The sequence below is a fragment of the Benincasa hispida genome, chromosome 11, assembly GCF_027475165.1.
Source record: "Benincasa hispida cultivar pf3 chromosome 11, pf3_genome.v1.1, whole genome shotgun sequence".
NCBI classification, from domain to species: Eukaryota; Viridiplantae; Streptophyta; class Magnoliopsida; order Cucurbitales; family Cucurbitaceae; genus Benincasa; species Benincasa hispida.
The window spans coordinates 8,343,648-8,415,736 of record NC_143488.1 but is presented as its reverse complement, the minus strand read 5'-3'; the positions used below and the strand labels follow the sequence as shown (position 1 = coordinate 8,415,736).

The following is a 72,089-nucleotide window of genomic DNA, read 5'->3' as shown; positions in this document are numbered from 1 at the left end:
GACTGAGACGGTTGAGGGTTCAACAAAAGTTGTTGAACAAACCGACTGTTGAGGTCGGGACGTCTAGAACCAGCTCAAGAGTTGAGACTGCCTCGATGTAGTGGAAGGGTTATGAACCCACCGGATCACTACATGGGTTTGACTGAAGCCCAAAACATCCTTACGAATGATGGGGTCGAGGATCTGTTGTCTTTTAAGAAAGCAATGGAGGATGTTGACAAAGACGAATGGGTTAAGGCCATGAACTAGGAAATGGAGTCTATATACTTCAATATCGTCTGGAGCTTATTAATCCACCCGATGGGGTAAGACCTATTGGGTGTAAGTGGATCTATAAGCGAAAGAGAGGTGTAGATGAAAAGGTGCAAACCTTTAAGGCTAGACTCGTGGCAAAGGGTTATACCGAGGTTGAGGGAGTTGACTATGAGGAAACTTTCTCACCTGTTTCCATGCTTAAGTCTATCAGGATTCTTCTGTCAATAGCCACATTTATGATTATGAAATATGACAAATGGACGTCAAGACTGCCTTTCTTAATGGTAATCTTGAGGAGACCATCTATATGACTCAACCAAAGGGGTTTATAGTTCGAGATCAAGAGCAAAGAGTTTGCAAGCTTAATAGGTCCATTTATGGGCTAAAACAAGCATCTAGATCTTGGAACATCAAATTTGACACTACTGTCAAGTCGTTTGGCTTTGACCAGAACGTTGATGACCCTTGTGTTTACAAGAAGATCATCAACAGCTTAATAGCTTTCCTGGTACTGTATGTGGATGATATCCTACTCGTTGGGTATGATGTAGGGTATCTGACTGACATTAAGAGTTAGCTAGCTGCCCAGTTCCAAATGAAAGATTTGGGTGAGGCATAATATGTTCTCGGGATCCAGATTATTCGAGATCGAAAGAACAAATGGTTAGCCATGTCTCAGGCATCGTACATTGATCAAATGTTGATCAGGTACAAGATGCAGGATTCCAAGAAGGGTTTATTACCCTTTAGGCATGGAATCATTCTGTCTAAGGATCAATGTACTAAAACACCTCAAAAAGTTGAGGAGATGAGACGGATTCCCTATGCTTCTGCTGTAGGAAGATTAATGTATGCAATTTTGTGTACTAGGCTCGACATTTGCTATGCAGTAAGGATTGTCAGTCGGTATCAGTCCAATCTAGGATTTGATCACTAGAAGGCGATCCAGACGATCCTCAAGAATCTTCGGAGAACGAGGGACTACATGCTTATGTATGGAGATAAGAATCTGATCCTTACAGGATACACGGACTTTGACTTTCAGACTGATCGAGATTCTCGCAAATCGACATCAGGGTCAGTGTTTACTCTGAATGGAAGGGCTGTAGTTTGGCTAAACATCAAGCAAGGATGCATCGCGGATTCCACTATGGAAGCCGAATACGTAGTGGCTTGTGAAGCAACTAAAAAGGCTGCTTGGCTGAGGAAGTTCCTTACAGATTTGGAAGTTATTCCAAATATGGATTTGCCGATCATACTGTATTGTGATAACAGCGGGGCTGTGGCAAATTCGAAGGAGCCTCGGAGTCATCGTCGGGGTAAGCACATAGAACGAAAATATCACCTAATCAGGGAGATTGTGCATCACGGTGATGTGATAGTCAAGCAGATCGTATCGGAGCACAACGTTGCTGATCCCTTTATAAAGGCCCTCACGACTAAAATGTTTGAGGGTCATCTAAAGAGTCTGGGTCTGCGGGACATGCGGCATCTTGTCTAGGGCAAGTGGAAGATGATACTGGGGTATGCCATAGTTTATTGTATATTGTACATTTTTTTATTGTATTGTAAATTTGTCTCCCGAGTCATTAGGACAAGTGGGAAATGGTTGGGATTGGTGTTCCTAATTCTCTCAGAGTTTTGTTGTTTTGTAAAAATACACATTGTTCGATGAATAAAATAAATGTTATTTAATTATGGCATTTACTCATATCCAATAAACAAAGCTCCTTGGTTATCTTATGTGAACTTAAGCATGTATATGTGATGTACAAGTGGATCATGCCTTAAGTGATAACCTAAATCGGTCTGTAGTATAAGGATTAAGGTGGGATACCTTATCCTGGTGACACTACGGATACGACTCGCTTTGTTGAGGTTTGTAAACTACTACAGATGGTAAATCCTGACTATTTATGTGGATACGTGGAGCAGGGTTGTCCTATACAAAGAGTTTGTATAAGACCTGGACCATGAGATGACTAGACTCTGTATATAATGCCGTTAATACTAAAGACTTACATCTCACCTAAACGACCATAGGGGACACGACCTCAATCTTGAGTGTTTTGGGAACTCTTGCCTTTGAGGGCGGTCCTTTGATTAGTATGGTTGAGAGTGGCCAGATTACCAACTAAACATGCCTACCCTTTTGAAGACTTGTATAATCTAGGAGCTGGGAACTCAATCCACAAGATGGAATTCACTTCTTTCCTGAAGCAGGGATAAGTAGAGAGATTTCTTCCTTAAGGGCTGATTCTGGGGCTTGAACATAGTGGCCACAGCTTCTCTTTAGAAAAGAAGACTCAGTCATAGTAGGACTATGACTTATGTTCATTAGAGGGATCAGTGGTACTTAAGGAGATAGATGTAACTACAGGGAATAACCGTTATTGGCCCAGCTATACTTACGAGCGATCTGTGAAGGGTTATCGCACTACTGATTGGTTAAGATGGACACATAATATATTTGTAGTAAGGAGAGTTCAGCTATTGGTCTTTAGTGGAGTGCCTGGCAGTTAACGGATGGTGGATCCCGTGACTAAAGAGTTTAGTTAGTTATTCACGTACCGTTGGAGCTTCCAGCTACAGGTCCATGAGGTCCCTTCGGTAGCTTGGATTCAGTTGAGGATCAGTTCTTGGTGTTGATTTGAAATGTTCAAATTGACAATAGGTATTTTGATTATATATGATATAATCGGTATGATGTATGAGATACATCTAGTGGAGGATTGATGTAAATGAGATTTACATTAAGTACAATGGAATAGAAAAAGAACTATCGTTTATATGTTTCATGAGATGAAATATTAAAACTATAGGTTATAAATATAGTATGATAAGTTGGTTATTATTTATATTTATAATAACAATAATTATTGGATAATTAATTCTTTTTCTTTTAAATAACCAAAGTAGTGGGTGGTGATTGGATCATGGTAACCGTGAATTTAAAAGAAAAGTGGTTTTCTATTTTGAAAAGAAGTTTTTACAAACAATAGAAAAAAATTTGAGTTTTCTCTCCACAAAAAAGAAACTCATGAAGCCGTCAAGTAAATTTGGATTTACTAAACGACGGTTGGGCGAGCTAAACGATCGTGCAATATTTACTAAACGATCGCATAGTTTTGCTAGACGATCGCTGGCCCAAGGTAAACGATTGTGTAGATTCTGTACGCGACAGACCGAGCTAAACGATGATCTAAACAATTACATAGCTTTTGCTAGACGATCGCATAACTTTATCTAAACGTTGGGCGTCGACTTATACGATAGGTCTTCGCCATCTCTCACTTGCCCAGTCGTGTACATGATCGTTGTTTTCTCCTTCGTCTGCCTCAATCCAAGTCCGAACAGAGCACACCCTCTGGATTCTCACACCGAGAATACTAAGGTCGCCTTGTTGGTGGTGTCAGACTCAACTTAACACCAACGAGGTTTTCTAGAGGCCGTTCGTGTTGCAGAGGAGTTCGTGATCAAAGAAATCATTAAGAAAGAGCGCGAAGTGTTCGTGCAATGTTTGGTACTGTGTTGCGGTCGTGTAGATCGAGCGTTCGAGGTTGCTGATTGTTCAAGCGGTTGCGCAATGAAGTGTGGAGACACATTCTCATTTGTTCGTACAGTTTTTCCCTCTGTACATTTGTTATTCATGTTGTAATTTCTGGAATTATTTGTATAACCGCTTGTTTAGAAATCGACTGTAAATATATGTTCAATCATGATTGTAATTTGGAATAGTCTTGTTCCACTGCTCATGGAAATCTCATATCCGATTTCCTTCACCTTCTCATGGCCCGAGAGATGTTCACACATAGTAGAACTATGTTGTATTGTTCATTAGAGGGATTAGTGGTACTTAAGGAGGAAGATATGATTACAGGGGTAAAACGATAATTGGCCTGCTTAATTACGAACATCTGTGAAGGGTCATCATATTGATGATTGGTTATATCCAATGGACATAGAAATATATCTATGGCAAGAAGAGTTCAACTATCGGTCTTTAGTGGAATGCCTGGCAGTTAACGGATGGTGGATATTGTGACTAAAGAGTTTAGTCAGCTTGTTATGTTCATAATGTAATGTGTAATGCGATGATATGCGATACTACTTCTAGATGTATGCGTTATTAATGAAATGCTTGTAGTATGCTATGCGTTGTCACAAGTTTCCTTGCGTTGAAACCAAGTATAATTCCACCGCAAGTTTCTCGGAGTGAATCGAGGTCGAACACAGGAATTGCGTCGTTAATGCATTACGTTCGTGATATATGCGACCAGAGGTTTTTCAATTAATAAAAAGATGTGTTTATACAGGTATTTAAATTGCGATAAAGTAAAATTATGCGGTAAAGTAAAGTTGCGATAATAAAATAAAATGCGATAAAAGTAAACCTAAGCTATTATGATACAAGATACAAGATACTGATACATGATACTGAGATTGGGACTGGTTGTGAAGATTATACAAAGATCGTGTTATGCGGTGGCAAGTCTTTATGTATGAAATAGAAATAGAAAGGATAATTAATATAAACATCGCAAGTTCATTAATTGCGTTAAAAATTTAACTACGGTTCCGCTTTCCCTTGGCATACACCTCTCGGTGATCGGCCGCGATCCCACATCTCTGTGGTGAAACAGGGATGGACGTAACGAACGCAAGGTTGCTTCCATCTCTAGAAGTACTTCTCGCTTTAGTTAATGCATTCTTCTAACCTTCTCTCGGCAGGCAGAATGACATATTCACTTCTGCTCTCATAGGTAAAAATGTCGTCTAGCATGCTTTAGCTAAACATCTTTATTTCTTTAGCACAGATTAATTTACTTATTAGATTCATACTAATTACCAAGGGATTAAGAAAACATCATGGAGAAACTGGTTAATGGAGGAACGAAAATAGACAGAAAGATGGAGATGAAAATGATCATGACATTCAATACTAATATTTAGCGTCTGATACATGGTGTGAATGATAGGGATTAAGAAGATGAATGCAATTGATGATAAGAGATAGAAACAAATACAGAAGAGTGCCAACGTCTTGACACAAATCTGGACGGTAGATTTGCTTGTCGGCGAATGAAGTGAATGGAAGGAAGAGCTTCTCTCTTAGGCTTGCTCGTCCGGTAGGAGTGACCTTGGTACAGAGCTTCACGGCGGGGATTGAAAGGATTTTCCCTGAGACTCACCTCTCGGCCTTGTCTCTTAAATCTTCCCGGATCTTCTCCGATCAACACTCAAACCAGTCTCTCTCTCAGTATACAAATATCAAAATATGCTCGTATCCAGTATATTTTCCAATGGAATTTTCGAGGCTATTTATAAGCTCAGCTTTGACTCTCTACGGTGTGGACCCCACTTTATTGTTATGGCAGCTCCGGAAATGGTGGAACGAATATTCCTTCTGTTACGCAATCAATCCCGTCAGAAATGCACAATGGTCAGCAATACACGTGTTTGAATCCTCCGCAATTGTGTTGCTCTTTTGCATCTTCGATCGTTTGCCCGCATGCGGTGTTGTTTTTTATTATCGCATGCGGTTGAAGTTGCGTTGATCGCAAAGCTCTTGATCGATTGTCACATGCACCATCATTGCATTGATCTTCTATTCATTCCTGAATGATGGGCCAATGTGACGTAGATGCGTTGTTCTTTTTCTCTTGAGCCATAAACGAATACGGTGACTTGATTTCCTGCAAAACAGACTTGAAATATTCTTTTCTATCATCGCAATGGTGTCAGTGGGTGTATTGACGACAATTTATAATTCTTGCATTTCTTAGCCAATTTCCATACAATTGACATAACTTTCCTCTCTTTTAACCGTATTATCTAAATAAATCAGTATAAATAACTTGTATTTCTATAAGTTATCACAGCTATTCACGTACCGTTAGTGCTTCAAGCCTTAGGTTCATAAGGTCCCCGGTAGCTTAGATACAAGTTGAGAGTCAAGTTTTGGGTCACTTTGAAATGTTCAAATTGACAAGAGGGAGTTCGATTATATATGATATAATTAATTTTGTGTATGGGATACATTAATTTGGAGGAAATTGGATATCAATATAATTTATATCTAGTGGAGGAAAAATACTATAATTAATATATGATATTAATTTATGTGTTATGAATATGATGATATCACATTCACTGGACGATTAAAAGGGAAATGAGACGGCGTCTCTTCTATTTTAATAACAGATGAGTGTGTTGAAAGATCACTTTGATATGCATAAATAGCTCACGATGTGTTAAGTATCAGATGCGCGAACATTTTGTTTAAGAGTGTGTCATCACTTAGATAATCAGTGCCTATACGATAATGTCTGCTGTTGAAAGGTACCAATGTGCACCGGAAGAAACCAGGATCCATAAGCACTCTAATTCATTAATTTCGGTAGAAAAGAAAACATGCTTCAACAGAAATAAATGAGTTTCATAACATACCTTTGAAGAACTTCCTCTAAGCTTTGATTCAGCTGCAAATCTCCACGGAATACTGTTGTAGACCACCCCAAGATCTTTCTTACTATCCTCTTGGAGCTCAAGATTGAGTAGTGGGACTCAAAATAACTGGAATTAAGAGAATTTAGAGAAGCTCGCAACAGCAACCAAGTAGAAGAACACCTTTCTTCTCTCAAATTTTTCTCAAAATTTTGTTCAGTTGCAATCACTTCAAAACACTCCAAATTCTTCAATATATATTGCAGATATTCATGCAAAGAAGTTTGCTGCATGAGATGCAGCTCATGCTTGGAGTTAATGAAGAATTAATGTGGGTTGTTAGTGAGTTAGTAGAAGAAGACAAAGGAAAAAACTATTTTCCAATTTTTGTGTTTTTATTTTCTTTTTCAATTTTATCTAAATTGATTTCATAAATCAATTTTAATTAATAAAACTGAAAATATTATTAATTTTACAAAATTAATTTCATAAATTAATTTTCTTAATAAAATTAATAAATAATTATTTAAACAATTTAAATAATTCTAATTAATTTAAGATCAGATATTAAATTAATTTTAACACAATTCCATCTTTATATATTTAAATCATATTTAAATCATATTTCTCCAAATTCATTTAATTCTAATTTGAATACTTCAAATTAACTTATCACGCTATTCTAGAGCTTATCCATTTACGAGTTAGTAGGAGGACCTCGCATACCTACAGATCATGGGCTCCAACGATCTGAGATTAATCGGCTAAACTCATTAGACCGATCTAATCCTCATTCGTTAACTAATGGGTGATTTCACTAAAGCCCATAGTTGAACTCCCCTCACTGTAGATATATTATGTCCACTTGATATAACCATAATTAGTAAGCTAAACCTTCACAGGTTGCTCGTAATAACGGCTGGGTCAAATCTCTGTTTTACTCCCGAAATTACCTCTTGTTCCTTAAGTTCCACTGATCCCCTAATAAACAATTGATTTGTGATCCAATCAACAAACCAAATCCCTTCCAAGCCAATGAGAGGGTGGGGCCTCTTGTTCAAGACCTAGAATTAGCACTTAAAGGGAACAACCTCTCTATTAACCCTAATCGGGTAGGAGTGAATTCCCTCTTACACCCTATGTTCCCAGCTAATCATCCGGTCTTATCCCCAAAATAGTAAGCTTATTGAGTAGAGGCAATTGGTATACTCTCACCGTTTGCAGATCAAAGGATAATCCCGAACAATTAGGAGTTCATAGTTAGCTCAGGATTAAGGTTAAGTTACCTAGGTCATCGATTTGGAATAGTTAGTCTTAAACAGTAAACAACGTTATAAAGTAAGAGTGACTGGTTTCGTGGTTCGATCTTGCACAAAACTCATTTGCACAGGACACCCCTACTCATCATGTCTCAACATGCACGAATTAGGATCACTTCGTTTGTAGCACTTTACAACTCTTTATAACAACTACAGAGTAGGCCGCATCCAATAGTGTTATCAGAATAAGGTACCCAACCTTATTCATATACTATAGATCATTTTGACTATTTACTCGAACATGGTCCACTTGTATGTCTCCACGTAAAGTTTAAGTACTCGTATAATAGTCAAAAGACTCAGGTTTATTGGATTTCTAAAGAAAAACAATATATTCAACAACAACTTTATTCAATTCTCAGAATAAGTTCTAATGTTTACAAATCACGAGTTTTAGGACATAAAACCCAACACCTACATGATCGCTTACCTATACGATATTGCTAAGTGATCGCTTACTGATTATACCTTCATGCGCTATTTACTAAACAATCGTTTAACTTTTCCTAAGCGATCGTTTAGCTATCGATATTTACTAAACGATCGTATAGACGATCGCTTAGTTTTTCCTACATGATCGTTTAGACGATCGCTTAATTTTTTCTACACGATCATATACTTCACCTAAGCGATCAAGCATTTTGTCTATGCGATAGACGAGCTCATCTCCCACTTGCTTGATCATTGTGTACGGTCTCTCTTCCTCCTCCTCTCTACCAAATCCGAACAAAGACCACACTTTGGATTCTCACTCCAAGAATACTGAGGGCTCTGAGTGGTGGTGTCATCTCCATTTCCTTCTGTTCGAGGTAGACAGTTGGATTTTAGACTCGCTGTGAAGAAGTCTTCAACTGGTATGATCTCTTGGTCTCTTTAGCATTATGAATGCATATTAGTATGTTTGAATGTATATTTGATAATTCTGTCATGATGAATTGGAAAGATCCACTTCCGCTCGTAGGTACTCTTGAATAAGAGTTCCTTCAATTGGTATCAGAGCACTCAGTTTCTGATATTCCAATTCATTGCTGCAAAAGAATTGCATTTACATTCACGGTGGGTGCAACATGTCTGCTCTCTTTTTTAATTGTTAATTCGTTTGTGGATGTGTGGATTAATGGAAATTTCTGGGATGTAACCTCGGTTTGTTGAATTCTTTAGTTAATTATAAAGGCCCCTGCATTTTTTGGGCACAATTAATTGCTTTCGAGTCTGTAAATTCAAAGTTAGTTTAAGTCTTGAGCCGTTTGTGATGAAGTTCAGAGCAAGGGTTGCTGTTCTTCGTGGAAAGAGACGATCAAGTGTTGGTCGTGTCGTGTAGATGATGAGGTAGAGGATCGCTGTGTATCGGATGCTCGACTGTCATTTAACACGCGCACGCACTAGACGATCGTATAGCTCACCAAGCCTCATCGCTTAGTTACTGACTATACGATCGCGGAGTAATTGTATGGTAAATCGTTTACCTTCCGCGTGCTAAGCGATCATCTAGACGATCAGGCTTCACAGCCTCATTGTTGTCTATGCGATCATGTAGCTTTTACGCTATCATCTAGTGTGCGCTACACAAACGTTTATCTGGAGGCGTTTACTAAATGATGGGAGCTTCGCCCGATGGTTCAAGACTCGGTTCGCTTGTGAACCGGTTTTCTCAACTAAATTGTGTAAATAGATTGTTTTCTCATTCCGGTTTTGTTTTGATTCATCCCGGTCCATTAATCCATGATTTTATACATGTGATGTATATTTTTTTTGTCATATGGTATGCAAACATATATAAATCCCACCTTAGGTCATGCATATTCTCTTTATTATAAGTGTTATGATTTAGTGAAGCATGATTTAATTTACATAAGTGCATGCTCATGCATCATATAATATAAGAGTTATATTTATGTATGCTTTATTTATTTAACGTAATATTTATAAGCGTTATAAAAACTTCGCTATGTGGCATGTATGTTTTAGTTGTTTATTTTATAGATGGTTATGAAATGAAATTAGAACTAAAATAATTAGTAAAAGATTAATATGTAGCAAACCTATATATAATAGACCTTTTGTCCAAGGTGGGTTCTGTCTAGGCTGGGCATTTAGGTGATGGCAATGGAACACCCCTACCTAGGAACTTACCTGGAAAGGTGATTTAGATAGATTTGATGCATGCATGCAAGTTAAGGCCAGTCCATTAAAGAGTTTAATGTGACTATTTGGATTTTTTTTTTTTATATATATATTTCAAAGATAAAAGTTGTTTTTAAGCAAACTTAATAAATGACTTAGATCATTATCAGTAGATGGATAGTCTTGGTTAATAAACCCCCAGGTAGAATATTAAATGGGAGGTACTTGGGGCATTTGATGCTTCATTTTCACCTCTCACGTTTCTCCCTCATAGTCCACACCGTGAGATCTATCTTTGTTCTCATAACACCCTGGGAGTGTCCCCCTAAAGGATGGTGTTTGGGTAGATCAATATCAAGGTGGATAGAGAGAATGTTCATAGTAAGTGGGAGCAGGAAGTGCGACAACATATCCCACAGTCTCTCTTGTTAGATTGAATAAAGTTTCTGCGCATCGCCTTGTGGCACCCGGTGTGTCCCCCTATAGGATGGTTGTTTTGTACGTTTCTTTATTTGATCTCCTGTAAAAGGATAAGGTTATTTAGCCTCTTGTCCTAATCTACTTTTTCCCTATGGTGGGCGCATTAGAGCGGACTCTGGGGTCGAAAACAAGGGGTTACACTTACGCGGGATTGTTAAAGTTTAACTGTACTAGACCGAACAAATGGTGGCTATTAGGTTTAGTTCCAAGAGTTTGTTCTGCCTAATGGTTGAGAATGTCTCATCCAAGTGAAGGGACATCTGATCACCCCACCAGTGACGTTTGTCCTGCCTCGCTGGGGCATCATTGCACAATAGAAGTCATTTCACTTAAGGTACTTGGAAACTGTTTTACTAAAACTAATTGGTTAAAAAATGTGGATTTTGCAAAGTCTATAAAATTTTGTTCATTTTTTAAGCAACGGTTTTTAATGGCTACAGCCACTGTCAGTTTACTTAGCGCCAAAAAACTGAATGGCCAAAACTATTCAAGTTAGAAACATATGCTCATGACGATATTCATCATTGAGGACTTGAAGTTTGTCCTTACGGAGGAATTTCCTCTTATTCCACCTCAGGGCGCTACTCGAAATGTTCGAGTGATGTAGATCATTGAACACGGACAAACGAGAAGGCCCGAGCCTATATCCTGGCCAGTCTTAGTGAAGTGTTGGCCAAGAAACACGAGTCCATGGTCTGAGCACGTGAGATCATGGAGTCCCTGCGGGGAATGTTTGGACAGCCGTCTGGACAACTCAAGCATGAGGCTCTAAAACACATCTTCAGCTCCAAAATGGAGGAAGGCACCTCTGTTCGTGAACACGTGCTGAATATAATGGTCCACTTTAACGTGGTAGAGATGAATGGGTCTAGAATCGATGAGAGCAGTCAGGTTAGCATTATCCTGCATTCATTGCCGGAGAGCTTCCTCCACTTTGTTAGCAATACGATTCTTTACAAAGTGGACTACTCCCTTACCACTCTCCTCAAGGAGTTGCAGACTTACCAATCCTTGCTGAAAAGTAAGGAGGAAAATGGAGGTGAGGCAAATGTTGTCTCGTCCCCTAAAAGGTTTTATCGAGGTTCGACCTCCGGAACAAAGTCTGCACCTTCAACTTCTAACTCTGGAAAGGGGAAGAAAAAGAAAGAGGGGGGGGGGGTAAAGGGAAAAGGAATGCGCCTACTAACCGCCATCTGTCGCCTAGAAGAAGCGTCCACCGTCGGTTGAAAAAGGAAAATGTTTCCATTGTAACCAGGATGGACACTGGAAGAGGAATTGTCCTCGTTATCTGAAGGAAAATAAGGCAACCAAGGTAGACAAAGGTAAATATGATTTAATTGTATTAGAAACTTGTTTAATGGAGAATGACGATTCTGCTTGGATAGTAGATTCGGGCGCCACTAATCATGTATATTCTTCTTTTTAGGGGATTAGATCCTGGCGATGGCTGGAGGCTGGTAAGATGACGTTACGAGTAGGCACTGGACAGTTGTCTCAGCTGTGATAGTGGGAGGCATCCAGTTAACTTTACATAATAGGTTTCTTGTATTAAAAGATGTTTTTATAGTTCCTGAACTAAAAAGAAACCTTATTTCTATAAAGTGTCTGTTACAATGCAATTACACTCTTTCTTTTAAATTGAATAAAGTGTTTATTCATAAGGATGGTGTTGAAATTTGTACAACTAAACTGGAAAATAACTTGTATGTACTAAGACCGTTAGCCTTAAGTTCCCTCCATAACATAGAGATGTTTAAATATGTCGTAACTCAATTTAAACGTCAACGAGTTTCTCCAAAAGAAAATGCCCAACTTTGGAACCTTCGATTAGGGCACATCAATCTCAATAGAATTGAGAGATTAGTGAAGAATGACCTTCTAAGCGAATTAGAGGAAAATTCTTTACCAGTGTGTGAATCTTGCCTTAAAGGTAAGATGACTAAAAGACCTTTTACTAGAAAAGGTTATTGAGCCAAAGAGCCTCTTGAATTAGTACATTCTGACCTTTGTGGTCCTATGAATGTGCGGGTTCGAGGAGACTATGAGTACTTTATCAGTTTTATTGATGATTACTCAAGATACGGATATGTCTATCTGATGCAATGAAAGTCAAAATCTTTTGTTCAAATTAATTAAGGTCGAAGTTGAGAATGCTTTGGATAGACGAATGAAAACACTTCGATTAGATCGAGGTGGAGTGTTTTTGGACTATGAGTTCCAGGACTATTTATTAGAATATGGAATCATTTTCCAACACTCAGCACCGAGTACACCTCAGCAAAATGATGTAGTACAGAGGAGAAACAGAACCTTGTTAGACATGGTTTGTTCGATGATGAATTACGCTTCCTTACCGGACTCATTTTGGGGTTTCGCAGTGGAGACTGTGGTATACATTCTCAACTATGTTCCTTCTAAGAGTGTTGCAAGGACACCTTTGGAGTTGTGGAACGGGCGTTAAGCTAGTTTACGTCACTTCCGCATATGGGTTGCCCATCACATGTGTTTGAGGCAAATCCCAAGAAGTTGGAATCATGATCAAGGTTGTGCCTTTTTGTAGGCTCAAAGGTGCACGAGGAGGTTATTTTTATGATCTGTCCGTAAACAAGGTGTTTGTTTCCACGAACGCTACTTTCCTAGAAGAGGATCATATCAGGGAGCACAATCCACGTAGTAAAGTCGTGTTAAGTGAGCTTTCCAAAGAAACTACTGAAACTTCAACAAGAGTTGCTGAAGAACATGTTTCATCAACCAGAGTTATTGATGATAGTTCATCTGGTAGGTCGGTTCCACCTCAAGAGTTGAGGAAACCTCGACGCAGTGGGAGGGTTACGAATCGCCTGATCGCTATCTGGGTTTCACGAAAATCCTAGCTATGGTGACTGATAGCTGATAAAAATGCAAGCTATTATAGCCTTTTATTTAGAGTTATGAGGGCTACATGCAGAATATGTGGTGATAATACTTAGAATTTATGTGAAAAATGAGCTTGTGTCGACCAGCACTAAAAATCCTTGCTAACCCTATATCATGTGTTATACAGTGTCAAAATATCTATTTTTGTAGCTATCGCAGGAATCAATCGCATGCGATAAAGCCAGACCATCGCAAGGTTGATCGCATACGTTCATCACATGGATGTTGCGGATACAGAGTAATAACCATGATTGAAGGTTGATCGCAAGATGGGTGGAATGCGTTGGTATTTTGGGAAAAACAAGCATGAACGCATACCTTGGGAATATAAAAAAAAATGATGTTGACATTTCACCTACTGCGCCAAAAGTGGCAGTGATTCAGAGCGGGACCATCAATGCTGTCGGCGATTGAGCTCTATAAATAGAGCTTTAGAGCCCAAATTCAAGGCATCAGAACTTTTGCCTTAAGGCAGATCCTTGTGATCACATATGAGAGCATGAGCAAGACATTCTTTGAGAGTTCTTCATTCCTTCAACCCATTCCAAGTGACGACCGGAGATAGAGCTCGAGAGAGACTACTCCACCGCCCATCCATGGCACCACCGGCAGCCTTGACATACATTTGATGGAAGCAAGAGATTACCTACATCTAGCCCTCCACCTCTCTCCTTATCTCTATATTGTATTACATTTTGGCTTAAGACATTAATACATTTTGTAATCAATGCATCTCTTTATTTCCTTCGACACCATCTTCATTATCTTCTTCTTTATCATTCTTTACTTTCATTGCAACGAACTAAGTAAAGATTACAAGCGTTATCGCATACTCAATCATGCAACATAGAGATAAGAATCATGTAGCAAACCACCGAGAGGTGTGCGTTGCGCAAGTATAGTGAGTTAATCCTCTTTATTTAGTGTGAGGTTGTAGCAACGCTTGTCTATGAGCTGTCGCAATGCTTGTCTATGAGCTGATTAGCCGCGACTAACTACCCAAGAGGGTAAGTAGAGGAACTCACTAAGCAAAGTAAGCAGTGTTCCTAGAGATAGGAATATTCTTATGCTCAACGCAACCATGCATTATAGAGATATAAGCATGTGGCTGACCACCAGAGGTGTGTGACGCATTAGTGTGGTGAGTTGGGATTACCCTTGCGACCAAGCTTAATGATGTGGTGAATTTATCCCTTAGATTCTATTTATTTTTCCATGCATCTTATTACGCGTTAACAGTTGCCGCATCTCTACCAATTCTCATAGTCATACTTCCATTGCTCAATTTGTTTAGTTAGGAGTAGGAGTAGCGCATAGTCTTTTAACTTTCTTTTTCTTTTATTCATCGCCTCAAACGCATTGCTTCACAAAATTTAGTTACAAGTCTCTGAGTTTGACCTCGGATCATCCCGAGAAACTTGCATTCTTGTTATACTTGGCGAGAAAGCAAGAAAACTTGTGGTAGGAACGCATGGTCATCGCATACATTCTTAAATGCATATTGCATATTTTTTAGTCCAACACATGACCATCGACACATGGAGATCAACGCATATCATAAGATGCACGCATATTTATCTTTCCTCTCCCCATTTTCCACGCATCAATGATAGATGGCGACGTTGAGGATCGTTGTCCTATAAAAAGGTAATGGAGGATGTTGACCGGGATGAATGGGTCAAAGTCATGAATCTCGAGATGGAGTCTATGTACTTCAACTCGGCATGGGATCTTGTAGATCAACCTAATGAAGTAAGACCTATAGGTTGTAAATGGATCTATAAACGCAAATGGGGTGCTATTGGGAAGGTGCAAACCTTCAAGGCTCGACTCGTGGCAAAGGGTTATACCCAGGTGGAGGGAGTCGACTATGAGGAAACTTTCTCACCTGTTGCCATGTTAAAGTCGATCTGCATCCTCCTGTCCATTGCAGCTTATTATAATTATGAAACATGGCAAATGGACGTCAAGAGCTTTTATGAATGACAATCTTGAGAAGACCATTTACATGGTGCAACCCGAAGGATTCATTGCCCAAAGTCAAGAGCAAAAAGTTTGCAAACTGAATCGGTCCATTTATGGGCTAAAGCAGGCGTCTCGATCTTCGAATATTCGGTTTGATGTTGCGATCAAATCATATAGCTTTGACCAAAACGTTGATGAACCTTGTGTTTACAAGAAAATAATCAACGGTTCAGTAGCTTTTTTAGTATTGTATGTAGATGATATACTACTCATTGGGAATGATGTAGGTCTACTAACTACAGTTAAGAACTGGCTAGCGACCCAATTTCAAATGAAAGATTTGGGAGAGACTCAGTTTGTTCTAGGTATACGATATTTCGGGATCGTAAGAACAAAGTGCTAGCGCTGCCTCAGGCATCGTATATTGACAAAATCTTGCTCAAGTACTCGATGCAGAACTCCAAAAGGGGACTACTACCATTCAGGCATGGAGTCATTTTGTCTAAGGACATGTGTCCTAAGACACCTCAAGAGGCTGAGGACATGAGACAAGTCCCATATGCATCTGCCATTGGCAGTTTAATGTATGTGATGCTCTACACTAGGCTAGACATCTACTATATTGTGAGAATAGTCAGTAGGTATCAGTCTAACCCAGGCCAGGGTCACTGGACCGCAATTAAGAACATCCTCGAGTATCTTCGGAGAACAAGGGATTACATGCTTGTGTATGGGTCTAAGGATTTGATCCTTACTGGATACACAAATTCTGACTTTCAGACTGATAAGGACTCTTAAAAGTCCACTTCAGGGTCAGTATTTACTCTTAGCGGAGGAGTTGTAGTGTGGTAGAGCATTAAACAGGGATGCATTGCCGACTCCACGATGGAGGCCAAGTACGTAACGGCTTATAAAGTTGCTAAAGAGGTCGTTTGGCTCATAAAGTTCTTGAAAGAGCTGGAAGTTGTTCCAGATATGTCTAGGCCCATCACCCTCTATTGTGACAATAATGGTGCTGTGGCGAACTCCAAGGAGCCCATGAGTCATAGGCGCGATAAATACATAGAGCAAAAGTATCATCTGATCCGCAAGATAGTGCATTGAGGAAACGTGATCGTCACGAAGATCACCTCAGAGCAAAATGTTGCTGACCCATTTATGAAGGCTCTCATGGCTACAGTATTTGAGGGTTACCTTTTGAGCATGGGTCTGTGGGACTACTCACGGCTGGACTAGGGCAAGTGTGAGATTTTGTTGCACTGGGTTTTTATGCCTTAGTTTATTATTTTGTACTTGTTTGTTTGTACTCCTCACTTCGCTTTAGGACAAGTGGGAGATTGTTAGGCTTTTTACCCTAAAATCTCGTGTCCTATAGTTTGTAAACAACTTTATAAGAACACTTGTGATGTATAATATATATGATATTTACTTCATTTCTTGATTTTGCACATCTAGATGTTATTTATTTTACCACAAACCAATAAACTTAATATCCCTGGTTGTCTTTATGTAACTTAAGCATGTATGTAGTGACATACAAGTGGATCATATCTTAAGTGACAACCAAAATAGTCTGTAGTATATGAATATAGAAGGGAAACCTTATCCTGTTAACACTACGGACGCGGCCTACTTTGTGGAATTGTTACAAATGTTGTGACTTGTCACAGATGGTCTGATCTTGATCATTTGTGTAGTGGACATGCGAGCGGGGGCATCATATACAAAGAGTTTGTATAAGACCTGACCTCGAAGTGTTAATGTCTTGTCATATAACTCCGTTCATGACTGAGACTTCACTTCACTAGGATGACCATACGTAACATGACCTCAATTCTAAGTGAGTTGGGAACTCCTGCCATTGAGGGCGGTCCTTTGATTTGCATGGGTGCGAGTGGCCAGAGCGCCGACTCAAACCTACCATTTTGGGGATTCGTCTAATTTGGGAGCTAGGAACTCAGCTTCACAAGATGAAGTTTACACTTTCCCCAAAGTAGGAGTAAATAGATAGATTGCTCTCTTAAGGGCTGATTCTGGAGCTTGAACGATGTGGCGCCACACACCTTCTCATGGCCCGAGAGGTATTCACACATAGTAGGACTATGTTGTATTGTTCAATAGAGAGATCAGTGGTACTTAAGAAGGAAGATGTAATTACAGGGGCAAAACGGTAAATTGGCTTGCTGGAATTACGAACATCTGTGAAGGGTCATCATACTGATGATTGGTTATATCCAATGGACATAGAAATATATCTATGGCAAGAAGAGTTCAACTATCAGTCTTTAGTGGAATGTCTGGCAGTTAACGGATGGTGGATATCATGACTAAATAGTTTAGTCAGCTATTCAAGTACCGTTGGAGCTTCGAGCCTTAGGTCCATAAGGTCCTCTTGGTAGCTTGGATACAAGTTGAAAGTCAAGTTTTGGGTCAGTTTGAAATGTTCAAATTGACAAGAGAGAGTTCGATTATATATGATATAATTGAACTAGTTAATTATATATGATATAATTAATTTTGTGTATAAGATACATTAATTTGGAGGAAATTGGATATAAATATGATTTATATCTAGTGGAGGAAAAATACTATAATTAATATATGATATTAATTTATATGTTATGAATATGATGAGATCACATTCATTGGACGATTAAAAGGGAAATAGGACGGTGTCTCTTCTGTTTTAATAACGGATGAGTATGTTGAAAGATCATTTTGAGATGCATAAATAACTCATGGTGTGTTAAGCATGAGATGCACAGACATTGTGTTAAAGAGTATGTCATCGCTTAAAAAATCAGTGCCTATATGATAGTGTCTGCACGATTGCTTACCTATACGATATTGCTAAGCGATTGCTTACCGATTACACCTTCACGCGCTATTTACTAAACGGTCATTTAACTTTTCCTAAGTGATCATTTAGCTCCCGATATTTACTAAATGATCGATAGACGATCGTTTAGTTTTTTCTACACGATCGTTTAGACGATCGCTTACTTTTTTCTACACGATCGTATACTTCACCTAAACGATCAAGAATCTTATCTATGCGATAAATGAGCTCATCTCCTACTTTCTTGATCGTTGTGTACAATCTCTCTTCCTCCTCCCTTCTACCAAATCTGAACAAAGCCCACACTTTGGATTCTCACTCCAAGAATACTGAGGGCTCTGATTGTGGTGACATCTTCGTTTCCTTCTGTTCGAGTGGTGAATGTTCACGGTAGACGATTGGGTTTTAGACTCACTGTGAAGAAGAAGTCTTCAACTGGTATGATCTATTGATCTCTTTAGCATTATGAACGCATATTAGTTTGTTTGAATGTATATGTGGTAATTTTGTCAATTGGAAAGATCCGCTTCCACTTAGGGGGACACTCCTAGGTGCCACGAAGCCAAGGGTAGATCTCATGGTGTGGACTATATAGGAGAAACGTGAAAGGTTTAAATGAAGCACCATATGCCTCAAGTACCTCCCACTAAAAATTCTACCTAGGGGTTCATTAACCTAGACAATCCGACTACTGATTTTAGTCTAAGTCATCTTTTTAAGTCCGCTCATAAATAACTTTTGTCTATGAAATAAACAAGTTCAAGTAGTCACATTTAAACACTTTAATGAACTGTCCTTAACTTGCATACATGCATAAAATCTATCTAATTCACCTTTCCAGGTAGGTTCTCAGGTAGGGGTGTTACATTTTCGTCAACTTAAATACCCTAGACTAGACAGAACCCGCCTTAGACAAAAGGTCCCTTATAGATAGATTTGCTACACTTTAACTTTTTATTAGTCAATTTAATCCTATTAAACTAATTAAAAGATTAAAGCCTAAAGGTTGCTAATCATATTAGAACCATGATCTTAGGTCCATGTCATCCAAGTTTTAAACATTCTAAAACCATGAATTAAACCTAAGTGAGCATGCATGTCTTTCTTATTGCTTTTAGTTCTAATTTCTCTTTAACCTTTAAAAAGAAACAACAAAAACATATTGCACATAACAAGGTATTTATAACACTTGTAACCTATATGTCATGCTTCATGCAATGTCCGGTCATTATCATACATAAATTTTATATACATGTAAAAACCAAACAAACATGTTTTCCATACACCCTTATACTATACAATTATAATATAAAAATGATACATGTCAATGTTTTTATGCATGCCTAAATATAACTCTTATATTATATGATACATGAGCATGCTCTTACGTAATTTAAATCATGCTTATCTAAATTATAACATTTATAATAAAGAGATGATGCATGACCAATGCATAACCTAAGATGGGATTTACTATATGTGCATACCATATGACATATAAAAAACATACATCTCATGTATTAAACCAAAGATTAATGGACCTGGATGAACCTTTACAAATCCAGAATGAAAAATTCTATCTATTACATTTTTCCATTGAGCAAACCGGTTCACAAGCGAACCGAATCTTGAACCTCCAAGCAAAGATCCATCGTTTAGTAAACGCCTCCAGGTAAACGATCGCTTCGTGCACACTAGACGATAGTGCGAAAAGCTAAACGATTGCTTATACAACAACAAGGCTGAAAACGCATGATCGTCTAGATGATTGCTTAACACACGAAGAGGTAAACACTTTACCATGCGATTACTCCATGATCGTATAGTCAGTAACTAAACGATGAGGCTTGCTGAGCTATACGATCGTCTAGTGCATGCGCGCGTTAAATGACACCCAAGCATCCGATACTCAGCAATCGCCTACCTCATCGTCTACACGACCCGACCAACGCTTAATTGTCTTCTTCCTCAAAGAATAACAACCCTTGCTCCGAACTTCTTCACGAACAACTCAAACTCAAACTAACTTTGAATTACAGACTCTATAGCAATTAATCATGCCCAAAAACGCAGGGGCCTTTACAGATAATTGGAAATGTAAAAGAATTAATCAAACCGAGGTTTCATTTCAGAAAACTACATTAATCCACACATCCATAAATGATTTAACAGCTAAAACAAAGATAGACATGCTGCACCCACCGAGAATGTATATGCAATTTTTTGCATCAATGAAATTGGAATATCAGAAATCTGGCTCTGATACCAATTGAAGGAACTCTTATACAAGAGTACCTATGAACGGAAGCAGATCTTTCCGATTTCATTGTGACAAAATTTCCACACATACATTCTAACAAACAGATATTCATTTAAACACTAATTACTGGCATGCTTTAAAAAAAAAAGACCGAGCGAATGTACTGAAGACTTTCTTCAATAGAACTCGGTCCAATGTGAACGAAATCCTCCCGTTTCTACTCGTCTAGCAAACAGTCGCCTAACAGCACCACGGTCGTCTACACGATCAGCAGCGCACGAACAACAAGCAACCGGAGACGACATCACCACTTGAAGCCTCAGTATTCTCGAAGTGAGAATCCAAAGGGTGGACTTTGATGGAATTGGTAGAGGGGAGGAGAAAAGGCAATCGTGTACTACGAACAAGTAAGTGGGGGAAAAAAAGGAAAAACTATCACATAGTCAGGCACTTGGTCATTTAGGCCGGGGTACACAACCATGTAGTAAATACTAAGCGATCGTCTATCAAAAGGTAAGCGATCGTTTAGTTACGCGTTCATACGAACTGTTTACAAACTACAGGACACGAGACTTTAGGGCATCAACCCCAACAGAAAACTTGTTAGGTAAGCAGATAAAAACACTATGATTTGATCGTGGTGGAGAGTATATGGACCTCCAATTTCATAACTATATGATAGAACATGAAATTACATCCCAACTCTCGGCCCTAGGTACACCTCAGCAGAATGGTGTATCAGAAAGGAGAAATAAAACCTTGTTGGACATGGTTAGGTCTATGATGAGTTACGCTTATCTTCCAGACTCATTTTGAGGTTTTGCAGTGGAAATTGCATGCTACATTCTGAACAACATTCCTTCAAAAAGTGTTTCTGAAACACCTTTTGAGTTGTGGAGAGGCCGTAAAGGTAGTTTACACCACTTCAGGATTTGGAAGTGTTCGGCATATGTGCTTGTGACTAACCCGGAAGTTGGAATCGTGTTCGAATGTTTGCCTCTTTGTAGGCTACCCCAGGGAAACGAGGGGTGGATACTTCTATGATCTGAGTGAGAACAAAGTGTTTGTTTCTACAAATGCTATCTTCTTGGAAAAATGACCACATCAGGGATCATAAACCACAAAGTAAGCATATTTTACGTAAGATTTCTAGTGAGACTAAGACTACTGAGGGTTCAACAAGAGTTGTTGAACAGACTGACAGATCAACAAAAGTTGTTGAGGTCGGTACATCTAGTCAACCAGCTCAATGGTTGAGACTGCCTCGACGTAGTGGGAGGGTTATAAACCCACCGGATTGATACATGGGTTTGACTAGAACGTCATTTCTAATAATGGAGTTGAGGATCTATTGTCTTTTAAGCAAGCAATGGAGGATATTGACGATGATGAATGGATTACGACCATGAAACAGGAAATGGAGTCTATGTACTTCAATAACATCTGGGAGCTTGTGGATCAGCCTGATGGGGTAAGACCTATAGGGTGTAAGTGGATCTACAAGCGAAAGTGAGGTGTAGATGGAAAGGTGCAAACCTTTGAGGCTCGACTTGTGGCAAAGGGTTATACCTAAGTTGAGAGAGTCGACTATGAGGAAATTTTCTCACCTGTTGTCATGCTCACGTCTATCAGGATACTCCTGTCTATAGCCATATTTTATGATTATGAGATAGGGAAAATGGACGTCAAGACTACCTTTCTTAATGGTAATCTTGAGGAGACCATCTACATGGTTCAACTAGAGGGGTTCATAGTTCCAGATCAAGAGCAAAGGGTTTGCAAGCTTAATAGGTCCATTTATGGGCTGAAACAAGCGTCTAGATCATGGAACATTAGATTTGACAGTGTGGTCAAGTCATTTGGCTTTCAACAGAACATTGATGAGCCTTGTGTTTACAAGAAGATCATCAATCACTCAGTAGCTTTCCTGGTACTGTACTTATTGGGAATGATATAGGTTTTCTGACTGATATTTGAAATGGCTAGCTACCCAGTTCCAAATGTAAGATTTGGATAAGGCACAAAGATCATTTGGGATTGTAAGAACAAGAGGTTAGCCTTGTCTCAAGCATCGTACATCGATCAAATGTTGATCGGATATAGAATGCAGGATTCCAATAGGGGTTTGTTACCCTTCAGACATGGAATTGTATTGCCTAAGGATCAATTTCCTAAGACACCTCAAGAGGTTGAGGAGATTAGATGAATTCCCTATACTTCAGTTGTTGGAAGCTTAATGTATGCAATGTTGTGTACCAGACCCAACATTTGCAATGCAGTAGGGATTGTCAGTCGGTATCAGTCTAATCCAGGATTTGATCATTAGATGGCAGTCAAGACGATCCTCAAGTATCTTCAGAGAACGAGAGACTACATGCTCGTGTATGGAGATAAGGCTTTGATCCTTACAGGATACATAGACTCTGACTTTCAGATCGATAGAGATTCTCGTAAATCGACATTGGGGTCAATGTTCACTCTGAATGAAGGGGCTGTAATATGGCGAAGCATCAAGCAAGGATGCATCGTAGACTCCATTATGGAAGCTGAATATGTAGCCACTTGTGAAGCAACTATGGAGTCTATTTGGCTAGGAAATTCCTTACAGATTTGGAAGTTGTTCCAAATATAGATTTATCGATCACTCTTTATTGTGATAACAGCGGGGCTGTGGCAAATTCGAAGGAACCTTGGAGTCATCGTCGAGGCAAGCATATTGAACGAAAAAACCACTTGATTAGGGAGATTATGCATCACAATGATGTAATAGTCACGAAGATCGCATCGGAGCACAACGTTGCTGATCCATTTACAAAGGCTCTCACGGCTAACGTGTTTGAGGGTCACCTGGATCGTCTCGGCATCTTGTCTAGGGCAAGTGGGAGATGATACTAGGGTATAGTGTATGTCCTAGTTTATTGTATATTGTACTTGTAATTATTTATGTATTGTATATTAGTCTCCCGAGGTATTAGGACAAGTGGGAGATTGTTGGGATTAGTATCCTAATTCTCCCGGAGTCTCGTAGTTTCTAATCTATACACATTGTTATGAATAAAATAAGAGTTATTTTATTTAGAATTTACTCATATCCAATAAACAAAGCTCCATGGTTATTGTATGTAAACTTAAGCATGCATATGAGATATACAAGTGGATCATGCCTTAAGTGATAACCTAAAAAGGTTTGTAGTATAAGAATTAAGAAGGGATACCTGATCCTAGTGACACTACGGATACGGCCTGCTTTGTAGAGGTTTTCAAGTGTTATGAACTACTCCATATAGTAGATCCTGACCATTCATGTGGAGACATGCGAGCAAAGGTGTCCTATACAAAGAGTTTGTATAAAGACCGGATCACGGGATGACTAGTCTCTGTATATAACGTCGTTGATACTTGAGACTTACATCTCACCTAAACGACCATAGGTGACATGACCTCAATCCAGAGTGTTTTGGGAAATCCTACCTTTGAGGGCGGTCCTTTGATTAGTATGGGTGAGAGTGGCTAGATTGCCAACTCAACATGTCTACTTTTTTGGGGATTTATCTGATTTGGGAGTGGAAACCCAATTACACAAGATGGAATTCACTCATTCCTAGAAGCAAGAGTAAGTAGATAGATTGCTCCCTTAAGGGCTGATTTCGGGTCTTGAACATGGTGGCCACAACTTTTCTTTGGAAGAGATGACTCAGTTATAGTAGAACTATGACTTATATTAATTAGAGGGATCAGTGGTACTTAAGAAGTTAGATGTAACTACAGGGACATAACGGTTATTGGCTCAACTATACTTACGAGCGATCTGTGAAGGGTTAGTGCACTATTGATTGGTTGATATGGACACATAATATATCTGTGGTAAGGAGAGTTCAAATGTCGGTCTTTAGTAGAGTGTCTGGCAGTTAATGGATGATGGATCCCGTGACTAAATAGTTTAATCAGTTATTCATGTACCGTTAGAGCTTCAAACTACAGGTCCATAAGGTCCCACTGGTAGCTCAATGGATTCAAGTTGAGAATCAGTTCTTGGTGTTGATTTGAAATGTTCAAATTGACAAGAGGAAATTCGATTATATATAATATGATCGGTGTGATGTATGAGATAGATCAAGTAGAGGATTAATGTAAATGAAATTTACATTAAGTACCATGAAATAGAAAAAGAACTATGGTTTATATGTTCCATGAGATGAAATATTAAACTATAGATTATAAATATAATATGGTAAGTTGGTTATCACATATATTTATAATAATATTAATTATTGGATAATTATATCTTTTTCTCTAATAACCAATTGAGTAGGAGGTTATTAGTAGTTTCATGGTAACCATGAGATAAAAGGAAAAATGTTTTCCTAAATTTAGTGGTTGTTGAATTGAGATTTTCTATTCTCGGAATTACTCACGGAAAGGATGTCAAGTGGATTAGATTCACTAAACGATAGCCAAAGAGAAGCTAAACGATCGTGGAGTGACACTACACGATAATTCACTCAGTTGGCCATTAGCTAAATGATCGCGGAGCTTTTGCTATACGATCATAGAGCATTTGTTAAACAATTAAGCATCGTCTATACGATAGACTTCTGTCATCTCCCACTTGCTCAATCGGTTACACGATTGTTCTTCCTTCGGTCTCTTTCTCTAACCAAGTCTATACAGAGCCCACACTTCTGGATTCTCACACCAAGAATACCAGCCATTATGGTGGTGTTGTACTCAACTCGACTGACGTCGAGGTTTTTTTGGAGGTCGTCGCCGTATTCATGGTGTTCGTGTGGTGGTTGCTAATTGATCGTGTTGTGTTGTGGTCGTTGAGTTTGAGAGTCGTGAGTTGCAGTCTTGGAGATTGAACGAGCATTCGAGATTAAAGGAGTTTAAAGATGAGTCTTTAAAGTTATGTTGAATCTTTCCCTTGAGTATCTTGAATAACATGTTGTAATTTCGTATGTTGCATGACCAGTTAGTTTCCTTTTCTTGATTGTAATCGTGTATGTTCAAATATGAATGAAATTTGGAATGATCATTCCGCTGCTTATGAAAATCCTCACATCCGATTTCCTTTATTTCCAACTTTAGTCTTGAATTCTTTGAACTTTTCAAAAGATTCTGACTTATGTTGCATTAAATAAATGTACCCATATCTTGAATAATCATCAGTAGAAATGATGAAATATTCGTAACCTCCCCTAGCTTTTACATTCATCGAACCATAAAGGTCTGAATGTACTAGCTCTAAAGGTTCTTTAGCCCTATGACCCTTTCTAGTAAAATGTCTCTAAGTCATCTTGCCTTCAAGGCACGACTCACATACAGGTAAAGAATTTTCTTATAACTCACTTAGAAGTTCATTCTTCACCAACCTCTCAATCCTATTGAGATTGATATATCCTAGTCTTAGGTGCCAAAGTTGGGCATTTTCTTTAGGAGAAATTTTAAGACCTTTACGTTAAGTTACTGCAATCTTAAACATTTATGTGTTATGGAGGGCGTTAGTTGCTAACGGTACACATAAAGATTATTTTCCAGTTTTGTAGAACAAATATCAACACCATTTCTTAGAAATATACACTTGATTAAAAAGAAAGTTGATATTATATGAACGTTCAAGCAAACACTTTACAGATACAAGGTTCCTTTTTAAATCAAGAACTACATAAACATTTTCTAAAATAAGTAATTTGTTCTGTTAAGTCAAACAGAGACCTTTCACTCCCACAGTCAAGACGACGTGCTCAGTTCCAACCCGTATCGTCATCTCACCAGTATCTAGTTGCCATCGGGAACTAGTTCCCTGAAAAGAAGAACAAACATGGTTAGTGGCCCCAAAGTCTATAATCCAGGCAGAATCATCATTCTCCACTAAGCAGGTTTCTAATACAAGTAAATCATATTTACCTTATTTGACCTTCTTATTTTTTGCCAAGTATTTGAGGCAGTTTCTCTTCCAATGACCATCTTGGTTGCAATGGAAACAGATTCCCTTTGCAACCTTGATGGGTTTTCTACCCCTTTAAGCAGCAACTATAAGGTTAGCTTTCCCCTTTCCTCCCTTCTTCTTCTTCCATTTTTTGGTGCCGGAGGAAGAAGGTATATACTTAGTTCCAGAGGTCGAACCTTTATGGAACTTTTTAGAATATGAAGCAACATTTGCTTCACCCTTCTGCTCCTTGCTTTTCATCAAGGATTGGAATGTTTGTAGCTTATTGAGCAGAGTGGTCAAGTTGTAGTCAATCCTGTTCAAAACAACATTGTTACGAAAATGTAGGAAACTTTCAGGTAAAGATTCCAAAATGAAGCTAACCTGACTGGCCTCATCGATGCTCGATCCATTCATCTTCGCAATGTTGAAGTGGACCATCATGTTGAGAACATGTTCTCGATGCCTCTTCTTACATACGAGCATTGAAGATGGTTTTAGAATGTTATGTCTGAGTTGTGCAGACGGTTGTCCGAACATTCCTCTCAGGGACTCCATGATCTCACGAGCTGTTAGCATGGGCTCATGTTCTTGGCTAAGACTTCATTAAAACTAGCTAAGATATATGCTCGGGCCTTTTCGTTTGCCCGTGTTCAGTGCTCGTATGCTTTCTGAACGTTTCGAAGAGAATTGGAAGCTGGAATAAGAGGACAATCCTCCATCAGGACAAAACGAAGATCATCGATGATCAGTATTGTGTTGATTGTCCCTTCACTGAAATGAGACATTCTCAACCATTAGACAAAAACAACACCTTGTCACTGTAACCAACAGTCACCATTGTTTGGGGCATAATTTGTTAACATCCTTAACAATTCTTGTAAGTGTAACCCCTCATTTTAGGTTCTAGAGTTCCGCCCCAACGAGCCAACCATAGGGAAACAACCAATTGGGACATGAAACTAAAGCAACCCTATCCATTTTTTGAGATTGAATAAAGCGTCATGCAATACTGTCATCCTTTAGGAGGACACCCACGATGCCACAAGGTGATGCATGAAACTTTATTTAGCCTAATGAGAGAGACCGAGGGATATGTTGTCACACGTCCCACTCCCACTTACTATAAATACCCTCTCCATTCACCTTGATATTGACCTACCCAAATGCCACCCGTAGGGGTATACCCATGGTGCCTCGAGGTCGAGTGTAGATCTCACGGTATGAATTTATAGAGAGAAATGTGTAGAGGATAAAATAAAGTATTATATACCCCATTTTCCTCCCACTGTGTGTTTTATTTAGGGTTAATTAACTTATAAAAAATTTGGCTACTGATTTTATCTAAGTGTTTGTTTAATTTGCTAAAAAACAACGCTTGTTTTTTATGATTAAATAATTTTAATTGAAGTCTCATTAAAATTTTTAATAGATTTTGATTAAACTTGCATGCATGTAACAAATCTATCTAATTCACCTTTCCAGGTAGGTTCCCAGGTAGAGGTGCGTCGTTTCCTTCAACTTAAGTACCCCAGCCTAGGCAGAACCCGCCTTACACAAAAGGTCCCTTATAGATACATTTATTACATATTTAATCTTTTATTAAGAATCAATTTAATCCTATTAAACCGATTAAAAGATTAAACTAATATTTATAATCTCACTAGAAATGTGATCTTAGATCTATTTCAATCATATTTTTAAATAATTTTAAAGAAATGATTATAACCTAAGGTTTGCATGCAACTCTTAATTATTGATTTTAATTCTAATTTCATTTAGTTATAATGATTCTAAGTAAATAAAACAATTAAAACATCCATTGCATGCTTGACATACTTCATTTAATCATAACATTTATAAATTAACCTAAGGTAATGTCATGCTTCATGCAATCTTCATTCATTACTAATATATATAACAATTATATAACTAGGTAATGAATCATACTATAGCATACTTTCCATACATTAATTCAACCATATATTATAACCATTAAAATAGGAATGATGCATGGATATGCTATAACACATGCATACATATACTGTAATATTTATACTATATGATGCATGAGCATGCTATATAATTTAAATCATGCATATTCATATATATTATAACACTTATAATATAAAATGATGCATGAATATAAATGCATAACCTATGGTGGGTTTTAAAACTATATGACATACAATACGACATATGAGATAAAACATACATCATATGTATATTTAATACAAGCAGTTAATGGACCGGAATAGGACACCTAAAAGGAAACTTAAAAGGCTAACTATTACATGAGTAAGAGTCATCTGGTTCTAAATAGGTGAACTAGGACTTGAACCGCTCGAACCGAACTGCCATAAAGAAAATCTCTACTATAATTGTGTAGCAAACAAGTTGTGAGTGCTGCAAAAACTTACTACGCGATCTTGTAGCATTAGCTACATGATCGTTTAGCAAATGCTACACGATCATGTAGCAAAAACTACACGATCGTGTGGCACAAGACTATACGGTCCTGTAGATCTACTTTCTTCTTCATCGAAGCAGTGCTCTGAATTTCTTATTTGAAGCTCCTTGGGAACAACATGAACGACTCAAAACAATGAATACAGACTTTATAGCAAAATTATGCCCAAAACATGGGCTTTTACAAACCAACTTTGTAAACTAAATTAAAGCCTTAAAGCTAAGTATCCTATCCTGAAACATCCATCAACAAAACCACATTCAAACCATTCATTGCATGAACTTTAAACAGAATGCAGAAAGTGTAAAACCCACCATCACTGTAAAATCGATTCAACAAAAAAAATGGAATTTGGGATCAGTAAACCAACAACCTGGCTCTGATACCAATTGAAGAATCCTTTAATTGAAGGGAACCGCGAGCAGAAGAAAGATCGTCCCAAATCCCATTTCTCATTGAATGTAAATTTTATAATAAATCATGAGCAACATATGCATTTACATAAATTACAACATGCTATATAATTAGGTTTTAGAAACCTTACCTTTGAAGATTTTTCTTCAAGAATCCCTCGAACAGTACACAAACACCTTGAAGACTTTCTTCAAGAAAACCTCCATCAAAAGCACAAACACTGGCACAAAGGCTTCCTTGGTATTTTCAGGTAGAGAACCCAAGAGTGGTTGGCTCTTACTATTTTGGAATGAGGGAAAGTTTTGTATAGAGAGGAAGAAGTTTTGAAGATAGTTGGCTAACAAAAATCCAAAACTCACAGAACTCTTCTATCTTTTCTGTTTTGACCAAGAAGCTACTTAAAATGGGAGAAACCCTCTCCTTTTAGAAAAGCTAAATATAACAACCACCCACTTACGTGGGTGGAGAGGAAAGAGGGGGAGGGAGTTGCAACTCCCTCATTTTTATTTAAAATAAAAAAATGATATTTAGTATATATTTATATATATATATATATTATATATGTTATATCAAATATAACATATAACTTATAGTTTTAATATTGTATCACATACAATATAACCTACAGTTTATTTTCTCTCTTATATAGCATTTAATATAAATCATATTTATATTAAATTTAATAATCATGAATCTAATTCACATCGATAATATTTGAATCATATTCAAATATTTATTTCCTCTCAATTAAGCTATAATGTATCAAATACATTATAATAACTATTTCACATATAATTAAAAATAACTTTATTATATCATATATAATTAAATCCCCTTATTAATTTGAACAATTCAAATTAATCCAAAAACTCATTCTCATTTTATCCTATTGATCTACAACGCGGACTTCATGGACCTGTAGCTTGAAGCTCCAGTACGTGAATATTTAATCAAACTCTTTAATTAAAATATTCACCATCTGTTAACTGTCGAGCACTCAACTAAAGACCGACAGCTACACTTCGTACTACAGATATATTTATGTGTTCATTGGATATAACCAATCAACAACACGATGACCCTTCACAAATTGATCATAAGTACAACTAAGTCAAAATTATCGTTTTGCCCCTGTAGTTACATCTAACCCCTTAAGTACCATCAATCCCTCTAATGAACAATAGATCATAGTCTAACTATGACTAAACTTTCTCAGTCCAGGAGAAGGCGTGGCACCGCATTGTTCAAGTCTCGGAATCAACCCTTAAAGGAGCAACTTATCTACTTACCCCGACCTCTTGGAAGGAGTCAATTCCTTCTTGTGTAGCTGTGTTTCCAGCTCCCTAATCAGACGAATCTCCAAACTGGTAGGCTGGTTGAGTCGGCGATCTGGCCATTCTTACCCGTACAAATCAAATGACCGCCCTCGTAGGAAGATGTTCATAACTCACTCAGGATTCAGGTCATATTATCTATGGTCATCATGGTGAAATGTAAGTCTCTATTATGAACGGTGTTATATAATGAGATTAAACATTTCTTGGTCCGGTCTTATACAAACTTCTTTGTATAGAATATCCCTACTCACATGTCTATACATGAATGATCAGGATCAGATCAAATGTAGCACTTTATAACAATTGTAACACCTACAAAGTGGGTCATATTTGTAGTGTCACCAGGATAACCAGGATAAAGTACTCAGCCTTATCCATCTACTATAGACCATTTAGATTATCACTTAAACATGACCCACCTGTATATCTCTACATACATGTTTAAGTTACAAGATAACCTTGGATGTTAGTTTATTAGTTTGTGGTTAATGCAACTAAAATATGGAATAAAATATCATATATTTTATTAAATAAATAATGAGTTTGTTCAATACATCTACAAACTATATAATCCTACGAGATTTAGAGCATCGACCCCAACAAATATCGCACATGTACATCATCATCGCGGATCTTTCGTGGACTGAAATCCAATTAGATTTAGTTAGAGGAAGAATGGTTGCGTTTTCAAGTTGATTACCTGTTTTTTCTTGGTTTGGTCTCACTTTATGCATTGACCTGTGTGAAAGTTTCTCGCAATAGCATAGTATCGAGCCTACCACACACTTTGATACATAATTTAGTATAGAAAGTGTATAGTTTAATTAAGCACACAAAAGTAACATTGGTGTTCTCCGTTGGAGAATACTTACTATTTTCCTTTGGGGTCGTCGAATGAGATTATTTATAATGTCCTTCCTTTGACAGCCGCATGTAGTACATGTAACTCTATAATGTTAGGGTGGTTTGTGGGGTTCAAGGATGTAGGGCGTTAGATCGAGCACAGTTAGTCGCCTTATGACCCAAGACTCTAACATTTCCTTGCGAGAAACACGTTTCTCTTGTTGCTTCTTAATTTTCCTTGGGCTTAAGCCCGCCATGGGCTCTAGGCCTTACTTGGGGCAACCCTCAACCGTATCAATAAGTCACTTTCAATTTTTCTGATCAAGACTGGTGACTTGTTTGGATTTACTTTGTACTTCATAATATTTTGGTTTAAATCTTGTTTTGATCCCTAAACTTTGAATGTTCTATTTTGGTCCCTAAACTTTTAAAAAAAATCTTTGTTTTAGTCACTAAACTCTGAATATTGTTTTGTTTTGGTTCCTAAACTTTTAAAATTGTTCGTTTTAATCCTTGAACTTCTAAAAAGTTATTATTTTGGTCTCTACTATATTAAAATTTTGTTAACTATTTAACAAAATGGCGAGATAATTTGTATATTTTGATGACTGAGCTACCAAATAAATTAGTTACATTAAAAAAGTTTAGAGTTTCAATTTTAAATAGGTGGCAAAGTGGGAGAATCTAAAAGACATTTTTAATTCAAATTTTTTGTCCTTCAGTATTTTGGTGTGTTGATTGTTGACATTTTTTTTCACCTTCATCTTGCTCGATAAGTCTAGAGAATAGTCATCCAAAATACAAGCTCCCTTACATTTCTATTGAATAGTTAACACAATTTTAATAGTAGAAACTAAAATAAACACTTTTTAAAAGTTTAGGAATTGAAACAAACGTTTTTAAAAGTTAAGGGACAAAAATAGAACAAGATTCAAAATTTAAAGACTAAAATAGGATTTAAACCTAATATTTTTTAGCATTTAGAAAAATCAATCCAAATAGACCTTGAAGTATTACCCATTTTAAACTGCATTAATTAAATTGTTACGAATATTAAATTTTATGGGCCAAGTGTTACAAAATAAAAAGTAATAAATAGAGATTTTGATGTTACACGATAAATTTCAAATACTAAGGCCTTGATTCGTAGGCATTTTGTTTTTTGTTTTAGTTTATGAAAATCAAGCTTATTCTCACATCTTCTTGCAATGATTTGCATATTTTTAAGTACAACAAATGTATTCTTAGCTAAATTCCAAAAACAAAATGATGTTTTTAATTTTTTTTTTTTTTTTTAGTTTTCATAATTTGGCTTGATTTCTGAAAACACGAGTAAAATTATATAATAGAGTAAGAAACTTAAAGGTGGTGGCTTAGTGGGGTATTTGTAGGCTTAATTTATAAAAACAAAAAAACAAATGGTTAACAAATATGGCATAAATTATTATTCCTCAAAAAGTTTAATGACTAAGAGATCATTCGGTTTAAGATTTTATAAATGTTTAGGAATAAAAGATGCCTGAAAAATAGGATACCTGAGAATAAGATGTCTGACAATAAAAGATAATTGTGTTTGGTTTAAATATTTTGTTTATATTTAATTTATAAAATAAAACATGAAAATCTTATATAATTTTAATAGAATAATTAATCAAACAATGAATGACATTCATTATATCGATATAGATTAATTAATTAAGAATTAATAATAATCTTAATTATAAATATTTAAAAATTGAGTAATTTATAATTAAAATTAACCAACTAATATATTTAAAGAACATCATATTAATTATAATCTAATACTTAATCCCGTTTGTAATTAATTTAGTTCAACATTGGTAATCTCGATTTCAATTAAATAATATAAGAAAATATACGTTAATAAACAATATATTGTATAAAAAGTGAAAATATCAGATAAAAATATGATATATTATAAAGAATACTAAAAAAGGATTTATAAATACGATATGTTGATAATAAATGAACTAATATAAATTAATCCCAACAAATAATTAACTGATTATAAATAATTAGTAATAATTATATGTTCATAATGAATGATCAAATTAAAACTAATCTCAATAAATAATTACTTGATTATTAAAAATATATAATAAAGTAATCAATTATTATTATTTTAAAACAAATTTTTGTCCTAACTAAATTTAACTAAACTTAATTTATAAATTAAATATTTAGGACGTGGTTAATACTTTATGTAAAAACAAAGTAATTGCATTCTTTTAATAAAAAATTATCATAAAAATAATTTAACTAATATTTTAATAGATTATTATTGATTTATTAAAATAAATATTTATATTAATTTTGTTAAATTAATATTATTTTTATTAATTATATTTCAAATGAAATTATATATAAAATGAAAAAAATGAAGAAGGGAAAAGAGAAAACTTTGTAGGTGGGAAAGGAGGGTGAGTGGGAATAATTAATTTTTGGGCAAATGATTGAAAATGTAAAACAAATGTGATTTGAATATCTGTGTCAATTTTCGGATATAAAGTTCTCAAACCAAATGACCTCTAAAACTATTTTTAAAAAATAATTTTATAATATTCATCTCAATTTTAAGGTAGGTTTTAATTATATTTCTAGTTCTGATAGAGCTTCATTTTAACAATTGAACTTTGAGGTTGTTTAAAACATCTATGAAGATATTTATTTACCTTATAAAATGAAGGTCAAGATTGAGGAGGCAACTAAATATAAAAATTGAAAAATGTATCGGACATTATTTAATATTTACCACTCAATTTCAACTATCTGTAATTAAGATTATTGTTACAATTTGTTTTGACCCAAAAGATATCACTGCCATCATTTATAACAAAATTTACAAAATTACATTTTACACAACAATTTGTCAGGTCAACTTAAGAATGATGGTGTAAATGTTGTCATGTTTAAGTTTTTACATTAATAAACATTAGAGTCGTTTTTTTTTTTTAAAAGAAGATATTTGTGATAAATTTTCTCGCCGTTCCGGCTAAGCGGAGCGGACGGCAGCACGACGAACGAGAAGTAGCAGTAAAAATGGTTGTTCATCATCTTCATGAGCCTCTCCCCCAAGCGTTCCCTCTGCAGAAACGTGGTTAGAGTTGTTGAGAACAGAAATGTGTTGTGTTATGGGCCTTTGGTCATGGATCAACGCCGTCGCCGGTACTCGTTTTCTTAAGTTTCCATTGCCGTCGTCTGGTTATCGGAAGTTGTCATCGTCGTCGTCGCGGCCAAGGTTTCCGTTGCTGTGCGCTGTGCAGTGAGAGTGTGAGGGAGGAGAAATTAGGGGTTTCTTCGGAAGGGGCAAAATAGTAATTTCCAAGCTTCAGAAGTCCTATTACTCAAGAAACGTAATTTCACAATTTTCTCTTTCAGTTTTGTTGATCCTCAATCTGCTCGTTTTCCGGATCCTTGCTTCAATCCCATTCTCTTCCTGGTTTGACACTTCATTATGTCGCCTACTCCCGAGGAACCTAATAATTTGCAGAACGGAATCGAAATCCAACCACACATTTCGCCAGAATCAGATCAAACTAGTGAACCCAGATCAGAACCTGAACCCACAGCAGATGCAATTCTAAGTTCTGAATTACATCAAGAACGCGAATCGGAATCAGTTAATAATGGAGTAGCTGATTCGGAGCCGGTGTCTCGAAGGAAACAGTTACCGGAGTCCATCCATTTACAGGTAGAGACGGATGTTGCAGATCCGAGGTTTGAAGAGCACAAAGAAACATCCATCCCATCCAACGGCAACACCGAGAACTCGAAACCCGCGTTGCGTAAAGACGAAGGAAGCCGAACGTTTACAATGAGAGAGTTGCTGAATGGGTTGAAAGGTGAAGATGGTAACGACAGTCTTAACGAATCTGAAGGCGAAAGGCCCGAGGGGAACCCCGGTTACAGGTTTGGAATCTTGCTTGGTATTGATGATTTCTTTGTTCTCTTTTGTTGTTTACTTGAGGATACTGAATTTGGTTGATTGGTACATGAATACTTTCTAATCATGCAGTATAATCTTAATTTTTTTGAAATTGAATGCTGAATGATCAACCTGGGTTTTTCTTTTTGTTTGTTTGTTTGTTTGTTTGTTTTTTAAATCTAGTGATCACTTCTGTTAGGGGAGAGAAATTTTGCGACTGGCCTGTCCAACTTGAGGGTTGAATACCTATTTTTGATTAAAAATTGTTGTGGGGTAGTTTCTTGCAAGGGAAACTATTTTAGGCATAAAAGATCAAATGACTCCCATTTGAACAAGTCAATTTCCAAAGTCAAAGTTGATCAAAAGGGTTTCCAATGAGCTTGCTTCTTGGCGCCTGCAAGGTTTCTTCTCTCAAACTGTCTAGAGCATTTTTCTTCCTCAAAGGGGTCTGTCTTTCTTTTTCCTCGTAGAAGGGTAAGACACACTGATTGCTTTGAACGATTGAATAGTGTCAGGAATTATTCATTGTCTTTTGATGTCCTCAGGCTTTAGTTGTTATGGTTAGGCATTTTTGTGTACGTTCAGAAAGTAAATACAATGGCTTCTCTATGAGGCCTTTTGTTTTGTGTGTAAGCAAACCTGACGGACCCTATTCAATTCTATTGGACTGAGCTCGTGTGTATGTGGTTGTTCACATTCACTATTCAGTTACCCCGAATTATTTGTTAGATCTGAAAATTGCTTCAAATTGAACCAATCCAACCTGTGAATAGATTTAATTATTTCCTCTGTTACCTTATCCTAAATCATGATATACTCCTATAGAACTTTTCTGTGGTTTGGATATATATCCTTTTAGTCGTTAGGTAGACTTAGACTCCTTTGGTTTACGGAAATGAAGTCTTTCATGGGAGCTCTCGTTGGAGACAAGTTTTATTGTTGTTATTATTTTTGCTTCTGTTTTTCAACTCTCTTTCTCTCTCTCTCATATGTTGCTTAATATCTTGAAACTGACTTTTCCATTGATTTGATTTCTAAACAACTTCTGTTGCTATGAAATTGGATTCTGTGGCTTCAAATTTGGTGATTTCATTTCTACCAAAATGGGCCTTTATTTTTGGATAAGACCAAATCGGCTTTTATGAAGTGGTGGGAAACTTTAGTTTGGTTTCAATTTTAATGATTTCTGGTGAAATAGGATTATATGGTCGATTCCAATTGCACCTTTCCCATTTGCCCATTTACCCCATGGGTATTAAATTTTAAAAAATCCCTATTAGGCTTCTGAGATTGTTCATTTTGGTAGGAAAGAGTTTTAGTTTTGTTCTTGTTTTATGTACTTTGGACCAAGCTTGAAACCAGCTAACTGAAATGATAAACTGACCTGTTATCCGTTTGGCCTATACTGAACGTGTTTGGTTTGCTTAACTTTAGAAAACAAATATATCTTGCTGCGAGGTTTTATTTTGGGCTCTAAATTAACTCAACATGAACCACTGACACCCCTACTTAATAGTCAACATTATATGTTTACTTAGATCTTTTGACTAATGTGTTTTTATGGATTGCAATTTGGTAGAACCCACACATAACTAAAATGATTGAAATATAAAAGAAAAGAGCTACAAGATACCTCAAGTATGTGAAGTAGGTGGAACTTACCCATCTATTTTTTTAAAACTAAATACCATAACAACCTCCAATGCACCCTTAATATCTTAATAATACCTCAGTAGCATTCATTTTTTGTTGTTTTTTGGGATAGAATTAACAACTTTCATTGAGAGAAAAATGAAAGAATACAAAGAGCATACAAAAAAGTATGCCAATAAAAGTAAACCCTCTAAAGAAAAGGTTTCCAACTAAGTAAGATGTTACAGGGAATAATTACAAAAAACTATGAAACCAAAACTCAAAGAGAAACATGAAACCACACTAAGGACTGTACTTCACTAGAGTCCTTCAAACCTCTAAACACTCTATTGTTTCTCTCTCCAAATGTCCCACAACACAACACACACTCCATCAAACCACAAAAACTGGTCTTTCTCTCTGAAAAACGGATGGAGAAGGATCGTACAAATATCCCTTTAGTCAACAATCTAAATATCAAACTCCTGCAAGAAGCATATCCGCACCAACCTCACAAACTAACCACCTTAAAGCAGGTGATTCAAGTTTCCTTCGCGTTTTGACAAAGAATACAACAAAAAGGACCCATTAACGTGGTCATCTTCCTAGCAAGCCTATCTAAAATGTTCACTCGACCTAGCAAAACTTGCTAGGTAAAGAACTTGATTTTCTTTGGTATCTTAATCCTCCAAACCACATCGAAGATCGACTCACTACCAAGAGAGGGATCCAAAAGCAACTTAAAGAAAGACTTACAAGAAAAGCCCTCAATAGGATTGGGCCTTCAGACACGAATATCCACCCTCTCCTCCCTAAAAACACTCTTCCAGCAAAGAAAGAAAAGAGATAACCTTCGTCGTCTCCCTATTAGATAAATGATGACGGAAACCAAAGGAAAAGGACGCAGAGCTCCCCGACCAAACCAAAAGAATCAAAGATTAGACGATTTTTAAGGGAAGACGAACGATAAAGATGAGGAAATGCAAAGCAGAGGGGGCTATCCCCCACCCATTGATCTTCCCAAAAGAATGTATCCTTACCATCTCCCACAATGCAAAACTCACCAAAGGAGAAAAAGAGGGAAGCTCAAGTGAGATATCTTTCCAAGGATTTTGATGTGTGCCTTTAGCTCCCTTAGTCACCCAATCAAAAGGATAGTGCCATGCTTACTCACAATAATCTTGTGCCACAAGGATTCAGGCTCAAAGGTGAAACGCTAAAGCCACTTAGCCAACAGAGCTTTGTTTCGCAGCCTTAAGTTACCAATCTCTAACCCACCCTGATTCACAGGCCGCCCAATGGCCTCCCAGCTTACCAGATGAGAATCCTTTTCTTCATCCATCCCTTCCTAAAGAAAGTCTCTCATGTACTTCTCAAGGCTTTTGCAAACTGAGCTGGGGGACTCTAAAGAAGGAAAAGTAGTAAATGGGAATACCACTCAGCACAAATTTGATCAGAGTTAGTCTTCCAGGCTTGGAAAAGAAATCTTTCTTCCAATAGGCTAACCTTTTATGTATCTTCTCAGAAATGGGGTCCCAGAAGGAAACGACCCTCGGGTTGCCCAAGGCCAAGGTAACAAGTAGGAAAGGATCCAACCTCGCAACCAATCACGCTTGCCCATCTTTGAAGCTTATCTTGATCACAATTAATACCCAAGATCTGACACTTACTCCTATTAACTTTAAGCCCAGACATCGCCTAAAAAAACCCCACCATGTGATTAAAGGTGAAGAACGAATCCTCATTACTAGAACAACACAACATCGTATCGTCAGCAAACTGAAGATGAGATAAGGTAACCTCATTAGAACCAACCATGAAAGGCTCCATAATACTTTAGTAGCATTCCTATCACAATCCTTGATTTCTTAACCCAATCATTTTCTCACAATAATAACGTGTCTTTTACATTTTCTTTTTGCTAGGAGCTCTATGACTCATTTTGGAATCGATCAATTCATTTACAGATACTCCTGCCCGTTTCTTTTTGCATACTAATTGATTAGTTTTATTTTTCTTTCTGTCCATTTGAGTTTTGGTGTGAATTAAGAAAATGCTCACTGTTTTCAGTGGAGCCTTAATTGCTATTCATAAGAGTAGAGTTTTGATGTTATCACCTTATGTCTCAATTGCTATATTCTTTCTTTACTTCTTCTCTTTACTGCATGATTTTGCACAGTCTTAATCAAGATAGCCCACATCAGCCGTATTCTGAACAGAGCAGAGCTGCCATGGAGTTGATCAGCAGTGTTACAGGTGTTGATGAAGAGGGCCGTTCTCGCCAAAGGATTCTCACATTTGCTGCTAGGAGGTATCATCGTATTACTTTTTGTACCTTGTTGTCGTCCATCAACTACGCCTATATTTCTCTTAATAGTTCTGGTAACTTGGACTTTGAATTCCTATTGAAATAAGGGCCTAGTTGTACTTCCCCTTTTCTTGCAATAGGAGCTTTTATTTGACTCTAGTTTCATTGTAATGCACTGAAATAATGGGTATGGTATGGATATGGGATTTTCAAGAAAAGGGGGGGAGGGAGGGAGGGAGGGAGGGAAACTCGTGCATATATGTGGGTTAGTAAATAAGACAATATATAATACTATAATACTATATTACTATTAACTATATTTTATGCATGTTCATATTTATATTGATAATCATGGATATTCTTATCACGTTGTAAGCAAAGCAGAACAGGATTAACTGATTCTTATAACATTTAGAATCGAGAAACTTATTCTAGAATATTTACGTTATAGTTAGGTGGCAACACTGTTTTCCACAGGGGCATGCCTAAGTGCAAAGCACCTACGGCATAGGTGTGATGAAAGGCAATCACCTCAAAATATCTTGGCTATGTCTGTTTGAGATAATTGTTGGAGGGTATATCTCACTAAGGCTCACATTTTCTCCCCTTGAATTGTGCTTAGTCTCCAAAGGATTATTATGCCTCAGTGTACTCTGGTCTGTAGAAGAAACATGGGTAGCCACTACAAAGTTAAATTACAATGTCCAAGACATACGTGAAGAAGTGCATATCAAATATTATTATTGTTGTTGTTTCTGGGAAATGTAGGCGGGGTTATCTATAAACCTATTGGCAAATATGAAAAGTTGAAAATAAAAGAAAGATCAAGAACCAATTTTTGCCTTTGGACACAGTTATTGATAAAAGTATATTTTATAGTTATTTCACTTGAATTTTTTTTTTTTTTTGGCCACTCCTACAGAGGCCCTTTGTTTCTAAACATGTTTTTCATTTAAATAATGCAGGTATGCTAGTGCAATTGAGAGAAATGGTCAAGACTATGATGCTCTCTACAATTGGGCTTTGGTCCTCCAGGTCCGAGACTTTATATTATTAATTTTGGAAACTGGTTTTTTCTTCCCTTCTATTTATTGAGCAATAACGTTGGAAGGCAGGGAGATATTATTGTCAAATCGTTAAAAGAATCCCAGCTGAATTGAATTATGTGTTTGGTATAAAAATATATTACAACTTAGCTGACACCTTCCAGTACGTAGTGTCGACATTTTATGTAGAGTGACAACATGGATATAAAATGAAATGAGACATTTAGTTTTTTTTGCATAGACAAGTAAAACTTTGTTATAATAATACACTACAAAATATACAGACCTTTCTTTTTGTTACAAGCCATCACAATAAACTCTGTATTAATCTGATATTGCAGGAGAGTGCAGACAATGTTAGTCCAGATTCTACTTCACCTTCCAAAGATGCATTGCTTGAGGAGGCTTGTAAAAAGTATGATGAGGCTACCCGTCTTTGCCCAACACTTCATGATGTATGTAAAAAAACCTTTTTATACTTTTACTACTCAGGATGCTGTTGCCAAAATGTGACAGTAGATCCAAAAGAAGGAAAAGATGGAAAAACTTTGAAGAGCACTTATATTGATTCTAACAGAAATGAACTTATTCAGATTATAAAGTTTTTTTCTCGTTCATTTTTCCAAGATGGACCAAAATTAGTTTTCCTTGGGCCCATTTTTCACATCAGTAACTATTTATTCCTGCTTAGGTTTTGATGAACCATGTCTAAGAGTAGACCTTCGTTTATACTTGGTACTGGCACAGTTGGAAAATATTTGTATGTAACTTTCACATGACCTGCAAAACTCTTCGTTGGTGCTGTCTGAATGATTTTATGTATTTGGATTGCATCCTAGGCTTTTTATAATTGGGCTATTGCAATCTCTGATCGGGCCAAAATGCGTGGGCGTACAAAGGAGGCCGAAGAACTGTGGAAGCAGGTTTATACTTCCATCCCTAGTAGGTTATCATCATTATGCATTTGGAAGGAAGGAAAAAAAAAAAAAAAGAAAAAAAAAAGAAAAGAAACACACTTCCAACTCTAGGGTATATATATTGTTTGGAAATTGGGAATGCCCATGACTAGAAAGGATGGGCACTATCCTTTATGGGTTGTATATGTTCACATGTTTCTCCAGGATTGAAAAAGATTTTAAATTTGTCTATTTACTGTGCTAATTTGATCACTGTGATTCAATGGTCACTCTAGGCCTTCTCAATTTTGTGTTATTTTCTTCTCTTTTTGGTGAAATGTTTCTTTTATCCGACATGCTTTTGTTCTTTAATTTTTTGTCATCGATATCATGACTTGGTGAAGTGAAGGCATCAATAGCCTCCTTTATATGTTGAATGTTTGGATCTCTGCCCAAACACTTCAGAATTTTATATTTAGAAAAAAGAAAGAACTTAAATTTTCTTTCAAAAGTATCATTTAGGGGTTAAACTGTTTCAAAAGTCTAATTATACTTCACCATCAACACTATGATGAAAATTTTTAAATGGCGGTAAAACACAAAATACAGGTGCCCTTGTATTAGAATAATGACGTTGACAATAATTGAGGGACCGAATGGATCTTGTTAAAAGTCTATCCTATAAAATTGTTGATACTTAATCTGGGCATGAATAATATATTTCAGACTTTAACAGCTTTTGAAAACTAAGAATAGCAACAACCTTACTTGAACCGGATCTTTTCTATAGGTTGTACAATTGTGTCCTTGAGTTCTAAAGAAAACTAAAAATAGCAAAAGGAACAAAGCCAAAAAAAAAAAAAATAGAACTGCTTGTATTCTGCAACTACGGTCTTATTTCCACTTCTAATATTCTTATTCATCTAATTTTCAGTACTTATTTTTTCCTTTTCTTCATCCCCCTCTTTTGTAATTTCATACCTTCCAAAGAAAAATTCCTTTTCTTACGAACTTATCATTCTAATTATTCTATCTTTCAGGCTACCAAAAATTACGAAAAAGCTGTCCAACTCAACTGGAATAGTCCCCAGGTACATCTCAAGAAATTGCCAGAAAAGCTATATGTGCTTAAATTTTTCCCTGGGACTTTCTTCTTCCTTTGCAATGTGTCCTCTTTTGTGAAATTGATTCTAAGCCTCTATAACTTCAAAGGAAACGTGTGAATTTATTTTTTGGAAATGCCTTAAGGCTAACTCTTTTTTGGATCTGTCTCAGGCGCTAAATAATTGGGGGCTTGCTCTACAGGTACTTATGTTTTTCGCATTAATTAATCTTCGTATGAAAGACTCTCTTGCCACCTCTACCTATTCAACCACAAACGGTATGTGTAAGAAACTTGTTTTTATTGACTTCACGATTCATTTCAGGAACTCAGTGCGATTGTGCCAGCACGAGAAAAGCAGACAATTGTAAAAACAGCTATCAGTAAGGTAACACTATTATTTTGAAACATTTAAATACCAAATAACTCCAGCCTTTTGTTTACAAGTTAAAACTTACTGTTGCATTCTATGCCTCGATTACTCAGTTTTCTTCCATTGCAGTTCCGTGCTGCTATACAGTTGCAATTTGATTTTCATCGAGCAATCTACAACCTTGGTACCGTTCTGGTGAGTCTGTTACCTGTCATATATATGGAAATTACATGACCTTACATTTGTTAATGTGCCGTGTTTCTTCATCAACTTGTGTTGTAGAGCTGTATTTAAGAGCGTCTTAAATTCTTTTTCCATAAATGACAATGAAAAGGATGACTTAAGTCTTGATTTTTTCCAGATCAGATAACATAAATTTGCTCAAATCTTAACTCGTTATTGGCATCTACAGTATGGATTAGCTGAGGACACATTAAGGACTGGTGGAACAGGAAATGTTAAGGATGTTTCCCCTAATGAGTTATACAGCCAATCTGCAATTTATATTGCAGCTGCTCATGCTCTAAAACCAAATTACTCTGTAAGCCCAATTCTTTAATTTTAAATAACTTCCGTGTTGTGTTGGGCCTGATAGAATGACCAAATATTATGTTCCGTTCAGCTTCTTCTACATTCTTACCAACAATTGGACATGTATTTCTGCACAATTTTGAAATTTTGATGTTTGTTTTTAATAGGTTTACAGCAGTGCCTTGCGGTTAGTCCGTTCAATGGTTAGTTCTGACTTCTCAAATAATGTGCATCACAATTGTTCATGTTTGATCTTCTATTATTTGCTCAATATAAACCAGACAGATGCATGTATTGTTTATAAATGGTTTAGTTTAATATTGTATTGTATTGGTCATTTAGTTTTAGTGAGAAGATCCGAAAGATCTGTACAAAGTTCTAAAATAAGTGAAGCTGTAAATGTCATTATTGATGCGATATTAAGCCTATGATGTGATCAACAGTTGGAGCATTATAGGTTTTCAGTTTCATGTTTTACTGTATCAATGAAGACTACTTTAGCAGTCAAAATGCAGGGTCATGATATGTCATGTCGTTACAACTTTAGCATATACCCGTTTAAGCATTTTACTGTATTCTTTAAGTTCCCAAGAAATCTGTACCGTGCAAATTCGGACTTATCTTATATTCGAATGCATATGTCATGTCCCTCGAATATTTTTTGTGAACTTAATGGATCTTGGTTTTTGAACAGCTGCCATTACCCTATCTGAAAGTTGGATACTTGACTGCACCTCCTGTGGGGAGACCACTTGCTCCTCACGGTGATTGGAAACGTTCACAGTTTTTTCTAAATCATGACGTATTGCAAAAGGTACAAATTATTTATCTATTTATCTTCTTTTATCAGTTAACCTTGGAAGAAGCTGACTTTAAACTACTTATGGCTAATCCTCTTTCAGCTTAACATAGGGGGGGAACAAATACAAACGTCCCCTAGTATTTTAGGAAGATCTGGAAGTACCTTGAATGGCGACTGGACAATCAAAGTAGAAATTCCGGATATCGTCTCTGTATCAGCATGTGCAGATCTAACTTTACCACCTGGTGCTGGACTCTGCATTGACACGATCCATGGACCAGTTTTCTTGGTGAGCTTATTATAGCAGCATTTACATTTGATTTTTTTTAGTAGGAAATACTTTCATTGATAGTAACTTATCCAATAGGATGGTAAAGAGGAAAGACCATAGCAATATAAAAGAGAATCATAATAACTACAAAGAAAAAAGAAAAAGGAATGATCTTTTGAGCATCCAACCTATCAATTTTACCAAATCTGAAAGATTTCATGTCTGATATTTTCGAGTAACTACCATTAGAGTGGATTGCACTGATCACATGGAACCTCCCATAGTTTCCTTTAGTTACAACTTACATCGTACCATATCCTTTGTTTGAGGGAACACAAAGCATCCACTATTTTGACCAATAAATATCAACTACTTGTATCATCATCACCTTGTTGATTCTATCAGGTTGCTGACTCATGGGATGCGCTCGATGGATGGCTCGATGCAATTAGATTAGTTTACACGATCTACGCTCGAGGCAAGAACGAGGTTTTGGCTGGTATCATAACAGGTTGATTATTACCAAGCACACAAAAATGTATTATTGATATATTATCTTGATGTCTATATATTTACTTATTCACAGTAGATTGAGTATTCATTTCTCTAGATTGAAACACACAATTTTGGGGTGCTTTTCCAGTGCTTAATACATGTTTCTCTAGTCACCTTTCATTTTCAGGTGTAATAATAATATTGTACATGTCGCTTGTAACAGTGCACAAGTGGTACCGTTTTGGACCCTTGAGAAGAGCTCCAAATTAATTTTCATTGGAAATTCAATTGAATTCGTCTAATATTTGTATATATAGATCCTGAAAAAGTAGTTAACGTGCTTCAATAAGCCCATTTAAGAGCACTGACAGTTCTATAATAAATTAAAAACTGTCTATGTATTCATGAACTTTCAATTTTGTGTCTAATAGATTTGTAATGTATCAAAATATTGAAATGCTTCTAAACTTTCAATGATATCTAATAATATTTTGACATTTTTGTTAATACACCAATTTATTAGACATTTTTTAATATATATTTATGAGTGTGGGTTGGTTTGCACGTACCTCCACTATTCTCTCATATAGTGACAGATTTAGTATAGGTCTAAGGACTTGAGTCACCCTCAACTTTATGCTCTTTATATATATATATAATTTGGCTTCCAGTCCTCTTTAAATCTATGTTCAAGTCCTACTATTTATATTTATTTTTTTAGATCTTCCTTCCTTAACAACTTTTTGGTTATAAAATCCCATCAGCAAAATCTTTGGATCAGCCACTGCTCCCATCTAATTTTGCCACCACGATTTGAATCTATGTTATTTAAGTCGGACATTATTTTCATAGCTCTTATTGTCCATTAGGACAATCTACCGTTATTCATATCAGACACAAAATTAAATGTTTTAGAGAGTTAAACTTATAATTTAATCATTTTTTTGGTTTGTTTGTTGAATAAATACAAAAAATAATAATAATAATAAAAAAAAAAAAAAAAAAGGGGGCGCAAAAAGAGAGATTGCAATAGTATACATGGATGAAGCTTAGTTCACCAATTGTAATGGGTGTAAAATAATAGAGTTGGAAATATTTCATATATCTAGCTAGTATAATCGTAGCTGCCAAACTTAGAAATAGGTAATGGACTTTTTATATGGCATGAGAGTGAAACAATGGATTTGAAATCAATTTTATGTGCTTGAAAAGTATATATTTATAATTTGTTTTTAAAGTTATTCTGAACATACCCTAAATGTTATTGGTCTAGTACTACACACAATCTTAAATTGTAGTTTGACCTAAAATTGAATTTCACATTTAATTAAAAGTTCTTCCACATTTAGAGAATTGATTTTTTTTTTTTTTTTTGAAAAAAAAACACCTAAACAATAGGGACCACAACATATATCTAACCTAAGATATATGCATATAGTTATATATTTTAATGTTAATGTCTACTTTAAGGTCACTGTTGACAAATTCTGAAGAACATAATATCCATGAAAACGTACAAACTAGAAATCCAAAAATAAATTTGCATATAGTTTTTGTCGTAAAAAGTATAGAAAACCGATTTTACAACGACTGAAAAATGAATAGGTAGAATCCCAATTGGTGAATAGGAGAAAATGTTAGAACCTCTAAATTCTATTTGTTGTAGTTTCAAAAAAGTGTTGTGTTTGAAAGTTTGGAGATTGGAAGATAGAGAAGTTAAAGAGAAGACAGTGGGTGTGCGTAATTGGTGGTTGGTTGCATAGGAAGGCTTTGGTTTTGTATAGTATTTGTACAATCAATCAATAAAAGAAGAAAGAAAGGGAGTGAGAATGGTAATGAAGAGAAAAGAGGCACAAACACTTCATTTATGTGGATGTTGACCCAATCCTCATGTCTTCTATTCTTGAACAGAAACTTGCATTGTTTGACAATGAATATGTCCTTTGTCTCTATTCCCCTTTCACTTCACTTTGTTTTAACTACAAATATATATATGCGTCAACTCGAATATAATTATATTGGGATTGATATCCTAAATCTCGTGGAATGTAGTTTGTAATTGTAATATACAAAACAATTTTATCTATTTAATAAAATATGAGATATTTTATTTATCATTTAGTAGCATTAATCCACAAAACCAAAACTAACATTCAAGATTATCATCTGTAGCTTAAATATGTATGTAGAGACATACGCGTGGATCATGTTTAAGTGATAACCAAAATAGTCTATAGCAGATGGAAATGGTTGGATAACTTATCTTGGTGACATTACGAGTATGACACGCTTGTAGATGTTACAATTGTTGTAAAGTACTACAAATGATCTAATTCTGATCATTCATGTAGAGACATGTGAGCGGGGGTATTTTATACTAAGGAGTTTGTATAAGACTGAACCACGAAATGATTAGTCTTATTATATAATATTGTTAATAATAAAGACTTACATTTCACCAGGATGACCATATGTGACATGACTTGAATCTTGAGTGAGTTGTGAACTCCTGCCTATGAAAACGATCCTTTGATTTACATGGGTGAGAGTGGCCAGATTGCTTACTCAATGAGCTTATCATTTTAGGGATTCATCTGATTGGAGAACTGGGAACATAACTACACAAAAAAAAAATTCACTCATTCCCTAACGTTTGGGTAAGTAGATAAATTGTTCTTTTAAGGGCTGATTTTGGGGCTTGAATAATATGAAACCACACCATCTCTTGGTCTGAGAGGGTTTTGGTCATAGTTGAACTATGACTTGTTGTTCATTAGAGGGATCAGTGGTACTTAAGGAGTTAGATTTAACTATAGGGGCAAAACGATAATTTTGGTTCAGCTGTACTTTCGAGCAATTTGTGAAGGGTCATCGCACTGTTGACTAGTTATATCTTATGGACTCAAAAATATATTTGTAATGCGAAGAGTGCAGTTGTCGGTCTTTAATGGAGTGATGGACAGTTATTAGATGTTGAATAATTTAATTAAATGAGTTTAATTAATTATTTAAGTACCATTTGAACTTTAATGTACAGGTTCATAAGATCCCCTCTATAGTTCAACATGGATTATTGAGAATTAATTTTGGGTTAATCTAAATTATTCAAATTAAATGAGAAAATTAATTATATGTGATAATTAAGTTAACTATAAGTGATATGATTAATGTAATGTATTTGATACATTATAATATAAAATTTATTTTGAGATGAATAAATTATTTGAATATGATTCAAATACTAATTATATGGATGGGATTCATATAATTGAATTTAGTATAAATGTGATTTATATTAAATACCATGCATTAATGAGAGAAATAAAACTATAGATTATATTGTATTTGATACAATATTAAAACTATAGGTGATGTGTTATATATGATATAACATATGGTTTAATGTATGTTATATAATAAGTTAGTTATCATATAAATATATATAATTTTTTTATTTTTTTTGTTAAATCATTTTTTAATATTAATTTGGGAGGGAGTTATAACTCTCTCCCCCTATTTTCTCTCAAATTTTAATCGCATGGTGGGTGGTTTTTGTGTGGTTATCATCATTTTCACAGAAGATTAATAGAGAGATGTCTCTGGTTTTTCACAAAAAAACTTACAGAAAACTTTCTCTCTCAAACTCTCTCCCTCTTCCCAAAATACATAGAGCCCACACCTCTTATATTTCTCATCACCTAGAGAGAATACAAAGGACTCTCTTGTAGTGGTGTTTAACCAAATATTTATTTGGTAATTACTATGGTTTATTGTTCGCGATTAATTTGGAGAAGAGGAATTACGTGAAGAACAGTTCTTAAGTTTTCTTGAAACCCTAACCTTATTCCTCCTCTTATATGTATGCTGTAATTTTCTTGTTTAATGCATAATTGTTGTTTTGTAAATTTTTGTATTTTGTGTAAAATTAAAATTGGGAACGATATCGCTTCCGTTGCGGAACTTCACTATTCCTTCAATTTCAATAGTTGATATCAATTACTAGCAATCATTAAGGTTAGAAAAAAAGTTCAAATTATACTTTGGTCCTTATATTTTTAGCTTTGGTTCATTTTAGTATCTATACTTTTAAAATGTTTATTTTGATTCTTGTACTCCCATCTTTGGTTCATTTTGATCTCTTAAAAATGAAGTCAAAATGAAAATGAAAGGATTAAAATTGTCACTTTTGAAAGAACAATGACCAAAATGAACCAAAGTTGAAAGTATAAAGAGCAACATGAACATTTCGAAAGTACATGGACCCAAATGAATCAAAGTTGAAAATATAGGGACTAAAATGAATACTTTAAAAGTAGGGTTGACAAAATTCCCCCTCGGGGTCAGGTCTCCTCATGGCCCTACCTCAATCGGGACAGGAATTCCCAGTTTGACCGAGGATGGGGTCAAATTGGGGACGGGTAGGGATGGGGAGGGTATCCCCATCCCATCACCGATCCTGCCCCAATTAGGTTTATATATATATATATAATGTATGTAACTTTTTACATTTAGTCTGGTTTTTAATTTAGCCCAATAAGCCCAAACCAAATAGAATTTTATGATTTTTTTTTTTAAAAAAAAAATCTCTGTGAGGAAACAAAATGGAAAACGGGAAATGGGACTCTGCGGAATGGGTCCCCGCGGAGATCCATTTCCCGATGGGGATGGGGTAAAATCTCCTAAATGGGATGGAGATGGGGAACTCCCCCTGTCCCAACCTTGTTACTAACCCTGTTTCAAAGTATATGGACTAAAATGAACTAAAGCTAAAAATACGGAGACCAAAACATATTATTTAAACCTAAAAATAAAATTACACGTACACATATATAAGATGTTTGGGCCTCCAACTTGTATTGGATGGAGTGTGCTATAATAGTCCACTTAATGTTTAGGTCTCCCATTATAATAGTTGAAGTTTCCACTCACATTTAGCTGTAGTCAAATTATTTGAAAATCCTCATTATCTATCACATTTACTATTCTATAACGATCACCTCTCCTCATTTGTAATCTAGATTAAAATAGTATGTAGCCCAAATAAAGACTATCATTACCCAATGACTAGAATAACTAAGAGCCTCGAACAACACCTTACTGAATTTGAAGGAGGTTACTTGTTTTAGTATGCTAAGTTATGTTAAGTTGATGCTTAAACTGTATTGTTGTATTTCTTCATATCTTTAGATTTTTTTTTATAAACTTTAAAAAATGTTTATTTAGGTCAATAAACTTTCACATTTGTTTCATTTGGTTTCTTGAGTTTTTAAATTCTATTTGAGTCCTTAAACTTTCAAAATATAATTATTCCAATTATTATTTTATTTTGTTTTTTAACAAATTTATTACGTAGCTTTGAATATATCTAATAACATGTGTAGTATGAGCATGATATCAAGTCACATATGTTAGAAAAATATTATAACAAAGACCATAACATTTGTGTTTTTAAAAGTTTAAAACTTAAAATGGACCTTGTGAAAATTTAAGAATCAAAATATGAAAGATTTGTATCAAAATAGTTATTTTATAAGTTTGTGAATTAAAATGATCTAAGCTCTTTGTTCCCAGATGCCTTATATATATATATTTCTGGGTTGAGGGTATTTTTTGAACCAGTCCAAAAATTCATGTTGGTTGGGTTGACAATCCAAAGAACCCAAATAAAGTCTCTAATCCAACCCAACCCAACCCAACCCAATCCGAATTTTTAGGGTTAGAATTTGTTTTTTTTCTTTTTAATTAAAAATATGTAAATTTATATACAACACATGACTAATAACTAAAATCTCATAAAATTCAAATGCTAAATACCAATTATATCTAAGATATTTATTGCAAACTTCAAATAAAGACAAATATCATAACAATTTTAAAATAAAAGTATTTAAAATTCACAAATTAATCAATACAAAGTAATCAAATTTTAAACAAAGAGAAAATATACTAGAGAAATATATATAGTATATTTTATTTATATATAAAATTCGAGTTGGATTGGGTCAAACCGAATTTTTTTTAGCCAACCCATGATTCAACCCAATCCAACAAAAATAGAAAAAGTTTAACCTAACCCAACTCAAAAACAAAATTAACTCAATCCAATCCTTATATCTCGGATTGGATAGTCTGGATTGTTCGATTTGTCGGATTAAACCGTCACAATGGTGTAAGTTAATTGATTTTGAAAATGAGTGGTTCTATTTTAAATGGGTAAAAATTCAAAGTTCAAACCTACAACTTTGAAACGTGTCGCTAATTTCAAAACTAGCCAAGTTAAGATATATTTAAATTGACATCAGGCTTTATTACAATATTTCTTTTTGCCTTTTTGTTTTTTTGTTCCTTGTAAAGTAGAATATTTGTAAAAACATTGTTGACAACTGTTGGATTCCACATATCGATTGAAATATACTTTAAAACTTAAGAAATTTTAAATTTTATTTTTAAATTCAAACAAATTTTACCAACATTTTCAAGTCTTGTAATTTTTTTTTTGGGGTAAATTATTGACATTTAATCCATTTATCCATTAATTTAAAGAGTTAATCTTTAGATTCTTTACTCTTTTTTTAGTACGATAATTACAGACAAAAATTTGACTCATTAACTTTAAAAAATAGATGTCTTAACTATGGTTGTAGACGAATATTTTTAGTTATATATTGTTGATTTTTTTTGTAAAATATTAGAAGTACAGTTTGTCCCACATTAGTTAAATCGACGAATGGAGATGAGCTCAAAACCTATAAAAAGAGTCGATGTCTCTAGTTTTAAGTTGTCCCAATTAGAAATACTCTAAACTTAGTAGGTTAACACTAATTAAATTTCTTTTGTATTCTCGTCAAAAGCAGAGAATTATTTGGATTTCTTTGTAATGGGTTGTGGTTTTTCTCCGATAAAAGAGGAGCTATTTTCCAAGGTTGATTATATAACTTTTTTTTTTCATGTGTGATGTATACAAATATAATATTTTTATTTTCAGTTATTACGATGATAAACAAAAGGTTTGATTTGTGAAAATATAAGTAGAACGACGTTTTCATTAGACAAAATGTCAACAACGCCAAGTGAGAAACCATGAATACAACAGTATATTCTTTTTACTTTATGAATTTATATGAATGTGAAAAGAATAAATTGAAAATTATTTGAAAGCTATTTTCCCGTTGACATATGTGTATTGTACAATTTTATTAATTGATTGTAGCTTTTCAAAATATTTTTTTCTCATTTTTTTTTTTGTCTTAAACCTAATTCAGCAAATTAGACATATTCACCTCTCTAATTATGAGTAATACGTCCGAATATTCACATTTCATGATTAATTTTTATGATTTAAATCTCGTTTTTTCTACAAGCTTTCATATTTATATGTTTTTAGTCTTTATTCATTTATCTTTTACAATATGGTAGGTGGGGTCGAACAACTTCGAAGCTAAACTAGCTGTCTTTAAATTTTTTTAAACGGTGTAATATATAATATATAGTATTGATAGACATTGATATACTACTATAAAAAATTATAGACATAGATGTCTAACATTTTGTTATATTTCAAAATATTTTCAACTATTTTTCATTCAAAATATTTTTTTTGATTTATACTAATTGAATTATATTTATTATTATTATTTAAAAAAAAAAAAAAAAAAAACTCTAGCTAGTTGTGGAATTACAAAAATATTTCATTTTAGTGTAGGATTTAAAAAATGGACTATTTTGGTTATTTCCATCATTCATCTACCAAAAATCCACTAATTCAATACCGACCCATATGGCTTTAATGTGTACTCATGTTAGTACATTAATTAATATATTTGAAAGTCACTTATCCATTTTCACATCATTACAACAAAAATCAAAATGACTATTTTTTTAAAGATAATTTAAGGAAAATAAAATAAAATAAAATATATCTAAACATAAAAATCTAAAACCAAAATTTCAAAATGTCAAGGAAAAGAGCATTTAAAAACTTGGAAATCAGTACAGTTAATAATAGAAGGATCAAATCCCTATATTTTTAAAATATTCACTTTAATTCCTATATTTTTTCTAGAAAATTAACACTTTTATCCCTATTCGCAAAGTATTAACATAAAATTTATATCTAGTAAACATTCTTTAATCAAAATATATTACTACATTTAAAGAAATTTTAGTGAATGAAGGGTAAAACTAAGAATTCAGTTGAAAAAATGGAATAAAAATGAAGATGAAAAGACCAAAATGATAATTTTTTAAAATAACTGAAACCAAAAAATAGATACTTTTTAAAATAAATGAACCAAAATAAACAAAAGTTAAAAATACATATTTTGGATATAGATGGACTAAAATAAACTAAACTCGAATGGTACGAAAAATAATGGTAGTATTTAAACCTAAAATAACCCTAAAGGGATATTAGGACAAGAAGTGAACTTGTGAGGTTTGTAAGAGGTTGTTTGGACAGTTGGATTGAGATAGAATATCTGGAGTTCATATGTCTGAGTTGAGTTCATATGTCTAGGATATTTGGTGCAGTTTTTAATTTTTACCCATCTTTGTTTGAATAAAATATAGATTGCAATTTTTTTTCTTTTAACTGTTAAAACTTCTTCTTTCTTTCTTTCCTTCTTTCTTTTTTCTTTTTCTTTTTTTTTTTTTTGGCAATAAACAACAACAAACCCATTACATTGTAGAAATATGATTAAATAAAATCATAAACTAAAGAGAAATCAAAACTTTTGATTCCTAAATTTTCTCAATGAATTTCATTATCATCTTCTTATTCCTGTTGTTGCTCTATACCTTTACTATGTAATGATTTTTTTTTTTAATTAAACCTCTCTTATTAACTTAGTAGCCAATGGAATATCACCATATTTTTTCAACAATTTCGTTTTCAATTCCTCTAAATTTGGAGGATCATTAGAGAACAAATCTCTATTTTTCACTAATTTTTGCTAGAAAATATTTCAGAAAGTTTCTTTTTAATTTTTTTTTTATATGTTACATACTTTTGGTCTAAATATTCTTAAGACTCATTTGATATGTGAATTTAGTTAAATAAAAATATTTTTTTTGAAATTTTTTAAGTATAAATATTGCACTTATTGTAAACAACATAATATATATTTTTTTTTTATATACTCAACAACCCTACAACATACTTTAACGGTCATCAGTTTTATAATAGTCGGAGGTAGTTGTCGGAGTTGATTATCAAAGATACTTTCACTGGAGTTTGTAGTCGGAGGTGATTGTTAGAGCTTGAAGTTGGTCGCATGAAGGTGGTATTGGAGTTGGTTGTCGAAGTTCGTCATCAAAGGTGGTTTTGAAATCTCGGTGTTGGTCATACGAAGGTGGTCATCAAAGATGATTTTTGCCGAAGACTGTAGTAAGAAGTAGCTATCGGAGCCCGAATGTTAATCATATGAGGTGGTATTAGAGTTGGTTGTTAGAGTTTATCGTCGGAGTTGGTTGTTGAAATCCCGAGTGGGTCGTTGAAGTTGCTCGCTCAAAGGTGGTCATTAAAGGTGTTTTTAGTTGGAGTTCATAGTCGGAGGTGGTTGTTAGAGCCTGAAATTGGTTTATCGGAGTTGGTAACGTGAAGGTGGTTGTCAAAGTTGAGTTAGCCGAGGTGGTTGTTGGAGCTCGGAATTGGTTGTCGGAGTTAGTCGCGCAAAGGTTGTCGAATTTCAACCCCGTTACTCTATTTTTCCTACAAAAGTGAGTAATAAGCGTGTTAAGTAAAATTATGAAATGAGGTAAAGAAAGTAGGAAGATGGAGGAAGAAAATTCTAAGTATTAGAAATACTTAGATCGGTAAGTTTTAGATAAGATAACAAGTAGAAATTTGACTAAGTATGGAAGGCAAAGATAAGTTATGCGTTGGTACCAAGGGTGAACGCATAAGTGGAAGCTTTGATGCGATGGTAAGTAGTCGAAGGCATGCGACCGAAGGAAATGCATTGGCAGTTTGCGATGACGCGGTGCGAGGCATGCGTCGATGGATGGCATACAGCGAAGGAGGCATGAGACGTTGGACACGACAGTGCTATGCGATGGTATGCCGCGATGGGCGCAATGGACGTGGCTGTGCTACACTATACGTCGGTAAGGTACTATGCGTTGATGCTATACGGCCTATGCATTGATGTTATGCGGCTTATGCGTTGATGCTATGCGGCCTATGCGGTAGTAGTACTAAACGATGGGCTAGACAATGAAGTATGTGATGCATGCTGAAGTTATGCTACGAAACGAGGAAGGCTTAACGCATGGTTGATATGATAAGAGATATGTGTGTGCTAGGACATGCGTTGGCTAAGAAGTATGCGACCAAAGGAGGAACGCAAAAGCCTCTAAGTGAGCTATGCGTTAGCTAGAGTGGGCGATGCATTGAGAATGAGGTATGCGGCCATGTGGTCGTAAGCGTTGGCTTGGGAGCTAACCCTTGCGTTGATAGTCAAGAGGGAAAGATCATCTTGGAGATTGATCAACTAAGCCAGCTTTCATACTCAGGTATGACATTATCCTCTAAGGATGAGGTGGCAGCTTGATGTTAAAAGGAGAGCATGCAGCTGTTAGTTTAAAAAAAGAAGCCCGACTTCAAGCAGAAGTTTAGATAAATTCGTTCTGGCAAATGAAGTAATTCCAGAGCCATTCAAACCTGAGTATGTCTAGTTGCTGAGGTTGATATGCCGGACGGAGATTCTAGCAGAATTGAGCTGGAGTATGAAGAATCCGACTAGAGGTCGAATTCTCGGGTAAGTTGGGCCAGTCTTGATAATTTGAGGATTATGGCACAACCATGAGGAATTATGAGCTAAATTTTTAAGATAAGCTTGTTAAGACAATTTAGAAGATATTTGTAGAAGGAAATTTCTTGAGAAAAGTCCTGGAAAATTAGTTATTAAAATTGCAAATTAAATTCAGAATCTTGAGCAAGCAGCTTTAAGGACTTGACAAGGATGATGAGCGCATGCGTTGAAGGTTGAATTGGTGCAAGGATGCGCTGAGAAGCATCAGACCATGTAACCCATATTGAAGCCATAAGCATAAGGTTGCGTTGGAATGATGAGCGCAATCGGACGAATGCATGGGGAATGTGTTGATGTGCCACCAGACGGGCGCATAAGCCGAATGATGGGCGCAATCGGACGAACGCATGAGGCATGCGTCAATGTGCCACCAGACGGGTGCATAAGCCGAGTGATGGTTGCAAAGGTTGCTATGCGATGGGCAGTAGGAGTGAGTGAAGGCTTGGATGCATAAGAGGCTTGAACGCCTAATGCAATGCATGGACACACAAGACATGGACGCATGGTAATGAAATTGTTGCCTAGTCAAGTTAAAGCCTAAGAATTTGGTTAAGTATTCAACACACAGTAAGCATATACATGAAGGGAATTGCCAAAAACTGTGAGTGACTCTAAATGCTTTAAATGTTTTAAGTAAATTGCCAAAGCTTATGAATGTTTAGCAACGCATGTTTACTAAAAGCTATTTATGACAATTATTCTTAAATAGTTATGTAGCAACACATCTCACATTAATGTTATGTTTATGTTATGCTTACAATGACCATGAGGATGCGTTAGTAAGGAATGCGTTTGGGCAACTAAGTCATTAAGAGATAAGAATATGCAAGTAAGTATAAATAGCTCAGGACTAAAGTACACGAAGAAGGTACTGAAGCTTGGACTTAGAATGTGAATAGCTCAGTACTGAAGTACATAGAGAAGGTACTGAAGCTTTGTCCTAGAATTTGAATAGCTCGATACTGAAGTACACGAAGAAGGTATCTGAGCAGTAGTACCTAAGATATGACGGTACTTAAACTAGAATTATACAAATAAATGAAAAGTTGTTATTGGTAGTGTCGAGATCACTCCACTTTAGCTATGGATTGATGTTGAGGGATTGAGTAAAGGTTATCTCTCAACTAAGGATGCAAATTATGATTGTAGGAAGTGAACAGAAAGGGTTCCTTCCTAGTTAAGTAGTGATGCAGTAAAGGATGATAAAGAGTGAGCAAGAGGGCCACTCTAGACTGATAGGCTAAGGCATAGTCCATCAAAGCATAAAAATGCTATATGATGTTGATGATAACATGAATAATAGCCAAGTTTATGTTTCGGTAAAAGCTTTTAGTTTTAATATGAAATTTATGTATGAACGTTATGCTTAAATGTTAGTCACTCATCGGGCTTCTAGCTCATGTTTTCAAATGTTTTCCTTTCAGGTAGCGGTCAGTTTTCAAAAGAGTTCGCTGCTGCTGCTCTGCCACTTAAAGAATCATGTTGAAGGAAGCTTAATTGAAGACCTGTATTAGTTAGTACACATGTGTTTGTCTAGTGACTAGTATACTAGTCGAGGCTCACTAAATTGTAATATTCATGTATGAGCAATGCTGCGAAACCCTATAATATAAATGTGTTAAGTTCTGAGTTAATTTGTTCAGTGTATTGATGATATGTACATTTTAAGGGTTTGGGAATATTTTACAAGTTAGATAAGCAGTAAGTGCCAGCAAAAAGGGTTGGTAACTATTGCAGTCACCACTCCATCTAGGTTAAGAGGATAATCTGGGGCGGGGTGTGATATCAAAGCCCAAAGTTGGTTGTTGGAACTGTCATCGAAGATGGTTGTTGGAGCCTAGATTTCGTTGTCAAAGTTGTCATGGAGGTGGTTGTCAGAGCCCCGTTGGTCGCCAGAGTTTTCATCGGAGGTAGTTGTCGGAGCCCATAGTTAGTTCTCAAAATGTGACAGTGGCCGATGAATGAAGCCATTGAAAACACTAGAAGAAAAGAGAGTTAGTAAAATATCCAACTAACTCCACCAACATTTAAAGTTGGTGGGCCAAACAATGAGTTGGTATATTATACCAACTAAATTCAACTCATTTTTATGAACCAAATATCCCCTAAAAGATTTGCGAGATCTAGGGAGTTATGAAGTTGTGAAATCGTGACTCATGAGACCCACATTGCAAGGAGTTAACAAATCACAAAATCAAACTTGTTGAACTGCCCATAGTGTAAAGAGTTAATAGACATAAAATTGTTGTTTTTAGTAGTGGGATCCACAAACTTGTCAGACCAAACAAGGAGTGGAGTTTATAGCTCCATACTCTCCAATTCATTGACCAGACACCTCCTAAAAGTTTACAGACCAAAACGTTATCTAAATCGATTTTGAAAAACCAACCTAAGTATAGTTTCATTTACACTAGTTATGACATATATTTTCAACCGAAAGATTGAGAGTTTGAATTCCGACCAACACATGTTGAAATTGAAAAAGAAAACCCTAAGAGAGAGAGGATGAGATAGGAAGCAACTATTTAGAATTAGTACTTTGGAAATACTTTGGTTGGCATCACCAATGGGCTGGTTTGGCCTTGGTGGGCCGTGTACACGTCATCACCCTTTTAACTCCTCTCTATTTGCATCTTCCACCCCCAAATAATCTTCTCCCCCTTTCTCTCTCCTTTCTCCCCCTTTCTCTCTCTACCGCTTCAATGGCGGTCAACGACCTGATATTTTATCGCCACACCTCCTAACACCTTCTTCTCACTCATTTTCCCACTCTAAAGTGGTTTTCCGATCAGAGTTCTTTGTGGTTGTCAAATCTTCCTTAGGTTATGGGCATGATGGGGGGAAGACAGAGGACTTACACCGCTAATTCCACTGATTATAAGCTTCTTGAAGAGATTGGTTATGGTGCTAGTGCTACTGTTTTTAGAGCGATCTATACTCCGTCAAATGAAGTTGTCGCCATCAAGTGTTTGGATCTTGATCGCTGCAATAGTAATCTTGTCAGTTTTATTGCTCCTTCTGTTGTTTGTGCTCTGAATTGTTGTTAATTAGCTTAGTTTTTTGTGTTTTTGTAGTTGTTTACTTGACCCTTTGGCTTTGTTTGTTTAAGATCGGGGTTGGGTTGTTATTGATTTAGTTGGTTTGTGTTCATGTGGGGATGGGGATGGAGAGGTGCTTGCTGATGTGCTTAACATCATGATAGTTTGGTACCTTTTACTTATTAAATTTTCTTTCATCCTCTTTCTGATGTCGGATTTGTTAAATTTCCGTAGTTTTGATCTTTTATAATTGTTGGTGAAATTTCGGGGATATGAGTATAATTGTCGAAGACAACCTTTGTGGTTTCCCTTGAGGTTAGATTATGCGTACATACTGAAGTGACTTCAGCATAGCTGTTTCTCGGTTCCATTGTTTTTGCGTTTGATTCGCTACACTGGCAAGCGAGGAACGGATGCCTAATTTTTGTTTTAACGAATATTTAACTAGAAATTTGTACTTTTCAAGTCAGAAAGTTTGAACCTTTGAACTAGATCGAGATGAAGATTACTGCAGAAAATGTAGGCCGTGAATGTGGGATATAAATGACGATCAAGAAAAGCTCGGGATGAGCAATATCTCCATTTTTTTATTGGGAGGTTCAGGAACGGAGTGATTTTAGCATGGGGTTGGGGGTGGAGATATGCCGAACGCTGCCTTATTTATTGGCTGAGCCTGAAAGAAATCCTAGATGGTAGGAACCTAGTAAATACGTGTTATGTCAATACCATATTAAGTAGAACAAACCAATTTCCTTATAAATGGTTACTATATTTTCTGCTATTTTAAAATGAAAAAAGTTACAGAAATTTCCCCTAGCTTCTTCAACTTTGTTCATAAGATTAGTATTTTTGGTACAAATAACATAAAAAAGAAAAAAAAGAAAAGAAAAAAGAAAAGACAGGAAATGGGCTCCTATTATCTGCCTGGAACCCAGGTATATTCAATAACCTTCCCAAGTTTTTCCCAAAGTGACTAGACAATAGAGTGGGTAATGCACTGATAGGTGGTCTTCGTTCCCATAGAAGTTCCTTATATACACTCCAGCCCCTCTCTATGCATGCGTGCGCGAAAGAGGAGTTTTAACAAAAAGAAAAGTACAAGAAAGAAGTGATTAGCAGTCTAGTTCACAAACAAAATTTTTTATGAAAACCACACTTGGTCCAAGAGGGTCCCTTAAAGTTTTTAGCACTCACTATAATATGTTAACTTTTTGTTTTAATCTTTAAATGCTGACTCAGTTCTTTTGCTCGATACGATAACAACATTAAGTTAGTGACCCTTAATCATGTCTTAAGTATCTTCTGTTTTGACAGGATGATATACGTAGGGAGGCTCAAACAATGAGTTTGATAGATCATCCAAACCTTGTAAGGGCTTATTGTTCATTTGTTGTTGAACGAAACCTTTGGGTTGTCATGCCATTCATGGCAGAGGGTTCTTGTTTGCACCTAATGAAGACAGCATACTCAGATGGCTTTGAAGAGGTTGCTATTGGTTCTATCCTGAAAGAGACTCTTAAAGCTTTGGAGTACCTTCATCGCCAAGGACACATACATCGGGATGTGAAGGTCTAGTTACTTCTTTCACACTAATTCTTGGTTTTGTCCCCCTTTCCCCCTCAAGTGTAACCATTTAATAATGAGAAGGCTCTTATTTTATTATTTTTTAATATTTGTTTTTGCAGGCTGGAAATATACTACTTGATAGTAATGGGTCTGTGAAGCTTGCTGATTTTGGTGTTTCAGCTTGCATGTTTGATACAGGTGATAGACAGCGCTCCAGAAATACCTTTGTGGGAACCCCATGCTGGTAAGATTTATCTTTTTTAGAGAATACTTTTCAACCTTCTCATGTTTTTTATAACAACCAAATTTGACCAATTTAACTTTTTCTTAGGATGGCACCAGAGGTATTGCAGCCAGGAACGGGATATAATTCCAAGTGAGTTTGTTTGATATAGACTTCAGATCAAATATTATCATACAATCTCTAGGTTTACTTTCACAATGACAATAGTTTTTTTTTGGTTTCATCTTTCATGTTGGTGAGGACATACTATAGAGTTCTAGATCCAATCTTCAGGGTTTGGGCATGAAATGCTGTTTATTTCACTTTCAGCTATTACATGCTTCCCCAATTCCCATTGTGGGAAGTAGTTATATTTGAAGTTATTAGTGTGTGTGTGAAGAAACAAAGTTTATTAATAAAACGAAAAATTACAGCCAACCTATGTTTACCTTCTCCCATGGCACTGTCAGAGCATGTTTGGTATTTAAGAACAAAATTTGCAACTTGAAATGTGATGCCTGGAATAGAACGAACTTGGTTGGTATTTATGAATGAGAATTTTAAAATGATCATTTGTTTATTGCCGGAAATATAACAATATTTTTATTTAGAAAATTATTTGCATAAAGGTAAATTAGATTTTTTACCAATGTTGAGCACATTACCTATAATAAATTTGAAATGAATTATTTGTTACTATAAAATGAATGATTAACATCAAATGAATCCATTAAACCAATTGGTTTTTGTTTTAATTATTTTTGGTTTGTTTACTTTTGGATGCCAATGCTCAATAATAACATGGGTATAGGATGCCCATTTCTTCTCCCTTGACCGTGGAGAACCAAATTCTCCCAAAGAATGTAGGAAGGCCTCTCATTGATTCCTTTCATCATTATGTGCAGGGCTGATATTTGGTCCTTTGGTATTACAGCTTTGGAGTTGGCTCATGGTCATGCACCATTTTCAAAATATCCTCCAATGAAGGCATGTTGACATGTACATAACTGAGCTTTATTCATGATATTTGTATTTCCACATCTGACCGTTTCATTTCATTCTTCGTCCCCTTCGCCCTTGTTTTCTTAATAGGTGCTTCTTATGACCATACAAAATGCTCCTCCTGGGCTGGATTATGATAGAGACAAACGGTTCTCTAAGGTATAAGTGTTTCGTTGGTTTTTTTTTTTCCCTTCATGGATGAAGTTACTGAATGATTACTATGCAAAATACTGTTATATATTGATGACAAGTTTATTCCTACAAAGAAATGTTGCTTTGGTTTGAATATATTTCCCCTATATGTTTTATCGAGCTTGGGATTGTGCTGGCCAGTTTTAGGTAGGGTTCCCATCCCAGTGATGTCAACATTTCTAATGTTGCCCTAGTTAACTACTGTGTTCTAAAGCTTAAGCATTTGTTGAGGGTCTAAAACTTGAGATCAAACCCAGCCCATAAACAAATTTTTGTTTTTATCTCCGTCTTTTGTAGCTTTGATTCATCTCATATTTATATGTACCTAGTCTGGTTTTCAGCTAACTGTTTATTGTTTATATGCTCCTTGAAGTCGCTAATTGCTTGATTTTTCATTGAATGGAAATTCTGCATATTACATATTAAAAGGTTAAAAGGTCGCTAGACCAAATCCATGAATTGTACTTTGTAAATATTTATTAGATGTATTCTAATTAGAGGATTTCCAGTTGTAATCAGTCTTTTAAAGAAATGGTTGCAATGTGCCTGGTGAAAGATCAAACCAAGAGGCCAACAGCTGAGAAACTTTTAAAGCACTCCTTTTTCAAGAATGCTAAGCCTCCAGAGGTTTCTTTGAAGAAACTATTTGCTAACTTGCCTCCTCTTTCACATCGTGTAAAGGACCTGCAGGTGACCTCTCTGCTGCTTTACAACACATATGTCATGGTTTCGTTAATCTGATGGGTTATCTGATTTTGCAGCTTAAAGATGCTGCCCAGCTAGCCTTAAAGAAAATGCCTTCAGCAGAGCAAGAAGCATTATCACAGGTTGGAAATATTTCTTAAAGTCATTTATCCACTCTTGTTCTCGTTCTCGTTCTTCTTCTTTTATATATATCGGTTCAGTACTTCTTGTTCAAGTCATTTTATAGTACCTGTTGTCCATGAATAATATTTGGTGAGGTCTTTCTTCTCATATTTAACTCAAGAAGTCTGTCCTAAATAATTGGGTTTTTGCAAGGTCTTATAGAAAGTGTTGACTTGTCTCTGCAAGAAAATTGAAGGACCCTTATTATCTCTCTTTTGTTTGTACATGATCTGATGTAGCCTAAGAGATAAAAGAACAATTCTCTCTAAGAATCAAATGAAAATCTTTATTATCAATTAAAAATTACCAATACAAGAAGATAATTTCTGTGTTTATATGGAATTGGAAAGCAAACTAATTGTAATCCTAATTAATCAAAGAAACTAATCTTGATTATAATAAACCAAGGAAACTAATCCTAATTTTAATCAATCATGGAAACTAATCCTAATCGTGATTTCTTGGTCTATTTGTTTCTACCTATACATCAAAAAAAAATCTCCATTTTATGAAGAAAAAGGGGAGGATTTTTTTCTTCTTTTTCTTTTGTTTACACCGTGCACATTTTTTTTCTTCTTTTCTTTGAACTCTTCTTTACTGGGTGTGTCGTATCTTGCTTTCACCAGAGTGAGTACCAGCGAGGAGTTAGTGCATGGAACTTTGATGTTGAGGATTTGAAAGCCCAAGCTTCCCTGGTAAGTGTCAAGTTTTCCTTGCTGCACTTTTGACCATAGTATTTAACTTGACTATGTTACTGTTCTTTAGTCAGAATCTGATTCTATCCTTAATTTTTATATGTATGAATAGGTGAATGATGATATGGCAGAGATGAAGGAAGAGGAGGAGAGTATAAATTCTTGTGGTGTTAAGGTTTAGAGTTTTGCTAACTCGAATTTTTTTCCTCCCACAAGTTCATTAAATATTCAACCGGTTTTGATGTGCTCATTTGTAGTCTTTGTAATTGTCAGGATGCCTACTGTCCTCAATCTAGTTTGAGGAATTTCAATTCATACAATGAATCATCTCAGGAAGAATATGGAGTAGGGGCAAGTGGTCAGGGATTGTCACAAGTAGAGTGCTTGAGCAAAAAGGGAAACTTTATGGAAACTGATATGCTGAAAGCGGGGTTGCAAGAAAAAACTGGATGGAAGAGAAATGGAACTAGCACCGAAGCAGAAGCATCTACCTCTGGCCAAGACATTGTACAAGGCAAGGCCAAAACCCAAATGCCAAAAGGTCGTCAAACTCAAAGCGGTCCACTTCTACCTGGCATTGTGCTCAGTCATTCTTTATCAGAAAGAGTGCGAGGCTCTGAGAGGTTTGTACTTTTTCATGGTTTCATATTCATAAGTCTCATCATTTGCTGGATTGTTTCTTGAGATGATGCTAGTATGTGGGAGTTATGTTATACACTCCTGTACAACACCTTATTTCTATCTCTCATTGCATGAAAAAGAATTTACTTCCACTTATTGAATATTTTTGTGCTGAAGGGCTTGTATGGATTGATTAGAGAAAAAAATGTTCTTGAAAACAATTTATTTAAACTCATTTGATTAAAAGTGATTAAAATACACTTTGAAAGTGTTTCAAAATTAAACATTTGATAAGTTAAATCGAACATATCCGAAGTAAATTTGGATTTAATCTAACTTTCAATTTGAAGAAAGAAAAATGTCTGCAAGCCTTTTTACTTTCTTGTATTTTTTTTAATTACCTGAAATAACTTTCATCGAGGAAAAATGAAACAATACAAAGGTTTACAAAAAGACAATCCCTCAAAAGGAAACCCTATTCAAGAGGGCTTGAATTGTGCATAATAGATCCTGTAGTTCAATGTTGTCCCTTCCTCCTATGTATCAGCCGCACATCCCTCCTTCCAGTTCCAACCCAATTAACCTATGTGGATAACGGCATTAAAAGGGGGTGGAAGATCTAATCTGTGACATATTGATCGGTTACTAGACCTTGGAGTACAATTGGAGTTCAAGAAACGAGAAAGTTTGGGTGTAGTAATGAGATTATTTAATTTTTTAACTGTAGTTATTCACCTGATAATCCAGATCAAAGCCTGGGTGGAACAAGAAGGCATTGAAGAACCACCATTTACTTGAATCATGCAGCTATTTAGTTTTAGCTGGTTAATGCTATGACGGTTGCAATGATATTTTTGTGCCATTGCTGATTGTTAGGTTTGATTCTGAAATTCAACCATCTGCTGAAAAAAATCGTCGAGAAGCACGGCAAGCTCCAAGCTTCAGTGGTCCACTAATGCTGCCAAACCGCGCCTCGGCAAACAGCCTATCGGCTCCCATAAAATCTTCTGGAGGTAATGATGTCATAGCTTTTAAGTAGTAGCTGTGTTCAAGATCTCATTTTAATTTTTAATTGATACTCAATGTCAAATCACATTTATTTAATCCAATTTTTTATTGCGGCATAAAGAAAGAGAATTTTTTTGGCTAACAAGCATCCAACTGATTCATTGATGAAATCATTTTGTAGTCAACAAACTGTTTTGGGGCCCAATCAGTCAAAAGTATAGCATGGCTTGCATCTTCGTCTCACCTAGCATACAAATCTGACTTCTATGTACTTTAATCTTGTTATAGATAATACAATGAATCTTACTTTTATATGTAATGGAAATAATATCTCACCTTCTTTTACTTTGATAATTTGAATTTCTTATGAGAAACTGGTTTACATCTTCATCATTTTGCCTTATGTTCTTTTTTATGAATTTTTTTTTTGACATTGTGCTGTCTCTTTCAGCAATCAGCATAATTTTTTTGTTATCTGATTAGCTTTGTTTTAACCTGAATTGATTTGGATTTGTTATTGATATAATACACACATGTAGAGGTTCTTTGGTTGATGGTAGTTGGTAGAAGACCTTTCATACGGTGAGCAAGGGATCTCGCCTGTGTGGAAGATTGCTGCTTGTCATGCTTTAACTACAACATTGCTTCAGTGATTGATGCATCTTATGTTTTTTTTAATGGTGTTTATTAAATGGTAGAAATTGGTTTTATACAGAAAATGTCATTACTCGATTTGTTAAGCTCATTATCGGAGCATGGCTATCTAATTATTTGAATTCTAACTGCAAGAATGTTTAAAATGGTAAACTGACTTCAGTGTCTTGCTCAAACCTCCAGCATTTGAGATTTGCATGATGGTGGCCAAATTGTGTTTCCTGCTTGTGAGTTTTTTCGGCTGTAATCTTTTTTATTCATCTTGTAACAGGGTTTAGAGATTCAATGGATGACAAATCCAAAGCTAATCTTGTGCAAATTAAGGGACGTTTTTCAGTGACGTCAGAGAACCTAGATCTCGTAAAGGTAAGGCTATACAATTATTTAATTTCATATGCAAGCTGACTGAAACTAACTTGAAAGCTGGCTTAGGATATTCCATTGAGCACGGTTTCACGTCGCTCTTCACAGGTTCGTTATCATTCTTTGCTTATGACCATTTGTGGGCTAGTTGATGTCTACTTTCTGAGTTCTGTTACTTTGATATGTGTTCAGAACTCTCCTCTACGAAAGTCAGCTAGTGTTGGTGATTGGATATTCGATTCCAAGCAGGTTCGTAAGATATCCCCATTTTCTTTTGTCTCTTTATGATTACTAGAATTCAAAAGTTCTTTTAGACAAATTATTTTATATTATATTATGGTCTATGAGTACATACATCGATGCATTTATTCCTTGGAAAATTGTTTATATAAATCTTTTTTCCCCTTGCTTTCTTGTTGGTTGCTTTGGTGACCTGCCACTTGGCATATAAGCATCATTTAATATCTAGTACTTGTAAGAGGGATATTCGTTTGATGATCGGGGAGTTCCTCCTCCATCCGCTTTTCAAAGAGAAAGGCTGCTTTCTTTAGCTAGCGGGTTTGTGCACATTACTGTGGGATCTTTGGGGGAGAGAAACAACAGGGTGTTTCATGGTGTGGAGAGAGACCATATTGAGGTTTGGTCTTTTGTGAGGTTTCATGTTTCTCTTTGGGCTTCGGTTTCGAAGACCTTTTGTAATTATTCTCTTGTCAACATTTTACTTAGTTGGGAATCCTTTATCTAAGGGTTTTTGTGGGCTTGGTCTTTTTGTATTCCCTTGTATTATTTCATTTTTTTCTCAATGATAGCAGTTGTTTCTATTAAAAAACACATTTAATATTTAGTAATTGGAGTGTGTTTGGTCGTTTGATTTAAAGGGGGAAAAAACTTTATTTTGTATGCTTCCTATATGAATCACAATCAGCTATAGGTGGAGTTACGTTTCCATGAGAGTCATTGAATAAAATTAACATTTGTCCATCTCTGTGATATCATTTTTCTGTTTTCAGTCTGTCAGTCAACCCCCTAAGGAGGCTTGCAACATCAACGTGCCTACATCAGTTCTTCTGCCTCATCTTCAGAATCTTTTCCATCAGACCTCAATTCAACAGGTAAAGTAACATTAAGACTTTGGTTGACTTTTGTAACTCGGTCTCCTAAATTAATCCTGGCACCAAGGAATTTTTTAGTCAAATTCAGTCGTTAAGAAATTGGCTTTTATATTGATTTCAGGATCTTATAGCGAACTTGTTGAATAGCTTACAAACAGCAGACGTGGTTGATGGTAAGTAAAAAAGGATTTATTGGATGACTGACATATTATGTTATATGGGTTTTTTGCCTAACGTGTGAGATATTATTTTCCCTCTAAAATACTAGCTACTCAAAATGGAAAGTTGCCTCCATTGCCTCGAAGCTCGGAGAATAATGGAAGTGTAAGTGCAATCAATATACAATTTTTATATCTTCAATTATGTACTCGCCTACTTGGTTCTTCTACCTTCTTGCCCACGTGGTTGTGTTATATGATTGGTGGAAACAGTTGCTCTAACGATCTTAACTGATCAAGATCAGTTGTCTGTCTTCCTAGATAATTTGGCCCAATATTCTAATTTATATAAATGTCTCTATCTGGATTTTCATAAATTCATTATTAAATTCTGTTTGAATTGGTTGAATATTATGTGGTGCGACTTGGGGATGCTAGTATGTGACAGTTTTTAGCAATTTAATAAGTTACATTCATATGCTTTTATAAATGTGACAACTGACAACCTCAATTCGGTTATACAACTGCAAAAATGAAAATGAAATTTGTAAAACCAGGACTTTTAACTGAAATTTATCTCCTCATGTTCTTAGCTCAGAATCAGATTATCAATTTACTGTCTTTCATTGGAATCTGATGCAATGCAAGTAGTTAGGTGTGGGTATGAAAAGCCTCACCCTTCTGATATGTAGAGATCCTCTTTCTGGCAGGCTGAAACAGCGGCGGTTGAGAGAGAGCGTTTACTGCTTCGGAAAGTCTCTGAACTTCAAGCTCGGTGGGTTTGGTTTTCTAGAATTTTGTTATACCAATTTTTCCAGATTTTCCTTGAACCGACAAAATTTTATAGTTGCATATATTTCACTGACCCTCGTTTTCTTTCCAGAATGACGCATTTGACTTATGAATTGACCGCTGAAAAGTTGAAATACATTCAAGTGAGTTGTTCTAAGCTTTTACTTTCCCTACAATTGACGTAACTAGCATTTTTTCCTTTTTTTTTTTAACAAACGGTCATTTTGATGAGTTCAAAACCGTAGTTGGAAATTCGGGGTACTTAAGGGTATGTTCGGAGGTGCTTTTGAAATGGTTAAAGTCATTTATATCAAGTGCAATATATATATATATATATATATATATAATGTTTATATCTTGTCCTTGGTGAGGTTCTCTATTTCTCTTTGGGCTTTGATTTCAAAGACTTTTTGTACATTTTCTCTAGGTAGTAGCATCTTAGTTGGAAATCTTTCTTTAGAGGGGTTTTTGTGGGTTTGGTTTTTCTAGATGTATACTACCATTTCTTCATAAGGGTTTTTGAGGGTTTGGTTTTTTTTATGCCCTTGTATTCTTTCATTTTTTCTCCATGAAAGTAGTTATATCTATATATAAATGGACTTTGAACGATTCAAATATTAAATTTGATAAAAATAATTTTTAAAATCACTTCTAAACATGCCTTTAGGCTTCCACTGACGCTCAATTTTGAGCTTACAGTTACAAGAGCAGTTCAACTCGGCATATGGTCAGGAAGAAAACGAGATCAAGAGGGAAGAAAATGTATGATAAGGCACGGCCCACCGTGCTACGATTACTGTAAAGTACGTGCACTATATACATCTGGGAGAGAAATAATTATGCAGTAAATTGTTATTGGACATTCAAGTCTTTGGAGAATGTCTATTGTTGGCATGTTAATAGCTCTGTTGTTGAGGCAAAGCCAGCAACCATTTTTCTCAATCTCCCATCGCCATCTTCATTTGGTTCCTTCAGAGTTGAGATCCTGAGTGGCAATCAGCTCCATAAACTTCCATTTTCCTCAGTAAGCCGCTCAAATTTTATCTTACTATTGTCTGGATGGCCGTGAGATGGAAAAAGAAGGTAAAAAAAGCAAAAAAAGAAAGCCCTTAGAAAAAGCTTTGTTTGTGAAATCGGCCACCTACATTTATATTTATTTGTTCATATGTAATAATAATGAAATATTATTATTTTATGCCTAAGGACCCAAAACAAGAAGCTTGCAAAAGCAGGCTGAGTTGGGGCTTTTTTCTCCTCCTTTACCGCCCCCGCCCCCCTTCCTTTCTGTTTTTATGTCAACCACCTATGCCCCTCTTATCTGTTTTTGAGATTATCAAAAGTGGTTGTTTTATACAAGGAAAGAAAAGTTTAGAGAGCACACATCCCAACAATAATGTTAGATTTAAAATGGTTCATGATGAGCATATCCTCCATGGTGTTGAACACTATTTGCTCTTGCATTTTGGTCCAGGTGTGTATTAGTTCTCTCCCCCAGGATTTTAAGAACTTATACCTTAGAACCTCTCCAAATTCAAGCTGTTCGTTACGAATTTGACCTTCAAATCAATAGTAAACTATCAAGAGAGCCTTCTCAACTATTCTCCAACTTGGATTTGAGTTGGTGAAACTAAAAAATGATCTTAATCAAGAGAGGGAGGACAGAATAATTTTCTGCAGAAAAATTTTGATGTTCAGCATGTATCCTCATCTTTCAATTCAAAATTGAAGCTTTTTATGTATCTAATACATGCATGCACTAAGTCAATATGTTGACATCAAAGTCCAACTATCTCAACCAATTTCCAATTTTTAATTGATTTTTTCTCAAAAAACAATTAGCAAATTTAATTTTAATTTAATTAAATTATACAAATTTTAATTTAATTAATTTAAATCAAATTCAATTTTCTAAATTGAATTTCTTAATATGAAATTGATTTATTTTAATTAATTAATTAAACAATAATTTAATATCAAATATTATATTAATTAAACATCTATATCATACATGAATCCTATTCATGTAATTAATATTTAAATCTCTCTGATCTCGTTAATTATGTCGAATATAATTATTCAAATCCTAATTTAAAATTGAACGATTCAAATTTAAATCTTAATTTAAAAAATAAATATTTCAAATTTAATTCTAGAATTGGATTTTGAATGATTCAAATTTTCTCAATATACTAATCTTAGATTAACCAGCTAGTAGAGGGACCTTATGGACCTACAGATCACGAGTTCCAACGATTTGATATTAATTGGCTAAACTCTTTAGACATCAATATTTATTAACTATCGAGACACACTACTATAGTTCAGTGGTTATAATTCATTGGTTACACTCTTCTCATTGTAGATATATTTCTGTCACTTTATTTAACCATAATCAGTAAGTCGATCTTTCACAGGTTGTTCGTAATCACGACTAGGTCAAATGTTGTTTTTACCCCTAAAATTACATCTTGCTCCTTAAGGCCTATTGATCCTTTAATGAACGATTGGTTTGTGATCCAATAACTAAACCAAGTCATTCACGACTAAATCAAGTCATTCACGGGCCAATGAGAGGGTTGAACCTCTTGTTCAAGACCTGGATGTTGGGTATATGTCTTAAAACTCGTAGTTTGTAAAGTTAAATATATTCTATTAACAATAAAGATGATATTCAACATTTCTTCAATAAAGTTGTTATTGAATCTATAAATTGCACTTATAAAATCTAAATCCAATAAGCTAAGATCCATGACTATTATATGAATACTTGAACTTTATATGGAGACATACAAGTGGATTAGGTCCAAGTAAATAGTCAAAGTAATCTATAGTATACAAAAAAGGTTGGGAACCTAGTTCTGATAACACTAATGGATGCGACCCACTCTGTCATTGTTACAAGTTGTTGTAAAGATGCTACAAACGAAGTAATCCTGATTCGTTCATATATTGACATAAGGAGTGGGGGCGTCCTATGCAATGAGTTTGCATAAGATTGGACCAAGAAATAAGTCATCTTATTTTATAATGCCGTTTACTATTTAAGACTGACTATTTCGCTTAGACGACTTAGGTAACTCAATCTTAATCCTAAGCTAATTATGAACCCCTGTTTATTCGGGATTATCCTTAGATTTGCATAAGTGAGGGTTAGCTTAACAACGTCGGCTCAATAAGCCTCCCATTTCAGGGGTAAGACTGGGTAGATAGTTGGGGACATAGGATGCAATAAGGGATTCACGCTTACTCAGTTTAGGGATAGAAAAAAGGTTGTTCTCTTAAGTATTGAATCCAAGTCTTGAATAAGGGGCCCCCACCCTCATTGGCCCAAGAGGGATCTGGTTTAGTGATTAGATCACAAACTAATTGTTCATTAGAGGATCAATGGAACTTAAGGAGCAAGACGTAATATCGGGGGTAGAAACAACATATTGGCCCAGTCGTTATTACGAACAACCTATGAAGTCGACTTACTGATTATGGTTAAATCAAGTTGACACAAATATATCTACATTAAAGAGAGTGCAACTATCGAGCTATAGTAGTGTGAATTAATCTGGTCTAAAGAGTTTTAGCCAATTAATCTTAAATTGTTGGAGCTCATGATCTGTAGGTCTATAAGATCCCTTTACTAGCTCGTAAAACATGAACATCTTGAATTACTAAATTGAGTGAATTTGAAACGATATCAATTTGAATTGTTCAAATTAAAATTCAATTTAAAAATGTTCAAATTGAAATTAGGGTTTTGAATTTGAATAAGTTCAAATTCGAATAAGGGTTTGTATAATTATATTTGATATAATTAACATTTAATTTATTGAAATTAAATGGAATTAGAGATTTAAATATTAATTACATGAATAAGATTCATGATTAAAATTGAGTGTGTGTTATTAATTTTCAATTTCAATTCAATTTAAGAAATTTAATTTTGATATTTTAGATTTAATTAATTATGAATTAATTAAATCAAATTTTAGTTAA

At 35.5% G+C, this 72,089-nt stretch overlaps 2 protein-coding genes across 3 annotated transcripts; both read left to right on the top strand.

Annotated features, from left to right (window-relative positions):
• The first annotated feature begins 34,475 nt into the window (after positions 1-34,475).
• On the top strand, positions 34,476-45,302 carry LOC120069005 (Tetratricopeptide repeat (TPR)-like superfamily protein). Its single transcript, XM_039020658.2, has 14 exons — positions 34,476-35,528; positions 39,356-39,487; positions 40,450-40,519; positions 40,872-40,985; positions 41,370-41,453; positions 42,467-42,517; positions 42,702-42,731; positions 42,854-42,916; positions 43,031-43,096; positions 43,314-43,442; positions 43,600-43,635; positions 44,127-44,246; positions 44,335-44,523; positions 44,911-45,302. Exons 1-14 carry the CDS (start codon positions 35,074-35,076, stop codon positions 45,019-45,021), a joined length of 1,650 nt encoding a protein of 549 aa, XP_038876586.1. The 5' UTR covers positions 34,476-35,073; the 3' UTR covers positions 45,022-45,302.
• Positions 45,303-58,449: 13,147 nt separating this feature from the next.
• Positions 58,450-69,354, top strand: LOC120069000 (uncharacterized). 2 transcript variants are annotated; one of them, XM_039020645.2, is made up of 21 exons: positions 58,450-58,810; positions 60,164-60,418; positions 60,535-60,659; positions 60,747-60,791; positions 61,544-61,625; positions 61,731-61,799; positions 62,352-62,522; positions 62,594-62,659; positions 63,326-63,394; positions 63,507-63,569; positions 63,668-64,017; positions 64,892-65,028; positions 65,949-66,043; positions 66,110-66,148; positions 66,233-66,289; positions 67,051-67,152; positions 67,274-67,325; positions 67,421-67,476; positions 68,021-68,085; positions 68,194-68,245; positions 68,802-69,354. In XM_039020645.2, exons 1-21 carry the CDS (start codon positions 58,637-58,639, stop codon positions 68,868-68,870), a joined length of 2,193 nt encoding a protein of 730 aa, XP_038876573.1. In that variant the 5' UTR covers positions 58,450-58,636; the 3' UTR covers positions 68,871-69,354. The 2 variants fall into 2 exon arrangements, with proteins under 2 accessions (XP_038876573.1, XP_038876574.1); XM_039020646.2 differs by lacking the exon at positions 66,110-66,148 and having other exon boundaries at positions 58,455-58,810.
• The last annotated feature ends 2,735 nt before the right edge of the window (positions 69,355-72,089 follow it).

Coding starts and splice junctions, on each gene's coding strand:
- LOC120069005 (XM_039020658.2), top strand. CDS start 35,074: ATGTCGCCTACTCCCGAGGAACCTAATAATTTGCAGAACGGAATCGAA. Junction 42,518..42,701: donor TCAACTGGAATAGTCCCCAG/GTACATCTCAAG, acceptor GATCTGTCTCAG/GCGCTAAATAATTGGGGGCT. Junction 44,524..44,910: donor TCCATGGACCAGTTTTCTTG/GTGAGCTTATTA, acceptor TGATTCTATCAG/GTTGCTGACTCATGGGATGC.
- LOC120069000 (XM_039020645.2), top strand. CDS start 58,637: ATGGGCATGATGGGGGGAAGACAGAGGACTTACACCGCTAATTCCACT. Junction 60,660..60,746: donor TTTGTGGGAACCCCATGCTG/GTAAGATTTATC, acceptor ACTTTTTCTTAG/GATGGCACCAGAGGTATTGC. Junction 67,326..67,420: donor AACAGCAGACGTGGTTGATG/GTAAGTAAAAAA, acceptor CTAAAATACTAG/CTACTCAAAATGGAAAGTTG.